Below are 72,089 nucleotides of genomic sequence, written 5' to 3' on the forward strand. Positions count from 1 at the left end.
TCTCTGTATTATTGTTATCTCTCAGTGTTTTTGTTCAATTATAAAGACAACAAAGTTTAATGTAGGATTTTCATGCTTCAAAAACACAGCTAATGCATCTTTTTTTAATCTACACTTTGTATCTAACATGAAATAACAATTTGAAGGTATTGTGTAGTTTCAGAAAATCAATTAGGTAGACTGGGAAGCTGAAGTAAAACAGTTTGCTTTATTAATTACACACACACACAGTGTGGTAAGGTTGTAATATTAGTTGCTTGCTATTCATTATTGTCGCTTCAGTCAGTGAATGAGACGATCCAAGTCTAAAAAAAGCTTATTTGCACATTTATGATCCTCTACAGTCTTCTGAGAACCATTATTCAGTTGTTCCTGGTTTTCTTTCCCACTAACGTTGTTAATAACGTGGATGTCATGAGTTTAAGTGGAGCCACTCCTCGAGGGACGGCCGGTCTGAGATGCTCCAAAGCTCAGAGAGACGTTTCCTTTTCTTCCTACGAGACAAAGACACAGTGATGTTAACATAAAAAACATCCAATACTCTCAGGAAGCTCCTTTATTGATGGTCGTGAAGACACTGTGGTGTCACACGGCCACAAACACCATGTGTCACAATTTAATCTTCTACTCTAATCTTAACCTTGGACCAACAGATGAACTCCTCTGTGTGTGATTCCCGTACGCTGCACTGGTTCCCTCCGACACAGGACAAACATTTCATATTGAGGGATTACATTGACAGGAATGTAAGGGTGTGTGCGTGTGTTGGTGTAATCTGTGTAATCCTTTCAATATGAAATATTTACACTGAGTAGTGCCAAACCCCCTCAGACGCACTGATGTAACTTCACACAAGACGACATTGACAGGAAATGCGAGAGCATCACAGGTTATCCTCCGTTTGACCTAAACATTAAAGCGATGCAAACAAGGACAACAAAATATACAAAACAAAAACAAAAATATACAAAAGAACCACAAGAATGCACAAAATGAACAAAATCGCTGGCAACAAAAACACAGAATGGCAACAATATTACACAAAAACACTCATAACACACAAAACAACAGCAACACAACACAAAATGAACCCAAAAACACACGAAATGAAAAAAAAAATGCACAAAATTACTCTTAACAGACATACAAACAGCAAAAACATACAGATTAAGTACAAAAATGTGCAAAATAACTCATAACAGACATAAAAACAACAAAATAAACAAAAAATATTCACAATGACCACAAAAATTCACAAAGATAATAGAAAATATACAAACAAAATGACTTAAAATGACAACAAGTTTACACAAAGGGACTCATAACACAAAATGGCTCCAAAGACAAACCGCAAATTAATCTAAAAAACATACAGAATACTCAAAATGACAACAAAAACACACAAGATGACAACAGAAGTACACAAAATGACTCAAAACGCACAAGTGACAAGAAAAATACATAGAATGTTAAAAATCACACAAAACTACAACAAAAAACACAAAATGAATCCATAAATTTACAAAATAACAGGAAAATAAACAAAATGACAACAAAAACCCAAGATGACAACAAGAAACACACAAAATGACTCATAACACACACAAACAATAACAAAACTACATAGAACATTTAAAAAAAAAAAAAAAAACTACAACAAAAATACACAAAATGAATCGACAAAACCTACAAAATGACAACAAAAATGTATGAGATGACTCATAACGAACAAAAAAAAGCAAAAACACACATAACGACAATAAAAATACACAAAATAAATCCAAAGATATACAAAATAACAGAAAATTTAACAAAACGACAACAAAACCCTCTGTTCTCTCCTGTGTTAATGCTCAGATTGGTCATTATTCTAAATGCTGACACAAATGTTAATAACGTATCACTCAGCATTTTAAGTATTTTTTTTTTATTCAAAGTAAATTATTTAAATAATCTAAATCTATTAAAAGAGCTCAACTTTTAACAATGTGAAGAAATTTCTGGTCTTAAAAAGCTGAAAAATCCATGAAAGTAAAAGTTGTCACATGAGAAGAAAAAAAATCCCTGCGTGTTCAGTATTCAACTGCAATTTTCCAGTTTAGACATGTTACGTCAAGTGTGAAATTGAGTTATTTTGTGTGTCACAGAATAAACAAACATTCATCTGTTCTTGGGCAGTCATGGTTTCTTAATCGGCGGATCATCAAAAACCAATAACGTCAACAACAGAATGAGTAGAATGGTTTTCATGCCAGCCTCTCGTCTAAATGTGAATTGGAATGACACTAATGACATCGTTGCAGTTAGTTTTAATCTGAAAGAGTCCCAAACTGACTGTTGTGTGTTTCCTGAGGTGCACACACACACACACACACACCTCCTGCAGTCCACGGTCATCTCCAGCTCTCTGGCTTTACTAGCAGCCGTTTGCAGAATGGCATGGGGGATGTTAGCCAGTCGCGCTACGTTCAGGCCGTAGCTCCGCTCTGCAGCTCCTTCAGTTAACTGATAGAGGAAGGTGATGAACTCAGGCTGAAGCTCTTCATCTGTTTAAAAACACAAACAAACACGTCATAGGGTCATTCCATGTCATTGCAACACATTTTCAGGACATTCCATGCACTTTGCTCTAAAAAAATTCAGAGTTTGATCAAATATGGACAATTCAGTGGGGTGGGGGGTCAATTTTCGCTTGTCCATATTTTTCTTACATTTCCGATTTCCAGTTCCTATCTCAGAAACTACATCACATAGGAAACTGAACTTTATTATAGTAATACAGCTCCACCTACTCTCTCAGAATATACAAAAGTATCTGCTATACATCTTATCTGGTGGACATGCCAGCACCTCAAAACTGGAAAAAAGTTAGTGAGTGTTTGGGTCTGGAACATGTTTGGGTCACTTAGCATATGCCTCAGCTCCCTGTAATGTGATCAGCTTAGAGCTATGTACATAGATTGTTCACATCACTAATGATTGGTCACATATATGAGATGGTTCTTCAAATCCAAAAAAATCCCTTTTTACTGTATTCATTGGCCAATAACTGCATGTGGGAATGTAAGAACAAATCTGATCTCTATTTTAATTTCTAGTATAAATATTACTATTTATTTTGGACCCAAACTTTGGGTTATTTCACCACTCGCCCATATTGAAACTCCTTTACATGAGGTCATTGTAGCTGGCCTCGTGTCTTATAATAAGTTTGTTGTTTATTAGTGTTATATTCTCATAGAGTAGTGTATTACTCTACCACATTTCAGTTTCCTATGTGATGTAGTTCCTGAGATATTGGAAGCTGAAAATGGAAGAATAATAGGGACGAGCGAAAATCAACACCCCCCCCCACCCTCACTGAATTGAGTGGGCCATTTGTTGAAATAACATGAAATGACCCGTGAGCATTAAATTGTCTACAATAGGCATGTGAATCTATCACTGACAACGACTCAATATGCACCTCGATATAGTAGCAGCGATACGATACATTAGGGACACATTGATTCCCCCGGCGATTCGATACGATTCGATATTGAATTGATGACGATTCCTTTCTACACAATGTGATGTGACTCAACATGATTTAAATAGTAAATGAGTAGCTGCAATTCAGTATGGTACGAGATGCAGAGGATTTATTGTATTCCTTATTAGCAGCAAATTTAACAAAAAAAGTGCACATTTTGTTTCTAATCTCTACGGGTATCACGCTATGCATCACTTAATGTAACTTCCCTTTAGCCTCTTAAAAAGCACAACCACAAAAATCTGGGATTTAGATCCAGATTTAACATAAGGAACAGGAATTGGTTTCCTCACATTTGAAACTGTTTATCACACTGTCACAACTCAGACAGAAAACAGTGACAAAAGATCACTCTCAATGAGTGACTTAAAGTGACACTGCTGCACAGTCACAGCTGCTGCAAACAGACCCTCACTGAGTCATATTTAATGTCCATAAGACAAACTCAAAAATAGAATGAAATGAAATAAAATACACTTTGGAGAACAGATCTGGGGTCAGTTATGTCTATATCACAGGTAGAGGGTGTACCGCCTAGTACAAAGTTATATCAGATACTTTTCTGTTATTATAACTTTGTAGCGGTACCAACGTGCTTCCCGTCTTCAGTCCGTGTTCAAAACAAAACACGCAGCAGTGATGGTGCATTCAATGTGCCTCGGAAACACAGGATAGAATGAAATACAAAATGAAAAAAAAACCCTGAAAACAGGAATAAGCGGGTCAGAATATGGATGGATGGATGGAAAAACTGATGCAACCATGGATTTTACCGATGCAGGCACGCAGTAACCGATGAATCTCGATTTCACCCGTTAATTGTACTAATGCACACTGAATGAATCGATACACTCACATCGCGCACATTTGTATCGAGTTATTGATTGGTATCGATTAATCTCCACATGCTTAATCTACAGAATAGCTGTGAGTCATTAATGGAATTTAAAATCAGTGACGGTGTGTTGATGTGCAAATACAGACCTGCACATGCACCGTCAGGTCCAGAGGGGGCGTCGGGTTCATTCAGCAGGAAGGCCATGTGGTAGTTGGACACATGTTGGGGGTAGACACGCTCCAGCTCACACAGAGGAGGGTAGTGGGTTACAAACAGGGTCAGGGCTTTGAGCTACAAAACAAAAAACACAACGAAGTCTGATAAACAAGCTCAGGTACATTAACGTTCAAGTTAAAGTCCTGAAGAACAGAAGCTCAGAGCGTTCAGGGAACAATCACCCAAGTCTTCCCTGTAAGTCTGACATGACCGTACAAGCAGGTCAACACGAGGTGCTGCTTTACCAAGTGGAGCGGTACACAAGGCGGAGAATGGACAGAAAAGATAGAATTCACTTCGTAACTGAGTACATAGCAGATTTTGACAAAATTTTAACCACAGATAAATACTACACCATGGATGCTTCCATTACATTTCAATCAATATACTGATTCTGGATCAGTTTGAAAAAAAAAATAAAAAAAAATCCCTCTCTCTAATCATTGGTGAAATTTCAAAAATTCATGCCTCGCTTTGTAAATCTTCCATCTTCATAGAATTTGACTCAGTTATGTCGTGTTGGTTTTTCAATTAACCCGCAGAGTTTCATCCAGGATTACACATTACTTCGCGATTTTTCGAAAACCAAGTAGGCGTGTCCATACTTTGGGACCTACTGTATTGTTATTAATGGTGATAGAAATGCCCGCCAATCCTCAGTATGAATGTAGTGTGTGAGTGAGTGTTGGTGGTGGTCGGAGGGGCAGATGGTACACTATGGCAGCCTTGCTTTTGTCAGTCTGCCCCAGGGCCCCTGAATGCTCTTGTAAAAAAAAAAAGAGGTAATATGACGCAATATGACGAAGTTTGCCTCCTGGAATGGAAATAGTTATTGTATATGAGAGACTAAACCCTCGTCGACATATTTTAGGACAAAATCACGCATTTACATTAAATTTTCCACCATAATTAAAACCGATACCAGTAGTCTAATGTGTAGCAAACTTAGCAGACAGACTGAATACACAAATACAGCAAAGAAATATGTATTTTAAACTTAATTCACCGTATGAACCTTGTTTAGCATGATTTTGGGAAGATTAAAAGCAAGTAATGACTGAAAAAACCCATACGAGAAACAACCGCTCCAGGCTCATTTAACTATTTTTTTAAACTTTATTTTTTTCAGTTGGCTGTAGGAGAGTCAAAACTACTCCCACAGTCTTGTTTTTCCATGTGGTGAACCTGCCAAATATTAACCAGATTTATAACCTCAAATGACTTTTGATAATATTGATTTGCATACACACAAGACACGTGCAACAGGGCATTGTGGATTTCACTCATTAATATTTTGTTTAACAACAGGGAAAACATGAAATTACATCCATTATGCACTTTTGATATGTGATGCACTTTAGCACTTTTAACATTGATCTTAACATCTTGGTTATATTTGGTGGTTTAATTCAGGTCTTCAATCAAACTGGGTCTTTTGTACTCTGAATATTTTAATCTCCTTCTGCTCCTTTGTTTTCCATCGTACTGTGTTTAATGGAGCTGCATTTGTTGGCCAGGAGACTAAAAATGAAAATGAGCTAATGCCATAATCCTGCAGATTTACATAGTTATGTTTATTAATGTGTTTTGTCCCTTTTATAAATAAATGTGAATCTGAAAAAGGACAAATGGGAGAAATCTAGTACACGGCATAGATGATGCAATTTCATGCAGTTGCACTATTTTTATTAGCAGCAAATAGAAAAACAGCTTCACACTCTTGGGTATTAGTATCAGTCATGGAGCCTGTTTTGACAGCCAATAGTAAGAAATCCATCCAGGAAGAAAAAAGTTAAAAAATAAAGTTCTGGATAAACAGCAATAAAGACTTCTGTCAACCTCCACCTGCCGTGTGTGGATATGCTGACAATAGAAGTGCCATCTTCCCACTTACTCATCAGCTTCACGCAGAGCCTGTGAAAAAGGAGGCCTGATCACATTGTGAGGAAAAAGCAGGCAAAAAAAGAAAAGATGTACCAAAGTGATGTGGTGCTTCTCAGTTTGTCTCAGATATTCCTGATTTTTGAGCATTACTCTAGTGTCTGTCACTAAGCCGTCATGATTTGAGATTGTGTTGGGTTTACGTGTGAAAAATGGGTTTGTTTTGGTGTTGTTTGTAAAATAAAAGAGCAACATCTGCTTGTGATGTGCAATACAGAAGAGTGAGGCAAAGTCTTTGAGAGTCAGGTCATTGTTTTATAATTGTCTTCTCTCTCTTCTAAATGCCTTAACACTCATTGAGACCAATCATTTCATAATAGAGCTGCTTTGATCAGATAAAGACTGTGCTGTAGGTATCATAGACCAATAAATCCAAGATCATCTGTTCGAAAAAAAAATGCAAAAAGGTGAAATTGCAAGTTTCTTTTGATCCCAACTGTAAACAGTCTCTTAGCAACATTGTTCTAAAATTTTTGTGCATTGCATTGTGGGATGTGCAGTCCCGTAGACTGAACTGTTTTTACTTCATTCTTAAGGTGCGTTCACACCTGACGCGACTTCAGCGACTATAGTTGCTTAAATTGCCCGTGATAAGTCACTAGAACATAGTTGCGCTTTTTGCTAGCTTAATCTACCCCAGTGACGTGACGACTGGGGGAGTAACGTGGGAAGAAACTCATTCCAGTTTGGATGTCGTGACACAGCGACACTCGAAGTCGCTTGAAAATTTCGAAATGTTCAACATACTGTACATTAGATCGACTTCCAGTGACTCCGATTGCGCGATTTGAGTCACTGAAAGTCGCTAGATGGGAGCTCGCTTGACATTGCGTAATTTATATTGATTTTAAATGTAATCTAGTCGCCAGAGTCGCTGAAGTCGCAGTTGGTGTGAAACTATGTCTTGTGTTTTCCCTAAAAAACTTCCCAAAACATTTCTGTGGTTTTCGTTGAATGTTGTGGCAAAACAATGGCAGATGTTTATTTTTGGGCTTTCATAGAAAAATCAGAATCTGTCTGAAATTGAATCACTTTCGGAATGAGGTGATATCAGGGGGAATACTGGGAACAAACTTGAACAAAAAATAAAATGAGAATCGTCTTTGTCTGGCAATGAAACCCCAAAAACGATTAAATGGTAAAAACGAAGGAAAAACACTTCCATACATCTGTCTGCAGGACTCCACGTCCCACAATGCTGTGCGCAAAACATTTCTGACAATGTCAATAAACCGAGTGTTCACAGTGGAGATCAAAACTAAAACGACAAATCAAACCTTTAACATGTTTTTTTGAGCAAATGATCTTTGATTCATTGCTCTTTGAGGCCTACACTATGTCTGATTAAAATGATCATCCTGGCTGGCCAATCATTAAATGCTGGAGATATTTTAGGGCAAGTGAAAACAGGCGATTGACTTTTAAAGAGTCCCTTCCATTCCTGAATTGTTGCTATTTTTAGTCTTTCAAAGTTGATCTATAAAGGATCCACTTTTTAAAAGCACACTCAGCAAAGAGAACCATTTCAATGTCAACTCAATAAACCCTTCAGATCCAAAACTCTGACATGAGCTGAGTAAACATTCAGAATTTGACTCTGGCACAAAAGAGCACTTAGATATACTGTTGAATGTTAGTTATATGCTTTGTCAAAGATTCTTTTGAAACTCAAACTTTGAGAAGACTTAACAAGTGCAAAGAAGAAAGATACTTGAACCAAACGGTGGATATCAGAACAGCTACTGCATTATGTAACAAGTGCCTTGGTTCACTGTTTACAGCCTGTGTACTGTACAAGTGTACAATAACACACAAACACATGCTTTAGGATTTTGACAACACATGTAAATATAAATATTGTGTAAGTTTTCCTTCCTTTCCTGTTGTTTACTTTTACTCGTATGGATTTCATACTTTCAGTTCTCCTTTCTAAAACATTAAAGCCTTCTTTTTATGATGCTTTGCCCTCATCCTGCCATTCTTCACTCTGTGTGAGGCCTTGGAGTCGCCAAAGGCAACATGATTGAATTCTGGCATTAAAGTGAAGCCATGAAAAAAATCCAAAAAGCAAAGGGCACATGAAGTCATTGTAGGACTGATAACATTTGATCTCTTTAAGCTGCTCTCTCAAGACAGCCTCAACAAACTAGTCAGTAAAACAAACGCATTTCAATTTTTAAAACACAGATAAAGACTCAGCGTAGCCTCATAGATCAATAAATAAGTAGGGATGAACTGAAATGAAAATGCTTGGCTGAAACCGAAAATGAGAAAACCAAGGCTGAAAACTGAATCACAGTGATGTCTGTTCCTGACCGTCTCACTGTCAGCTCTACTATCCTTTCCTGTGCGCTGCGTCTCAAAGCGGGTTCTGTGCATCCATTCCCACATCTAAGTAATGATCTTTATAATGCGAATCAAGTACAGTTGCGATGAAGTGTAGAGGATCTTGGTGAAATGGGCCCTCAAAGACTCCAAAGCCAAATCTATGCTTCTGATGCGTAGTTAGGAGGCGAGCGTCAGGCGTCGACGCAGAGGGCTGTGTGAAGCAATGGCATTAACATCACACAGAAGCATAAATCACACTTAATGGTAAACTTTTCATTGTGTTTACTCCATGCTCCGTCTCAACCGCTGCTTAGAAGACGCGAACACGTTGGCCTGTATGCAGACACCGATTGCTGGCTGAGGTGTTTGCTAGCGTCATCACAACATCCTGTTTCGGTCGGGTTGTTTTGGCCAAAACCGTAAACATACCTGTGGGAAAATTTCTGCAAAAATCTTCGGTGGCCTAATTTTTGGTGTACCACAAAAATAAGGATGTATGATTCACACTAGAGGTTGACCGATATGGGATTTTCAAAGGCCGATACGGATGCCACTTTAAACAAAAAAAAATTCAGCCGATGGCCAATATCTAGAGCCAATTTAGGAAGCCGATATACTTTTTTTTTTCCAGCACATTTATTATGAAAGACAATTGAAACATTCATGATATAAATGCGGGGTCCTTCTGTCAGTCAAGTGGTGGCTGCAGCTGCCCATACGGGTGCCTGATCAAATATCCTTATCCTATTATATCCTTGATAGGATAAGGATGTAAAAGGATAAGGATATTTGATCAGGCACTATTATATTATATCCTCATCCTATTAAATCGCCTTTTTATTTGTAAGCCTATTGGCTTCTACCTCTTCCATGCACATGCTATTATTATTATTACTTTTTTGTTTTATATTCATACATCCAAATAGATGTTTATTATGTTATTTTTTTCCTTCAATGGCTACTCTAAAGTGCTAAATAAAGAAAAATAAATAAATAAATAAATAAATAAATAGGCCGATGGCCGATCTTGAAAAAAGTCCACACTGGTGTAGGTATTGGCCAATATGCAAAACTGCATTATCGGTATTGTATCAGATGTAAAACAGTTGTATGGGGAAACCCCTAATTGAAGCAATGATGAGGATAAGGAATCATTGAAGGGTTCTGAACACAAAGGAGGACTAAGCCTCACATTAGAACGTCAATAGATCCGAAACTCACTCCCTCATTAGCTCACTAAGCTCTGCCTCTTAAAAAGGTCACAGATCTTAAGTGATCCTTTATGTTTGAATGTGAAGCACAGAATCAAATGATCCTTTAACATGCACATAGCACATACACACACACACACACGCTTCATTCAGTCTGGCTGCTCTGAAAGGTAACAAGAACATGTGTTGATTCATCCCTGATAATGGTGCGATTAGCTACTAATGGCTGCTCATTATCAGAACACCTCTGGCAGTTCTGAGAGCTTTGGTCAACAGAAGGAATCTAATGAAATCTGAGCCGGACCAGTTAGTCAAGTAATCGATTCTCTAATAGAAAGATTAATCATGAAGAATCTGCTGTTATTCAATAATCCCAACAAATAATCATTTGTACTGCAATGAGCTCTTTATTGAGGAAAACCAAGATGAAATCTTAGGGATAGCTACATAAAGCAGCATATTAGAAAAAGGTTTTAAGCAAAATGCAATAGAATGACAACGTTGTTGCATATAGGAAATAATTCAATCAAGAAGGCAGTGATGAAGAACCCATTAGGTTGAATAGAATGACTTCGACAGCAACTCAAACGACAAGGACGACGAAAACAATGAAAGCAACAAAGGAAACGAAAGGCGATGAAAGCCACTTAAGCAAAAGAAGGATAGGAAATGATGCAAAAGCCAAGAAGAAGAGCTTTTTCTTTCTGTATCCATTCCTCCATCAGTTTCAAATAAGGTTTAATGCTCTCAAACAATAGCTGAGATGGAGCATGGAGTGAAAACAGAGAAATGTTTACTCTAGGATGTGTTTTGTGTTTCTGTCACGTCAACGTACAGCCCCTTATGTTGACACATGGATCCCTATACACGGCTGAGTATCAGGAATTGGGCTAAAGTCTGTCACCACTCGTTTCACAAAGATTCTCTGCACTGTATTGCGACTGTTCTTGGTTTGCTACAGTAAAAGATATACATCCTTTTTTTCTTGCATACTCAATCTTTTCATACTATTTAATGTGAACTCCCTATATACTAATTTTGACATCAGATTTAGCATGAGTAGCACGTTATTATGCAACTTCGAACACAGCAATAGTTTCACTATTGTCACTATGGAGTAGCCAATCACTATGACCAGAATTTGTAGTCGACAAAATTAACACTGACAGAAAAAGGGTAAAAGCTGCTTTTGTGACGATTGGGATCCGTCATCAGTCTGATCCATCAATGGGAGAGAAAAGAGGAAAGACTTGAATCATATCTAAACTGTACAGAGGGGGAGTACTGCTGTCACAGCAACAGAACACAAGTATGCACAAAACCATCCTCATGCGTCTCAGAAATGAATGATAAAGAACTCAATTCTAGAAAGAGAAACTTTTAAAAGTGAAGCCTCCTCTCGGCTTCACTTTCTTTTCTCTCTTTGCATCAAGGCTGTCTTTATTGTTTAGTAGCGTTATGAAACCCATTTAGATTGTTTACTAGCTCTCAGGTGAGTGCTGGGGACAGGATGAGGTCCGTTACTATAACAACCGAGTCCAAGAAGGAGTATTTTAACTTTTGATGTGAATATTTGAGCATGGAGCAGCAGCCAAACAGTGAAGGAAGAGGAGGAGGGTGAGGAGGAGTTGGCATGAAAGAGAATCCAAAGTCTGCTTGCCCCGAGGAAGCCTTCAGCTGAAAAGCACAGCGTCTTTGGTGCCCTTTTGTTTGCTTTTCCAAGCAAATCAATGTGGTTATACAACAGGTAGTCGGAGAGCTCCCTTCTCCTGCCAGAGGCCTCTCCACGCTTCTCCATATGGTTTCCAGTAGAATTACGTAATCCAACATTGTGTCCAACGACTAAATGTGTAACTGGATGAACATAAAAATCTGAATAGAGCTGTTGTTTATTTATCTTAAGTTGTACAAGGTTACCTAAATACAATTTAGGGTAAAGTTATGGAAACAGGAGGCGAGCCAACAAAACACCAGCCAGAAGAATAACTAAAGCCCAAAACTACTTTTTCCTCCCAAAAACTTGGTATGCAGTAGAGTTGTTGATTGACCTTAGTCTAATTCTTGACATTTTAATCAAAGTATTTCAATTTGGCATATTTTTTGTAAAAATGTAAGAGTGAATGCCCTCTATGGGTTGAAACCTGGCTATTGCAATCTAATTTTGCCTTTGCCTGATAATGTGGTTTGCAACGTTTTGGTGGCTTCATACGTTTCAAACCACCACTGTTGGCCCCGCCCCTTTCACAAAAACTAGCACCTGTCGACTCTGCAATATGTGGCGAGTACAATAGCGAGAATTGCAAATAGAGAGATATAGTGAGTAGGAATGTAACGAAATAAAAACGGCAGCATAAAATTCAATGGTGCACAAAATTAAATAAAATTTAAGAAGTTTCAAGAATTCAGAGGATTGCGATGACATTTGACCCTTCGGCTTCCCATAGCAGCTTAGCTTAGACGCAGCAGTGTTCATAAGATGGATAACAACGTGGATGCTCCGTCGACTCATAAGTCGGTTGTATGTAGCGATGCACCAAAAAAACAACCCAGTTGAGACAGCAAGTCCGTTGAGCGACCAAATCTCAACACATCTGAGCACTAAAGCATCTTCTAAACAGAGATTGAGATGAAGCATGGAGTGAAAACATGTGTTTTGTGTTTCTGTCACTTCAACGCGCAGCCCCTTATGTCGACACATTGATCATAAACACATAACATAAACACGTCCCAGCTGGAAGCAACACGGTCGCTTCGTGTCCCAAGTGCAAACAGCTGTTGGATCATGCAGTTGCTGCAGCCAACGAAACAAACAGCACGTGTAGAGAACGTATGTGTTTACTGCATTGATCCAATGGTTCTGTATCTCACTCTAAAGTTAAAGGGGACATATCATGATAAATCCACTTTTTTAGCCCTGAAATACATTTTGTTGTATATTTAGAGTGTTTAGAAGTACAGAAAACTTCAAATTAGTCTCTTCAGGTGCTCCGTTGATATCTTTATATTCAGTTTTGCTCATATTTTTCAGTCTGTTTCAATTTTTCTATTCTCTATTACGTTTTTTGAACAATAACGTCACAGTATTTGCAGCGGAACTGCCAAATTAGGACATCGACTCCAGGCCCAACACTTCGAGCAATCCGCCATTTTTATTTCTCGCTCTTATTTTGTAGTCCAAGCTCCAGGATGCCGAAGTTATGAGTGGATAAGTCAAAATGTTCGGTTGTTGCATGTAGTAACCCACAGGCTTCATTACACCGTCTCCCAGCATCAGAACCTGTGGGTAAGGTCATTTTTGTGTGCGTGAAGCACTTCAAGGATGACTGCTTCATCAACCTCCACCAGTATAAAGAAGGATTTGCTGAAAGACTTCGTCTGATTGAGGGTTCAATTCCTTCTATCTTTGGAGACGACAAACAGAGCACTTCGGTAAGCGGTAAATAACGCTAAAAAGTGTGATGATAAGACGTCCCTGTCATTGTTTTGTTAGCATTAGCAGTCTTCATATGTTAGCGCTGTGTGCTCGTTTTAGGTCCTTGATGATATGGTCTACGTGATTTAATTTAAGCCTAAAGTTTTCATTAGTCATTTGATTTTGCCGTTTTTGTCTCCGAAAAGACTGTATAAAAATGGATTTCGCTACTTTAGCTCGCCGCTAGCGTTAGCTCACTTGTAAACATCCATATGAAGACGTTGTTCTGCAGGTTCATCTCGCTCCGCCGGGTCCGACTCTGGCTCAAACATGTAAGGCTGGATGGACAAGTCTTCCGTTGTTGACATTTTGTAAATAACGTGTGAATAAACATTTTCGAACAAGGTGAAGTTGAACCGAGTGTCACCTCTGCAACCTGGAGAGGGGGCGGGGTATGAAGTGTCTCATTTGCATTTAAAGAGACCACACCAAAACCAGTTGCTCTCAAAAGCACATCAGAAACGGGGTAGAAAAGTGGAGCTATAATAATGAGGAATTCAGACCACTTGTCACGCACAATCTACTTTTATCTTGATCCAGAAATTCAAGACAATTGTATATTGTGAGTTTGCAAAAAGGTCAAGGACCCCGGAACAAAAAGTAGAACCTGGAGCGCAACTAAATAATCTTTCAGTCTTTAGCATCCTGTTGTTTCGGAGCCGTCTTTCCCTCCCTTGGCTAAGACGAGACGTCTCTGTTTCCTGAGAGCCTAACTTTAATGAGTCCTGACAATGACGGAGCTGCAGACATGTTCTTAGACTATGGCAATAGTCCGTTTGGACTCATGACTCCATGCAGGCTGGCCGTCGGCCTTGATCTGTGTGGGTGTTTTATGGGGACGAAATGAAGCCCGACTAAAGAACAACATCTATCTCTTGGACAGCGAGGTATCAAGGGATCACTATTTGCTCTCTCACTACATGCTGCTCTCTAACTGCACATTGATATTATAGATCTGGCTTCCCTGCTTGTTTTTAATGTGCTGCTCGGCTCCCAAGGCTTGCCTGGTGCCTCAGGTTACGGGAAAACAAATCATCCACCTGCAAGTACATAAATAGACAAACACGCAGAAGAGAAGCTATAGTCCCCTGCTGATCGAGTGGGTTGATCTGTAGATCCTATAATTTTACGCTACATGTCCCTGTTACTATATGTAGAGACTGTTCTCTTTAATTTTCACGAATACTCTAGATCAGTGGTTCTCAACCTTGTCAGCCTGCAACCCCCAAAATAAAGGATCCAGAGACCGGGGACCCCCACTGTAGCTGAAGGTGGTTGAACACAGACATGAACATTGAAGAACAATCATATGGAGACAGGGCCATCTATAAGGGGGAATAAAGGGGAGATATTTTTGGGGTCCATCCATAAAGTCAGCAAAATGATGGTCCATTGTTCTATGAATCTGTGATGACCACATTTATTTATTTATCTGAATAATATCCACTGTTATCCACGAAGTTTATTATTATTTGCACCATAGTACATAGTAAGGATGTCCCGATCCGATATTGATATCGGTCCGATATCAGCCAGAAAAAGAATGACGGATTTTATCCATCTGCATCTAATATCACCAATATAGGTGCTCCGATAAAAAATATATATAGATATAGATATATATATATATAACCCATTTGGATAGAACTTATATCCATAGATGACCGTGGTTCACACTGCAACAAAATAGGTGGCGGCAATGCAGCAATAAGCCTTCAGACTCTCGCTCAGATCCCACATCATCATATCAACAACATGTGCGCGGCGCTACTGGGAGAAGGAAAAGGGATGTCGACCGTGTAGGAATATTTTACCATAAACTCGAACAAAGACGTTGCAGCTGAGTGCAACACTTGTCATGCACAAGTTTCCCGTGGTGGCACAGAACCCGCAAAGTTTAATACGACCAACCTCATCGCGCATTTGAAGCAGCAGCATTTGAAACAGCATGAGGATTTTCGCAAGACCACAGAGGCGAAGAAACAACAAACCTCTTGCTCCTTCACTCAACCAACGCTGGCCGAAGCATCTACAATGCGTGACAAACTCCCACGGTACGGCAAAAAGGCACTGGCTATAACAGAAAAGATAGCCCAGTTTATTGTGCTCCATGACCAGCCCCTGTCGGTGGTGAGTAATGTTGGTTTTAAAGTTTAACCGCTTAATTAAGTACCTCGAGCCTTGCTACATTATTCCTCACCGCCACTACCTTGTTGACAAAACAATACCCCAGATGCATAAATAAGTTAAAAAGTGTATTGCCGCACATGTGTAGAAAGCTAAAGTTGTTAGCTTTACCACCGACATCTGTAGCTCAGACCATCGACCACTGTCCTTATTGAGCCTGACTGCACTGGGTAGACACTGACTTTACATTGCAGAGAGCGGTGTTACATGCACGTGAGATCAGAGGTTCACACACTGCTGATACAATCACGAATGCCATGGAGGAGATGCTGCGTGACTGGAAGACTGACAAAAGTAAGGTCCATGTCGTTTTAAGAGACAATGCTGCTAATATGAGAAAGGCTGGGTGTGCCAAGCCTAGGATGTTTTGAGCACAGTCTTCAGCTTGTAGTCCATGAAGGGATCTGTCACAGCGAGCTGTAAGCAGTGTTTGGAATAACAGCGTTTAAAATAACGGCGCTTTTTTTCAGTAACGGGGTAATCTAACCAATTACCAATTTTATGCCATTACAACTCCGTTAACGTTACTGAACGTTAAATGCGGTGCGTTACATGTATTGATTGAATAAACTGTTAACCGAAAGCATCCCTGGCTTCTTACACAGCTGTAGTGAGGAGGTGAGTTAAAAACAAGGTGAGCGATTATGATTGGCTAAAGCGGCGTCTTGTTTCATGGTAGCCAATCAGAGCCAGTGTTTTTACACATGTGCCAGCAAACGTGCCACACACACACACCCCCACTACAGATTTGATGAAGCAGCAGAGATGGCGAGTATGGAGCAGTCTGATGAAAAGTTGTCATTTTTAAGGTGGCAATACAAACACTACTTTAAATTAACTGTGGTCAAAGGTAAGAACGTGCATGTGAAGTGTACATTATATCCAGGAGTGAAGACTTTGTCCACATCCGTTGTAAACAACTCAAATTTAGTAAAACTGCATTAAAAAGCAAAAATATGGCAAGAAAAATGATGAAAGAAGATTGAAATATAGAAAGTTTGGTGAAGTTGCAGAAAAAGGATAAAAATAAGGATAAATGGGCTCAAATTGTTCTAAAAAATATTCTTATTTTCCTGAAGGCATCTGGCGACCCCCTCTCAGTGTCTCATGACTAGGGATGTAACGATTAATCGTAAGGCAGTTAAAAATCGATTCATAGGTATAACGATTCACATCGATGCTGTGAAAATTGAATCGCAGTACTTTTTTTAACCAGCAGAGGGCGCTACCCAGAAGTGTTGGCGGCGAGCGAAATCTGCTAATACTTTCTTTCTGGCCGCCTTCTACTCTTAAACATATTCATAAATGATTCATTACCCCTTTAGCACCGAAAGAATATCTGTAATATTACGTGAATATCTGTAAAAGTCACGTTTTTCTATTAGCTCTGTCTGCTAGCATAGCATCTCTTCTTCACTGCAAAATATCTACCTAAATACAGTAAAATGACTGGTTTTTTTTTTTTTGTTTTTTTAGTCTAATTGTTAAGGCACAAAATACATTTTCAGTTGCACTTTTAAAAAGAAAAATAACTATTATGCAGTTTTGTATTGTTTACTATAGAACCAGAATTTAAATAATAAGAATTCTTCTTCATTTGTATTATTCCTTTATTTATTTAATTCAAGATTTATTTTTAGTTAAATTGCATTGTTTTGAATAGTTTATCAAGGAATTCTTTTGACAATGAAAAATAGTATAGTATTTTCCCCAAAAAAATAAAGGAATATTTTTCAGTCATTTATATACAGTCCCATTTTGTAAAATAAATCGCGAGAGAATCGTATCGTGAACCCAGTATCGTGAATCGAATCGTATCGGGAGTTGAGTGAATCGTTACATCCCTACTCACGACCCCAAGGTTGAAAACCCCTGCTGTAAATGCTAATCGGTTTCAACAAAAAGGCATCATCACAATAACGCTCGAATCCACACTCACGTCTCTGATGAAGTATTCCAGAGTAGCGTAGGCGATGGCGATTCCATCGTGCGTGCTGGTTCCTCGTCCCAATTCATCGAGGATGACCAAGGAGCGTTCAGTGGCATGAGAAAGTATTTCTGAAGCTTCCCTCAGCTCCTCCATGAATGTACTGCGACCTTTGTAGATGTTGTCTGAAGCTCCCATTCTGAAAACCAACCAAAGGAAGTCAGTGGAATAAAAAGGGCCAAAACATTTCCAATATAGTTCCAGTAAATTTCAATAGGAGCATTAGTTTGGTGATTTTGGAAGTATATATATATATATATATAAAAAAAAATAAAAAATTCATGGGCATTTTTTGGAATTCAGCAAAAAAATGTGGAGTATAAATAACTTTATCAGATGCAAATATTAATAAAAAGCAATTAAAAAACAAAAAAATGGAAGATTCGCTTTGGAATTTTTGAAATCTAAAAAAATTAGATGGGAATTGTTTGCAATTAACCGAAACAAGTTTTATAGAGATCTATAAATAAGTGTATCAGATCCAAATATTAATGAAATGCAATTAAAAAACTAAACATTTTGACAAATTTATTTGTACGTAAAACTTTCCCATCATTCCAGTATGTAAGGATCTGGGGTTTTTTATGACTTGCAGAAAGTAATCCAATCAAAACATCAAAAACATGATTCCAACTAAACCAAATCATCGATACATTTAATATTTAATATCTAAAAGACTAGTGTTTTTTTTAAGCATTACAGGAACACAGCAGGATCAGAAAGTATTTTTTATCATCTATGTTTGCACATACAGTGAATTTGCGAGTGTGTGTTTGGTGGCATAAATAAAACCATAATCAAAATATTGGGAAGCATAAATAATGACATTTAATACTGGTAATTATTTATGAAATAATCGACATGTGTATTTCTGCTCCAACACAACAACAAAAGCACTCACACAGTGTAAAAAGACGTGAATTATTAGATTGTTGTTTAGAAAAACCTGTATGTGATCCTGTGTGTTTGAGGAGATGTTGTTAATAGCACTTTCTGCTGATATTACCTCTCACAAATGCATGAGTAGTATTAGTCAGTGTAGTTAACCACTTTCAGCACTCTATTGCTAAAAAAAATTAAAAAAAAAAAAAAAAACTAGCCTTCTCAAATCAAATTCAGACACGAATCAGTGTTTAATGGAATTCCCATGTTGGATCTAAAAGGTTGGAATGAGCATAAAAGATATGTATTAATATTAACAGATTATTATTATTTTAATCACTGCTTTCCCTTTATAAGAAGCATCATCTATGGACAGACGAAGCTGAAAGGGATTGTTTTTCGAGGTTTTGTGTGACTTTACGTCAAAACCTTTGCCAAAGTTAACTTCAACAGAATATTTATACAAGGCTGGTACAAACAAACAACCATGAGCACATCTGTTTAACACAAAGATTGATCAGTTTTTTCACTCGCCGATGAGTTGACATACTTATTCTAAAAATACCACTAAAACGATTCAAGACATGATTATCACCATGCAGAAAGACTTTCTGCATTACCGAACACAAGCTTTATAATAATAACAAAAAGACAGTCATCAACATCCCCCGCTAAATTGGTTGTCATTATAACTCACAACCTTTTCCTAAATGTCCTAAATCTAAGAATTTAGATGTATACATAAGAAAGTATTATCACGTAGGGATGTAACGATTAAAAATTGATTCATAGGTATCACGGTTCATATCGATACTCTGAAAATTGAATCGCAGTACTTTTTTTAAACAGCAGAGGGCGCTATCTATTTATCCTTCTCTTGTCCAGAAGCGGAGGCGGCGGGCGGAATCTCCTACTACGCTCTTTCTGCCCGCCTTCTTTTTTTTTTTTTTTTTTTGCCCGCCTTCTACTCTTAAACATGTTCGTAAATTATTCCTTACCCCTTTAGCACCGAAAGAATATCTGTAATATTACGTGCATATCTGTAAAAGTCACGTTTTTCTATTAGCTCTCTAAGCTAGCACATAGCATCTCTTCTTCACTGCAAGAATATCTGCATGCCAACCGACCACTGGGTTACCAGCGCCCTCTGCTGGTCCAAATAAATATCTGATGTAAATACAGTGCAATGACTGTTTTTTTTGTAAAGTTCAATTGCTAAGGCACAAAAAACATTTTTGTTACACTTTTAAAAAGAAAAATAACTATTATGCAGTTTTGCATTGTTTACTATAAAACCAGAATTTAAATTAATAGACTTCTTCTTCAATTGTATTATTCCTTTATTTATTTCATTCAAGATTAATTTTTAGTTAAATTGCATTGTTTTGAATAGTTTATCAAGGGATTCTTTTGACAATGAAAAATAAAAGGAAAATAGTACAGTATTTTCTAGTTTTTTCCCAAAAAAAAAAATTTGTCTACAGTCCCATTTTGTAAAATAAATCGTGAGAGAATCATATCGTGAACCCAGTATCGTGAATCGAATCGTATCGGGAGTTGAGTGAATCGTTACATCCCTACCATCCAGGTATTGATTCCCTGAAGCCACACACCGAATTTGGTTGTCATATCTTAAACAGCTTCTGAGAAAAGCTGTCCCCTTTAACTCAGAAGGACGCACGGAGCTCAAACCTATATCCTCCTCCCACACTTTGTGGCGGGGGATAATAATGCATTGGCTTTTTATATAGAGCTTTTTCATTGACACTCAAAGCGCTTTGAAGCATCAGCACAACATGTAACAGCATTAGTTAGTGGTTTTATACTGAAAGCCACAATATCAGAGACCAGGACTTGCCCAAGACGAGAATGAATACACTGAAACCAAGAAAACCATGACTTTTGGGAGCTGAGACCAGGTCAAGACCAAGACCATAAAAAAACTATTTTAATAACCATGACAGGATTGGACAGTTAAAGAGCATTCTCTCTGTATTTTAATATCTAAAAATACATTCCACAAACAAAAACAAGGTATCTGCAACTGTTCAAAGCACAACATGCAAAAATGTAAAATCTTGCAAAAAATAAATCCTTGTATGGATTAAAAAGCCACTCATAAGACCAGATTTATTTTAAATATCTGACAGAAGTTTATTTGTCAGGGGAATGAGGTCTACAGTAAGTGTTCAGATGGATTTTGGACTAAAAATAAGATGGACTGATCTGATCAATGGTTTGAGGCTCAACTAGTCTGGAACACTCTGATGGACTATCCTTCTATCCTTTTCTGTTTGCCACTCTGTCCACTAACCCCAACCAGCTGAAGCGGATGGCTGCCACCTCTGAACCTGGTTCCCCTGGAGATTTCTTCCCATAAAAAGAGGGAGTTTTTTCTTCCCACTGTCGCTAAATGCTTGTTCAAGACTATTGGGAGTCTAGGTCGAAACTTAAGCCCAGAATTATTTCAAATATCTTAAAATCAGATGATTGTCAGGTGAATGGGGTCTAAAGTAAAAATGCAGAGGGATTTCTGAGTAGAATTAAAATGGACTGATGATATAATAAGGAATGTGAAAAAGATTTCCAAGGAGGCAGACAAATCAGTGAGCTAATGCTAATTGCAAACACTTTGATCTGATTGCTCAACTCATTGGTATTCAGTACAAACTGCAAGACCCATATCATTAGCATTTTACACAATCTAAAGATAAATATGTAAAAAAAAAAAAAAAATATATATATATATATATATATATACAGTATATCCCATTTCAAAATAAGGTCATAAGTTAAATGTTCAGAATCAGAACAGGTTTTATTATTATTGGTTGGTGCAAAAACACTAACAGTAGTAATAAAAATTTAAAATACTACTACTACTACTAATAATAATAATAATAATAAATATAGAGAAAAAAGATAGATGAAGCAAAAAAGTTCCATTTGTGGCATTCATCAGACTCAATCAAAAGTTAAGGTGCAGGTAATGTATATATATATGTATATATATATATAGAGAGAGAGAGAGAGAGAGATCACATCATTATATGGAAAGTGAAAAACTTTCTAATTTGCGCTAATATGATCTCATAAACACTGGCTGTCAACTTCTCATCAAATAACTTCACTAACAATCACTTTTATTCTTCACTGAGGCACATCTCACCTTTACTGTTACTCTCTGACTTTTCCTGTCCTCACTGACCTTCAGTAGACGCCTCACAACATAAATCCTTCAACACGAGTTGCCATAGTTACGCCACATGCTGCATAGGAGTGAGGCTTGGCAGATGTGCTGCTGCATTTCATTAGGCCGTTGATGATCCGTGTCACTCAGCATGCATGCCTGGAACTCTAGGGAAATTAGGAGGGATCTACACTGGGAAAATAAAGCTAAAGGAAGGACAGGATCAGACGAGAGGGAACAGAGATATTCATACACTCACACAACTATCACTGAGGAGGGGATGCACAGCAGCAGCTAGAGGTCCTGCTGGTCTCATCATCAGATAAACCTAAAAACACACGTAATTAGGGCCTCCGATTTTACGTTTAAAATTTTCACCAATTTTCAGGGTACACCAATGCATGTCACATTTCCTTTCCTTTTCATCATCTCTGCCTGTTTAGATGACTTTACCTGCTATTAAACTTCTGGAAATTGTGCCGAACATGCTAAACAGGGTTAATAGAGTTATTCATTTTACATTTACATATATCCTTCACATGATTCACGTCAATGTGATAGTGACGCTAAAATCACAAGAGATTACATCACTAGAGCAACCTTAGCCACAATGTCTAGACCGCGCGTGTCAGACTTAAGGCCCAGGGGCCAAATCCGGCCCTTTGGAACATCCAATTCAACCCACAGGAAAAAAGAAAAAAATCACTAAGAAAACATGAATCATTGTGTAAATTAGGAACTAATTCAGTTGTAGTTGAAACTCCAAATTAGCTCTCAGGGCTCTGTTTTCCTGTGCTTATATCATTTTTATTCGCAGATTGTTGAAAGAAATCCTTTTTTTTCCTTTTCTGAAATCCAGAAACTTTCCTCAAATTATTCCACAAGATTTCCCCAAATTAAATAGAAATTGATCATAAAACCAAGGCAATTTAAAGTAGAGATCCTGCAGATACTCATATCACTCATATTGTTGGTGCCTCACATACTTTACACATCATTTACTGTATCTGTGAAAGTGTAAACTAGGGCATAATATTATTGAAATCACTTGTTTTCCTGCCTAAAATCCCTTCAAACTGGTCCATATTTGGCCCCTGAACTAAACAGAGTTTGACACCACTGGTCTCGACCCTCAGACATCCATGGGAAATGTGTGATATGGTCCCAAAACGTGGTTTGTGAAACCACGTTTTGCTACATATTCCTAGCACTGGTGAGCATGAAGGTGAAATGCGTCTGTCGTGACGTATTATCAGGTAAACTCATCACCAGTTCAACTACAACACCATAAGCCTGTCTTTCTACCAGTGCCTTTTCAAGGTTTGAATGCAGTCATAAAAATCAGAACCACTTGAGCGTTAAAAACACAGATGAAGCTCTGCATTCATTTTCAATCACAGGACACTTAGAAGACCACGTAGCCCGAGATTTTGAACGAGATTATAGGCACAATTGTACATTTTTGTCTGTCTGTCATACTTTGTAGACATTCAATCACCCATTTTATGGGGAAAACAGCATGTAAATGTGTGATATTGTCTCAAAACATGCACTTTCGTGTCATGTCAGGGCCTGAATTTAAATTAAAAGTGAAAAATACGGGTCAGATTGCCTTCTCGGTTTCAAAACATGCATTCCGTTTATTTCATCACGGAAAATCGGAGGCACTACTTTATCATCTTTGTGTCAGACTTCTCCAGAACACCTGGTAAGCTACATGACGAACATCTGAGACACTTGTGCACCCGTATCTGACCAGTTAGGGCTGTTTTAATGGTTGAAAACAAAAGATATTTAATGTCTCAGTTTTGACGCATTTACATTGTTATGGCTTGCGTTCTTTAGATGTTGCGGCCTCTTAAGCCATTGACACACTCTAGAGGGAGTCATAACATATCTTGGGACTTTTACGAGAATTGAACCCAGAACCTCTTACATCAGAAGTTAGAATTATACTAATAGAACCTGGACAAGCCCCCAATATGTTACAGTTCCCTCCACCACATATAAAGGATGCCAGACAAGAGAAATGGATGTTTCTAAATATTGAACAAAGGAAGAACAACATTATTAACTTTAAGCTGACGAAAACGACACATTTCTATCAGATAAAGACAGAGTTAAGGTCTCGGAGATCAATAAGTCAAAGATCATATGCTCGAAAAAAGATACAAAAGGTTATAATTATCGTTCTTTGACTTTGTCAGAAAAGTTTTGTGCTTTTATTCTTCTTACTTCTTATTGTGCCATTCAAAATTTCCATCACTCTTTGCTTGAGATCAGGAAGAAAATTATACTTTAACAGGACAAATTGTCTCCTAACTCTAATTTACTGTAGCACCCTTAGAATAAGATCGATTCAATAGACTTCTAATATCCACAAAGGAATAGAATTCTCTCCATCAGAGAGCCTCAGGTGTTCTTAAAGTAACACTTTATAGGGGGAAAAAATATAGAAAAGATGGTGCAGAGTTCTTATCTTTTTAAATTCATTTAATCACATTAATGTCTTCATTGCAGACAGATTTATGCTAATGAAGAAGCTAATGGGATAGAGAGAAATATAAGCTTATAACCACCGTGTATAAAGCCAATAAGTGACAAATGCATATTGGCATTAATCATGTTTATAGTGACTTTGAGAACTGTTGCTCATGAAGTATTATTGAAGTTTGATTTAGATTAAATCTGAGTGAGAACTTAGTGTGTAACTTTCTATTTATGCTGCTGACAAAACCACCCAGGCGCCTCGTATGAATCGTCATAACTTTTTTTCTTTTCCGACAAGAGTTCAACATCCACTGTGGGTTTTACACAGAGACCAGTTGGCAGTAAAAACCGTTTGGACCCTGTGAAGAAACCTGCCACATTTTAAAAGGAAGAGAAAAATGCACTAAACTGCAGTTTTCTAAGGGGAGGGGCGTGAGTAGAAGACTTTTGGTATTACATGATACAATCGCTGCAAGAAGCTCATGGTCGATTAAAGGTCCTCTCAAAACACGGTTAACATTCTGCTTCCTCTTGCTGTTTCCATAACAACCGTGGAGAAATGGGAAAATGTGCTCTATAACCTTCAGGACTTGAAGCTAAAAAGAAAGCACACGCTGCTAATGCACGCGTGCATGCAGAAACAGCTGCTGCAGCTGGATTCAAACAAGTGTCTGATCAGTGGAATGAGTAACAAAGTCAAACCCCTGAGAGACACCACACAGCCCCACACCAATCTGCAGATTATCGTCTTTATTCTCATCAATAACCAATCATCCGGATCGGTTCCGACAGGATATCCCATTAGACGCCTACGCACATCTCATTAGCGCTAACTCACAAACGCTGCTAACTGCACACAAACACGCACATACACACACAACGCAGCGTGTGCATCTCACTTTCCAACTTATTCCCACAGCTGTGTCTATAACGTTTGCCACAGCCGAGGGAATCGATTGACAGAAAATGTAAAAATTTTCTCTAAAATCACACAAAACTACATCAAAAATACACATAAATGACTCCAAAAAGACAGAATCATAACAAAAATACACAAAACAACTCCAACAAAACATGCAAAATCATATAAAAATGTAAAAAAGTAAAACAAAAAAATACACAAATTCACTCTAAAAACAAACAAAAATTGACACAAAATATACACATAAATGACTTAAGAAAACATAAGAAATCAAAGAAAAATTTACAAAAGTAGAACACAAATACACACATTTACTCCAATAACACCACACAAAACAGAAAAATACACTAAAACAACAGGAAAGATACAAAAAATGTCTCCAAAAATATATAAATAATAAATATATAAATATATAATATACACAAAAATGCATTCAAAAACACCAAAAGACAAAAAAAATAATATATATATATATATAAATAGACAAAATCACAAAAAAATGCACAAAGGGACAACAAAAATACACCAATTTTTACTCACACTTACAAAATGACAACAAATATACACAAAAATAACTTAAGATACAAAAAACATGTACAAAAGTAAACACAAATACCAAAAACACAGAAAATGACTTCAAAAACACTAAACAACACCTTTTCTATATTAAATTTCCTGTAAGCAGTTCACAATAATACTTTGATATAAAAACAAAAATACAGTTACATTCAGTTTTATCAAAAAACAGAAAGTGGTGTTTGAGTTTATGTTCTGCTGAATGGCCGAACACTTTGTCTTCTTTGTTCTTCAGATAACTACAGTGAATTATCTTAAAAGGAAAACATGTTTTAAGCCTTTCATGCAGACTTCTATTCCTGTAGATACGAGTGTGAAACAGAACAAAAGATAAAGAGACTGTCCTGTTTGAAGTGGTTGGACACAGTTTTTGACCACTTTTATTTACCCCTGTTCTAAAGAAACACCCCTTACGTTCCAAAAAAGTGCTGTTTTATAAAAGGTGTATGTAATGGTTTTGTGTTTAATGATCTTTGCACATATATCAGGCAGGAGGACAGAATTTCCATGTGTTCATACCTGGTGTAAATTCCATCTAAGATGCCCAGACGGGCCTCAGAGGCTGGGACGAAGGAGCCCACCTGAGCCATGACACATATAAGAGCCACTTGGCGGATGTAGGAACTCTTTCCCCCCATGTTGGGCCCAGTGATAATCATCGTTGTCCTGCCGTTGCCCTGACAGACAAAGACACATAATAATGTGACTGTGACACAGACAGAAGGCACAAAGCTGAGGATATTTTCATGCTGTCCTGCACAGCTGAAGAGGTGGGTGGACTGAAAGCTTGGCTCGTCTTCCCATTGGCTCGTGCCTCTGTTGCAAAATTAACCCACACCCACTTGTGCTGTGAGCGTGGATCTGTGTATGTGGGATTGTGTGTGTGTGCGCAGTTAAACTTGTGTCGTGGTGTGTTTTCTAGTGTGTGAGCTGGCATGGAATAGTGTTTCACGATTATATCAATGAGGTAGTGAGCAGGTGAAAGTCTGAGTGTGTGTGTGTGTGTTATTTTTCTTCCAGCTCCTCCTAGGCTATTAATGCAGCACTAATGACATGTATGTCATCTCATAGGGGCAATGTCAAGGATGTGCAGTCGACCTTTTTGGGAGCCAAAATGTCAAGGTCATGGTCAAGGTCGCGCCAAGTAGGGGACGGGACCCGGATAAGCAAACTGCTTCTCTCGTCTCCTTTTTCGGCATGTACAAAAAATGTAAAAAAAAAAAAAAAAAAAAAAGGGAATGTAACCATGTCGGAAATAAACTGAATAAATAAAAAAAAAAAAATAAATAAGTATCAAAAACCAAAATGTTCCATATCTCTACGTATATTTATCATACAAGTTCGATGCTTACATTTATTAAAGCTCATCTCAAGTGGAGACCTTCACTCAAGGTCATATTAAAGGTCAAGGTCAGTCTTTTTCCTGCATTATTACTTTCAATTTAATTCGTAAAAAGAACAAACTTGTCAACAAATCCAGAGACAGGTTGTCATTTTTGTCCATTTTTTTTAATTTTAAATGGCCAAATACGTATTTGCCTTGTGAATACAGGTCTTTCCTAGTTATATTTGTAATTGTAATTTTAAAAATATTTGGCTGTGGCAGTTGCAATTGTAATTGAGTTCAGATAATTGACTTTGTAATTGTAATTAGCAAGGGAATTTTATAAAAAACTTTCATTTTCAATTTAATTAAACACTAACCTGGCTTACACATATGTAGTTAATTGTTAAAATATGATTCATAACAACTTTTCCTGTCAGTTTTCTTGAGAATCATTTTACCATTTTTAAAATCATTAAAATCAAGGGCTATACAGATTCCCACACCAAAAAATATTAATACCAATATTTTCATGGATAAAGACCCCAAACAAGGGAAAAAAGAGATGAAAAACAAATTAGATGATAGATCATATTTGGTAAAAAAAACATGAGTTGAAATTGAACATGGATAATTGTAACTGTAAATAAAAAATGTAATCGTGTGTGTGTACCTGTAGTTCTGTGTGGTTCGGCACATACTGGTTTTGCTCTCCCATTAACAAGTCGATGGCAGGATGTTTCCCATCGTGAATCACAATCTGATGTTGCTTTTTACAAACCTCTGGCCTGAGGACAAAAGACCACACTTACAGTAGCTATTTAAGCTAAATAAACATTAAAGAACCCAAAACATTTTACCTAATATAACTGCTCAAGCTTCTTTTATAACCTTTCATTTTGGTAACATAGGGTGACCATATTTAAACACTTGAGCCGACCTCGTCATACTCAAAGTACCCGACGTTTTCTTGAATCTACCTTGTGATGGAAAAATACAATATAGTAGATATTCATCCAAGACTTATACCTGTCCAGGGTCAGGAAACGGGCAGGTAGCATCACTGCAGACCCCTCACACCCTGCACACAATCTGTTTAAACTCCTCCCCTCCGGCAGACGCTACAGATCACTGTACGCAAAAACTACCCGCCATAAAAACAGTTTCTTCCCCCAGGCTGTCACTCTGATCAACTCTAAACAGTCAAAGAGTGTCAGACCTGTTTCTGTTACTGTGAAATAACCTGGAACTAAACATAACAACCCTGGATCAACCTGTCACTGTGAATGTTCATAGACATAATATTTTCATTTAAATGTTCACCTGCACTACTCATCAATGCACTACTGCACTATTATCTTATTATTATTATTGTATTTTTTATTTTATTTCATTATTATTATTACTATTATTATTATTATCTTGTTATTTTATTTAGTTTGTACATATTAGTCTAACTACTCTTATATTTATGTTTATACTTCTTTTTTTATTTATTTTTCTTTATTCTAGTTGATTGTTATTATTTAATGTTACACTACCTGAGAGAGCACAGGTCACCAAGACAAATTCCTCGTGTGTATTCATACACTCTTGGTCAATAAAGTTGATTTTGATTCTGATTCTGAAATAAGTTGTTACTGCCCTTAAAGTTTAAAAAATAATTTCTCTTGTTTCAACAAATGTTTAAAAAAATGACTGGTCAATCACAATAAACTGGACTGGGGGAGGAATACTGACCCTCTACAGGAAGGGCCAAAGTGCCTCTATTTTCTGAGACGCTGAGGTCCTTCAACATCTGCAGAAAAATGCTGAGGATGTTTTTTTGAATCAGTGGTGGCGAGTGCGATTCTCTACGCTGTTGTTTGCTGAGGGAGCAGACTGAGGGTCGCAGACACCGACAGACTTAAACTCATCTACAAGTGACGTTGTGGGGATCAAACTGAGCTCTCTGACAGTGGTGACAGAGAGGAGGAGCCTGTCCAAGGAGAAGGCCATCTTGGTCAATGAGTTCCACCCACTCCATGATCTGCTGGTCAGTCACAGAAGCCCCTTCAGCACCAGGCTGATCCCAACACGGTGCTCCACAGAACGTCACAGGAAATCATTCCTGCCTGTGGCGATCAAACTGTATAATTCATCTCTGTAACCTCACAGCTTGATTGTTGCAAATATCTAAACCATATTTGTATATTTGTATTATTTTTAGTATTATCTGTCCTACTTTATTTTCTACTACTGTAATGTGTGTGTATCCGATCCCTGTTTTTAACAGTCTTCTACTTAATTATACACTTATTTAACGTTTATTTTTTCTTCCGTCTGTTAAACGTTTTATTCTTTTATTTGTGATTTTTTTTCTGTGGCTGTAACATAAGCAATTTCCCCCTGGGAATAATAAAGGAATTCTGTTTGTGATTATGCATTATTACAATCTGTCCTTGAAAAATCTCATGTCTACCTTCTTAAAATCTCTCAATTATTGAAACAATGAGAATTTTAAAAATTCAAGGCTTACAGAACAGTAAATAATCATTAACTATACACTTCAATTAATAACTGCGAAAGTTTGCATCACAAATTTAAATTTACCCTCAACTTCCTACTTTCTAAGTTTCTCACAGTGGCTCCTTCATTTTCGTTTTTTTTCCATTATGTTCTTATTGAAAGATAGGAGACAATACACTTCAAGTTTGCAAGTTTTCAACTATGATTAAAAAAAACACTTAAGGACATTTCCTTTTTTGTCTCCATCCAATTTTCTTGTATGAAGAAATAAAATAAAATAAAATTCAACTATTGAACACCCAGAGAGTAAAGAAGTGTAGCATTACATCACTAACCAGATTGGGATTAATTCATGTAAATATACATGAAAAATAAAATAATTACAAGGGAAAAACAAAGGCATCCATGTCAATCTGTAGCACTCTTGTCAATTAAAACCAGAGTATAGTCTGTGTAGTCTCAGGCATATATTGTTTAGCATATCCTTCCCATATCCTGTGTTTAACAAATAGATCCAACTTTAGGTTCACTGAAAACGTTATCTTTTCTATTTTGTAAATGTTCATCATTATATTGGTCCAGTCCTGGTTTGTTGGTCCTCTCTGTACTCTCTACTTCTTTGTAATAATTTTTTTAGCTGCAGCTAAAATAATATTCCATGTATTGTTTGCATTGCTTGTGTCCTAAAACCCAGAAACATCATTTTAAAGTCAAGTTAGTGTGAAAAACATTCTTTAAGGCATCGTTAACGTCATACCAATATTTTTGAAGAACATGACATTCCCAGAATACATGGTAATGATGCGCTATCTGGCAACCACAATTTCTCCAACAGTGACTGTTTCCTTGAGAAAAATGTGAACTTTGACAGGGGGTTATAAAGAAATGTGATACACAAGTATGGGATTTTGTACTTCTCCACTGAGATGTGCATATATTCCCACTCCTCTTCTGTTATTTATTCAAATTTAGTAACACTCTTATATAGTTTTGATCTTGTTCCTCTTAAAAGTTGTGATTTGTATACATTGATAAAAAGTTTAACTAGTGGATTTTAATGAGCTGCATTTTGTTTAATATCCTGATTATAATCATTTATTTCACCACAAACTAACAGTCCTACTGCTCAATAAATTATCATATTTTATTGTATTTTATTTAAACAGGATTTTTTTATGCTGTAGAGGCCATTTTATTACACTTCTGACAATAGGAGACAATAATTAGCTACATTTTACTGTATTTTCTTACTATTGAAGTAATGACAAAAGTTGTAGTTAAACTAAATTCCACTTTGTATTAAACTCATTCTTTTAAATTTGTAGATTAAGCCTTATGGAACCAAAGTTCAAGACACATGATCACCCTCGTTAACAATACATGCATGACGGCAGTCAAACAACCTTATGGTGTTTGTTAAAAAGTAGGTTACAGTAGGCAGGTCAAAGCTACACTACACACACACACCCCAGTATGAGAAAATTACACATCTCCTATGTACCGACTGTATAAAAACAAACAAGTTAAGTGATATATGGCTCACATATGAAGGATTATGTTGATGATGGGAGGACGTTACCTGCAGTAGTCCCCTTGTTTAGCCACCTCAGCCAAGGAAAAGAGGCAGTCCACAGTTGCTAGGTGACTAATAGCCCTTTTTATGGTGTGGTAATGCTCCCCAAACTGTCTATGGGAAGAGAAACGCAGATAATACATTGGATTGAGTGTGAATAAATATGTGCATATGTTGCTTTGAGAAATCTGACGTCATGTCTGTGTGTGTGTGTCATACTCCAGGAAGCTGGTCCACTCCCTCTGACAGTCCAGCAGCAGTTGTTCTCTGAGCTGCAGCAGCTTCTTGTAGCGTTTCACCAGCAGAGGAGACTGATACCTGCCCACTGCTTTGGTGCTGCACAAACACAACAGAAACCATCATTATGCAATGACAATACATACAAATTGATTATTAATTAATACGGTTATTAATGTTAAAAAAAAAAAATCCAGTTACATGCAGGCTGTTAAAATGGGCTAGTGAGAGTCAATTTTCAAATTAATAGCCAAAAAAAGAAAGAACTGTCCTCTTTCCACATGTAAATGTGTCTCCTGTTAAATACAATTATAACTAAACAATAGGTCACTTCACAGTGATTTCCAGCCTTAAATAATTGAATTATCAGCTGACATCATTAGAGCAACACCTGTAGATTAGCTATGGTTTGCAGCGAATGCAGAAACGGAAGAACAAACTGAAAAGTCACATGCGGCCCTGTGTCAAAATTGGTGCGGCTCCCAAAGTTAATGCACAGAATGACTCAAAAAAATATACAGAATTACAACACAATATATAAAAGAACAATAACAAAAAAACACAAAACTACTATAAAAACACTTGCAAATAACAGAACAGTAAATAAAATGACAACAAAAACCCAATATAATAGATATACAATACATATTTTATAGAAATATACAAAATGATAACAAAAATACAGATAATGACTCCAAAACATGAAACAACACAAAATGTCAACATTTCATTATTTGAAATGTTGACATGAATGTTATTAATGTGGCCCTCAGATCAGACAATCATATTTTTGTGGCCCCCACTGTGATAAAAGTTGCCCATCTCTAAACTAATGCGAGCTAATCCCCAAAGAAATAAACACAAAATAATATTATTAATAGAGATGTTCAAAATGAGCTTTTTGCCGATATCCAATATGCTGATAAACATTACTGATCAAAAGTTTTACACCACACTTTTTCCAGTTTTTTTCAGTTTATTGTATCATTGCACTCTGAAATGAAAGCATAAAACAAATAAGCAATTTGAGTTGAAAAAGAAATAATGGAATCCATGAACAATACTGTTCACCTGATGCTCATGAGGGTCTGGGACCACAGTGTGTTCCAACACTGCTTTTATGCAGACAGAGGGGGTTGTAAATAACCAAGAAAAGTTGGAACACCTGTAGGAATTAGTAGCACCAGCTTTCAAGGCTGATTAAACCTTCATTGCTGCAGAAAAGCTTTTAATTGTTAGCCCATTTTGTGTTCCCTGAAAAAGGCCTATATGTATAATCCTGAAATATACATTACATTTCAGTTTTGGGTAACTAAACCTCTTTTTAACCTCTGGCTGTTCAGTACTTACCTTTGTATCATTTCAAACTATTCATTGGACTTGCACGACTTGAATTGCAACAAATAACCGGAAAAATGAGGGTGTTCTAAAACCCTTCACCGGTAGTGTATTTATAAACAACGTTTCTCTTTTCTTTTTATCATCTGTAATTTCATTGTAAAATATTGTTATCATTATATTACATTTTATGACAAATATTGGCTGAAAATATCACCCATCTCTAATGATAACACTTAAAATAAATCTCAAAATGCTACTTCAAAGTTAATAATTTTTTACCATTTCTTGCTCGAATGTCTGTACGAAATAGTGGATGTGATTCTGAAAGATTTTGTTACTAAAAGCACTAATTATTTTGTGTGTGCTTCTACTAACATCAAACTGACCTGTTTATTTTGACCCAGTCTGCAGGGACGGTCGAGGAGAGCGAGTTCTTCACCTCAATCAGAAACTGAAAGCGAAGGAAAGGAAGAAGTGAGACTTTGACGCATGGCGATTGAAGCTGGAGGAGGATTTAAAGATAAACTCAGTGTGCACCTCCAGTCCTGATACAGTAGTGTAGGTGAGTGTCGGGGCCTTTAGCATCAGCCTGACGTCTTTACGGTGCTCATGGATTTCATCGAGTACCGCCTGGATCTGCTCTGTTCTCTCCAGCAGCACCGGGAAGCCAGAGAGGTCTGTAAACAGTTCTGTCTTATTGCCTGACCTGCACCAACACATGGAAGAAAGAGTGAAATATATATAATAGAAACACACACAAAAATATTACAGGCCTTTATGAGGAGGTCAGGGAGCCAAAACCTGCAGCACTGAGAACTGGGAAGGAACATTCAGCCATGTGTTGATCTGATACTCTGAGCCAACCACTGATGCTCCTTTATGTGAGACGACAGCAGGAATCTCACATCACCTGCTGTCAACTGCGTCTGTGCATTTCTCACCACAGTTTGGCGTTATGTTGCTGTACAACCATTTTAAAAAATGGAATGAACACCTTTTTTTACCTCCTTGCTCTCAGAGGAGACGGACGCTTTTTCCTTCACTCCCTCCTTTTTTTTCCTGCTTACTGCTCTTTGTCTGTTTCTTTAATCTTTTGTCATAATCTAATAGGAGCCTCTCTCTGCATCCTGATCCTAAATCTGATCAAGGAATTGATCAGCTGGTCTCTCAATGCTATTGGTCAAATTTTCTCAATAAGGTGGTCGGGCAAGGGAGAGCCTGTATGTCCTGAGGATGTGGAAGACGCCAATCTGATTGGAAATATGAAAACAGGTCTTCTGCTGAATGGAACTGGGATTTTCCTGATTTATCGCAAAGTTCGGATTACGTCGGCAGCATTATTGGAAAGCCACTAATCATCGACAGAAAGGGCTGAACTCTCAGAACTCTCAGATGGAATCCACCGTGGTGAACTTTTAAGGAGTAGTGGAGAGTTTGTGCAACATAAAAACGTAATCTACGTTGAAGTGCCTTTGAAACAATACATCACACGACTATGTTCCGATGAATTTAGAAATTACCGCAAAAAGGTGTGGGCCCACGTCCCCCACCTTCAAAAAGGTCTCCGACCCCAGCCATAGCACCACCGACCAGTAAACATCCTGGGACTGATGAAGAATATGGTTTTACCTGAAATTAAATATTTTGGACTACGTGTAGTTCCAAAGGTGTTTTACTACCTGTTCATTTTTTTTATTTTAAGCAAGGAAATACAATTTAATCCCATGCCTCTGGTGCATATAGTGAATCTGTGTCCCCTCAGCCGCCTGTGCCCTCTTTCCTCCACCTGTTGAACAGACAGTCTTCCTGTGGAGAGTAATCCACATTTTCTCCTCTGCTTCTATGTCTGACCATTTGCAATCTGCCTTTCTGGCATTCGTAATGCGCACTGTCACCAAATTACGCTCTCCTGCATGTGTCCACCTCAACAATTAATACCTCCACGTTGCATTGAGTGAAATGTGTTTAATTTACTCATTTTCCCCTCAATCCATCATGAAATTTGTGTTAGTGAATATTCATCAGGGGCATTCACTTGACCTGTTATAGGCACCGTATGGGCGGAGTAATATCTACACTGTTTATTTGTTATTTTGATTTGGTTTTAAAAATGAATAACCAGTGAATGAACAGTACATGGATTAGAAGAATATTTGTTCAATAAAATCTTAATCTTCATTAAAAAAAAAATAATTTAAATACACAATAACAGGCATATATCTTTCCAGTAATACTATGGAAGATAGTTGGTTCAGTCTTAAGCTACACATTGATTGGTCGGTGCCATCCATAGTGTGAAAAAAAAAAATATGTTTTGGAACTCATAAAGACACATCAAAGCGATTAGCAGTCGCCTCTGAGGTAGACTGACAGTTGGCAGTCGAAACATGTCAGGAGATCAAAGTAAATTTGCCAAAAGCATTGTCTGAATAAATGAAACCTCTAAATAGAAGACAAAATGAATGTGCTGAAATTATGTACAAAAAAGGTTTATGCCCCCTGCTTGAGAAAAAACTAACTTTTCTTCAATTGAGGAAAGCAAAACATTTCAAGCGGTGAAGAATAAACATTTGCTATATCAAAGTATGCTGATGTAATTGTGTGTTCCTCAACTTTAGTATAATTTTAATTTATTTGTGACAACTAAAACATCCACTTGACACTTACTGAGCGGCCTTTTCATTGAGCACTTTGAGGAACTTATGGATTGGCTGCAGCAGGTCAGGGATGTCCAATAGGAGGCTTCGGAGCAGAGTGGAGGTGATCTGTGATTGGATAGCGGGAAGCATCATCTGCAGCTCAAGGCCCAACCGAGAAAGTCTGCTGCTGATGAGATAAAACTCCTGAGTGGAAGACTGGAACACACACACACACACACACACACACACACACACACACACAAAGATAAGATAATGTGTTTCCAAAAAGCAACAAAACACACTTCCAATGACCAACGCCAAAAACTGACCAATTTTAAACAGCGAACGCCACAAAATTGTCCGATTGAGGATCACATTATAAACATTCATGTCAGCATTTAGAATAATGACCAATCTGAGCATTAATACGGGAAAAAAAACAAAGATGTTTGGTTTGTTTTCCAACCAAACATTTTGGAGACATTTTGTGTGTTTTCGGTGTATTCTTTTTTAATTGTATTTTTATTGACATTGAGTAAAATGTTCTCTCCCTTTAATGTGCTTTTCAATTCATTTTGTGGTTTTTTTGTTGTCATTTCATAGTTTTCCTTTCATTTTTGGTGTTTTTGGAATTGTTTTCTTACTTTTTCTGTTATAGTCTGTGTTTTAAAAGTCGTTTTTTATATTCTTGTTGTCCTTTAACGTATTTTTTTCTCTCTTTTTTTTAGTCAGTTTGCATATTTTTGCTGTCGTTTGCCATTCTCTTGTTATCTTTTTGTGGTTTGTTTTTGGTCATTCTATAAATTTATCTGCTATTTTTGTGTACATTTAGTCGTCATTTCTCTGTTTAGTTTAATTTTTGGATTTTTTATTGTAGTGCTTACACACTATATTTAAGTGTTTACAGTGGAGATCAAACAGACTTTCAAGTGGCAATTTCAACCTTTAACATTTGTTTGCGAGTGAATTATCTTGGATTTATTGATCTCTGAGGCCTTCACTACGTCTTTATCTGATAAAAATGTATCATCCGCAGTAACTTCAAATTGTTTTGAACCACAGAAACAAAAAACCTACTATTGTATTGATTTCACTGCTGCATTTTCCTTGTGTGTTGGAGTTCCTCGAGGTTACAGGTATCATGCTTAAACTGAACATCCCATTATAGCAAATAAAGGCAATTTGCTGCAAATGAAAGATGGTGATGTAGGTAATATAGATTCTGTATTGCTTTCTGTCAACTTTCTGTTTACTACCCAGTCGTGACCCTGGGGTTAATGTGTGTCACCGCTGCCTGTGCTTTATGGTATTAATCACATACTGCAGGTTTAATGCTCCCCCATGGCAGCAGCCCTAATGTCGCACTTTTAAGAACGCAAACAGAGAGCGAGCTGGGATCGAACCAGCGTCCTCCCATTATTTCAACGGTGTCACTGAGACACAAGTCATTACACGGGACCATTTATCTGCTGATGGGCACGATGACAATTAACGGTCTCTGTGTGTGTGTGTGTGGGAGAGGGACTGTGTTGTTTTCATGTAGCAATAGCTGAAGGAATCGTTCAGTTGAACATGAAAGAAATGCCAATCAGATCAAAGTGTCTGGCTCGACTAATAGACACGAGCACGAGTGACATTTCAAAGATGAGTGTGAGAGGAAATGACACAGTGAAGCAATCAGGTGAGTGCTACTGAGGTGACCGCTGCCCATTAATCAGAGAAAGGAAGACAAAGGGTTTCTATGGGTTAAGTTTACTGTCAAAAGTTTAGAAAATCAAAAATTACGTCACAAGGTCAAAGGTGTTACATGTAGATTAAAGATCTGCAATGCAAGGTTCGCCACTGGTGGCGGTAATGCATCACAATGTTGGATGCAAACTGCTTTTCAATGCAAGATTGTAGTAGAAGAATTGGGACATGGAGACAAAATGTCACATACTTTGTTAGTTTGTAACATAGGCCGTGTTCGAAATTCTAAGTTTGACGTCAAAATGACTATGTAGTGTGTTGACATTAGATCAGGGGTGTAATACTCATTATAATTCAGAGGCCAAATACACACCAGTTTGACCTTAAGTGAGCCACAGATTCTCAGCGGTAATAAGAGCAAATTCAACATTAATGTGCCCTGGTTTGCACTTCCACAAATAAATGATATATAAATGATAAAGTATGTGAGTATCAGTCCCTGCAGGGTCTTCACTAAAAGTTCCCTGATTTTGGGGAAATTTCATGGAATACTTTGAGGAAAATTGGCCATATTATGGGAAAAATTGAGAGTTCTTTCAACAAATTCAGATTAAAAATGACTGCTGTCATGTGATATAGTGTAAGAACTGGAAAACTGAACTCTGCAAATATTGTGGAATTTAACTGATTTGTTGTATTTCGAGGGGCTGGGATATCTACAACTTAATGAGTTGGTTATTTATAAAACGTTTCATGTTTTGTTTCTATTATTTTTACTTTCTCGAGTGGACCAAATCGAATGCTCTAAAGGGCCGGATTTGGCCCCCGGGCCTTGAGTTTGACACTGCATTAGATAGTATGAAAAGATTAAATATGTCCATCCATCCATTTTCTGACCCGCTTGTTCCAGTTTTTCCGGGTCATGGGGGTCTGCTGATGCCTATCTCTGACTCACACTGGGCGTTAGGCGGGGGTATACATTAGACAGGGTGGCGGTCCATTACAGGACAACACAAAGACAAACAACCACTCACTCGCGTTCACTCCTACGGGCAAATTAAAGTCTCCAACCACCTTACAGTCATGTTTTTGGATTGTGGGAGAAAGCCAGAGTACCCGGAGGAACATGCAAACTTCACACGGAAAGGGTCCACCCTAGGGCTTGAACCCAGAACCTTCTTGCTGTGAGGTGGACGTGCTAAAGATGAAATATGTTGGTACTTTTTTTAAGTATGCACAATGGGCACACTAGTCATTCTCAACCGCCCCATGATGCATTGCGATTGGAATGTAAAATGGTCCTGGGACCAGCTTCAAGCTGAAAATCAAACATCCTCTTTTCAAAACAAAAGCATCTCTTCTTGTCTTCCATTAGTTTTTCAACGCTTTTGTAAATAGGCCTCTTGTTTTGAAGTTAACCAGAAGTTTTGTCAGTAGCACAATGGAGGGTCTCAGAAAATCTCCAAAATGTGGGAATTAAATGTGTTTTTTGCATTAATGAGCACATGTTGATATTCTACTTGGTCACTTTCTCACTTAAAATGATTTCAGAACTTTCAAAGGTGGAGAATCAACAGAGATATTTATCCTCAGTGTGTTTCAGGTTTTTGTCGTTGTAGGTTCCAAATGCATCTTGGGAAACTTGGAAGTATACTTCAATGGGAACGCTCATCATCCTAATCATACTTATAGTAGACAGTACATACTCATTGAGTTTGTAGTGTATAGTGTGTTAGTGTCACATTTCCAACACAGCCATGCTTTTGCACGTGGTGCACCCCAAATATGTGTCACCACATTTGGTAGTAGGAGACACTCCTCATTTTATCTAGACTGTTTTGTGCAAACATACTCTGTGAATTAAGAGCATTATTGTTTTACATTTATGAGACGTATTTCTGCGTAAAATCTCTACCTTTATTTCACAATTTGATAAATTATTTTTGTTATTGTGGTCAGCACGCCTGGGACCAGTAACACACAATGCTAGATTACTTGAACAGAAGTGAATTGACTCGTTTTGTTCTTCTTCTATATTTTGTTTAAAACACTGGTCAGTATCTAGTATTTTAATGCATTGCCGACAATACTGGTGGAACCTTGAAACTCAGTGTTTCCCTGTGACCTCGTGACATAATTTTTTCGGTATTTTATGGTGTCGGATTTGTGTCAACGGGAATTAAATTCAAAATTGATTCAGGTGCACAAATTGTACATGTGCACACACACACACACACACACACACACACACGGAACTAATGACAGTAGCCTTATCCCATGGGTTCCTTTCAGTAATAATTTGTAGAATTCCGTCAGATTTTCTTAGTGGACACAAATGGGTGCACATGAACGGAAAAAGGAAGCCGTGTTTAAGTCTTAATTACCTTTTTGTGGTATATGCTGCAGACGCCTCTTTCCAAGTCAGGAAGACGGGACAGCAGAGATCGAACTGAGGTTAAAGTGAGAGAGTCTGACAGGACGATTTCCTGCACAGCCTCCTGCCTCTCTGCGATAGCGCTGTGAACAGAATGATGGAGGCGATAAGAGCTGTAGGCCAAGAAATAACCTAAATACCTGACCTCACTTATTACATCAATTTAGAACATTTGAGTTGGTGCAGATTAAGACCGTTTCACAAAAGGATGATGTAAACATTGAAAACATTTAATCAAAATCAAGTACAGCGATTACAAATAAGAATGTGAACAAATCTAGATTTTCATGAACAAGATGAACTCTCAATAAAACTTGTTATTGATTATTGATGAAATGAAGATAATCTAGAATTATTAGATTTTCCCAAAACCAGAATTACATCCAAAGTATATTGAGTAAAAACAATGAGGATACAGCTGTAAAACAATTACTGTATATCTAACATTAGTAGCATAAAGTATTGATTTATAAACATATCTTAAGAAAATAATCTAAAACCCTTAGAAATAAATGGTTAAAAATAGCCAACACCAACAATCTTTGACTATTCGTTGAAAGAAAAGTCATGCATTTGTTACTGGATTAATTCTTATGTTCCTGAACTATTATGAAATCTTTAAAAGTATGCCATAATGCCATACATGCAACCATTTTGTAGTGAAATTAAAAAACTATTTTGAAAACATCTTGTTTTTTATCCATATAGAACTACTTTAATAGAAACCAACCAATTCAGGAGCTAAAATAAAAAGCTCAAACTGCTCACATGTTGATTTTCCTGACCTGTTGCATGTTATTTACTAAGATTGCAGCACAGACGTGGTTTAGAACTGCCTACATGAGAATTCTCTGCGTGCTTTTTATTTTGGCTTTTGACCATTTTAGAGAGTTCCGAGATGTATTAAAACACTTCATTGATGTATTTATTCACAGACGCTGGATTAAATGCAAAAAAAAAAAAAAGTCTAAATAAAATACAGAAAAAGTAAATGTAATTATTTATTTGTATCTGTTATTTTATATCATAATTTCAATTTAACTTTTGTTTTTCTTTCTACATATATATATATATATATATATATACACACATAGAAATGTGTATTATATATTTTATTTTTACATGGTTATGTGTGTATAATGTGGCAAAAACTTTGACCTTCTGTTTCAATTAGTAGAACTCAAACATTAAAGTCACAATAAATATTGATAAATTGCATGAACAAACAATAAGTAGTTGGCCAATCAAACATAATTTAATCTCAAAACCTAAATTTTTTAGTTTGGAATCAAAACTTAAAAATATAGTGGAGCAAGTTGCCTTGCTATTTTCAGTTTTGGTAATTTTTTTATTTTTTACAGTGCAGCTTCTCTGCTTTATCACATTAAAATCTGTATTAAACGCTGTGGCAGGTTCTCCACATTAATCGCGGTGTGGAACACTTTGTGTGCACGCTGCTTTAATCCTATCCAAGTAATGATCTTTATAACACGGACCAAGTACAGTCGTGATAAAGTGGGTGCATCACTATTATTTATGCAGCAAACCAAAACACTATCTGTCACCATTGCTGGAACAAAGAAGATAAGTATTACTGAACTCCCAAGTTTATATGAAACATTCTTAATACAAAATTAAACATTGATGTGAAGAAAATACTCCTATGGTGGCGCTATTAAAAAACTATTGAGTGAATAGGACTGTACGTGGGTCAAAAGCCTATTAAAGGGGTAGAAAATGCAGACAGACACTGTAGATCAGTCAGCAGGTAATAGAAGTGGAGACAAGTGGAGAGCTTTTAATACTGGGATTGATTTCACGCAGCCAGTTTGAGTCCAATATAATGTGCAGCAAAAGGAGCTGGTGTGCTACAGTTTAAGGCTATAGACCTCACAGGTCCACATCAAAGTTCATACGTGATCAATACATACATGGATGATTCTATTCATAAAAATGCTCAGAGAATTATTTTTAGTTTGTAAATAATCAACAGATTAAACTCCGTAAACATGGTGGGTGGGGCAAAGACAAAGCATCAAGAATATAAAACCAAACGGTGTGTTACTCACAGTGGATCAGTGAGAGGCTGACACACCCACTTCCTCATCAGCCTCTTCCCAAACGGAGTCTGAGTGTGGTCCAGCACCCACAGTAGACTTCCTCTCACGCCACCGTCCGTCTGCCATGATCAGGAACAAAAAGAAGCATCAGTGTGTTTTTTTATTTAAAAAAAAAAAAAAAAAAAGGATTCTGGGGTCAAATATGGATTTTTTTTTTATATCATTACCGAAAAAAAAAATAGAATTTTAAACAATATATCGTGAATTCTATTTTCCAAAGTTATAAACAAACTAAACTGACGACGTCCAGTGGCCACATCGACGTAGTTAAAGGTGAATGGTTTATACATGTCAGGCGTCTCTCTGTAATCAACAGTTACCTGATTGTTGAGGATTTCCAAATTTCTGAGTGTTGCAGCGCTGAGAATCATCCCCTCGAACTCACAAGACAGGCGACGAAATGAGCTGAAGGAGCACAACAAAAACACAAACACATGAATTCACAGTGGCCCGCATTCATCAGCCGTTCATACACTCGCATCTGAACGTACGACGTGCGTTCCACCATATAAATTCAAGCTTTGGTATTTATCAATTCTGACTTGAATAATTTAGCAATTTTCGAAGTAAAATCCAGGTAAAGGCCGCTCCGTGACATAAGCCGCACCCTAGTGGCTGATGAGGGTGCCCTACAAAAGACTCGGCCACAACGAGCAATTAGGTACGCTGCTATACACCTGTTAACGGAGGTTTCCGTGTATTTCCTTGTATTCTGATCAGTTTCAACGGATGAGCTTCCATTTGTACATTAAGTCTCCTCCTCACTGCCCCGCGTCTGCATATCAGTCCATGTACAGCTTTTTATGGTCACTTTTTCCTGGATCCAGACTGATACAGTGCTCCCTCCCTCCCTCAGCTTCAGTAGCGAGTCCAAACTGGCGGAATCAGAATTCGGACACTATCACTTCTGAACAACTTCTGGTGATTTGGCAACTTCATGCTGTTTATTGCTTCTTTTTTACTTTATCCGGAGTGTTTCAGTGCGCTCTCTCTCTCTCTCTGTGTTGTGTGTGTGTGTGTGTGTGCGGCAAATACACCGCAAAATACAGTAGTTCCTTAAACTTTTACAAATGTGCTGCAGTAATCGGTGATGTGATGAATTACAGGTAAAATTGGTTGAAGGCATAATAAACACAGACAAGGGACAACATTTAGTCATTGTTAAAGCTTTTAAGAAAGCATTTTGACCGTTAATTACTATAATTAGCTATTGCCTAAACCAGGGGTCTGCAACCTCTGGAGCCTCATGTGGCTCTTTGACTCTTTTGCAATGGCTCCCTGTAGCTTTCAAATTTACTGAAATAAATAATTATTTTTTAGGGTATTAATGATTAATGATTTTGACACCAAATAAAATCATGATATATAACAATTTGTCAACCTAAAAATAAATCACATTGTGCAATAAATCTGCCACCTTTCTACTTCACCTCCTGAAACATCTACTGACCATCAACTTTCCTTGCACTTGTGGTTCACCTTAAGTTTTAAATCCCTGGTAAGATAACTAAATCAACTAAAAGACTATTCTGGAAGTAAATATACATTTTAATTGTGTGGGGACAGATTAATTAAACTGCTAACATGTCAGCTAAATATGCATGCTTGAGATGTGGCAAGAAATGAGCAAATTAGCAGATTCAAGTTATTTTTCTGTAGTCCTTCAAATACATTATTTAAAAAAAAATATTCTTTACATAACATTATCCGATATAATTTTAACTGTATAGAATTTTACACTATGTTGTCTTCATTAAAAAGGTATTTTTTTCGGCTCCGGGAGGACTTTAATCCAGGTGAGATGAGGCAAAATGGCTCTTTTGAGAGTAAAGGTTGCAGACCCCTGGCCTAAACCGTGCGTCTCCAGGATCTCTGTTGTGAAGTTGTGCTCAGTGCACACAGGGGGGTAGACGTCACCTCCTCGGTTGCTGATCCTCTTCCACAGAGTGTTCAAATGTGCTTCTTTAATTCCAGTTTTCACACATTCAAAAAGCACATCTTAGTTTTGCTACATCTCAGATGTGAGGATGCCGATTTTCACCTTGGAAAAGTCTATTTTCTTGTTTGATCTCAGTGGGCGGGGCCTCAGGATCATTTGTATGCTGGGATTGGTCGAATGCGAATGTTTCATAAATCACACATTGGTCTTGTCGTGCGACCAAATGTGCACTCAGCTTTGCAGCCTTTACCATGCAGCATGTGTGTACTTCTGTGCGTGTGAGATTGTGTACCTTTCACACTGAAGGACTCTCTCCAAGTTGAACTCCTGGAGGTATTGAATGAGCGGCCCCAGACAGCAGATCACTGGGCTCTCCAAGGACGCCACAGTGGACAGAAAGTGAGATCCTGGGGGAGGACGAGCATAGGAAACAGAAGTTTACGTCACTGTGAAGAACAGGGAGACACATCCTGCAGCACAAACATAAACAAACACACACCTTCCTGCTGGAGCTGGGAGCAGAACTCTGTGATGGTGTTCATAGCTGAGGTGAAATCAAACTGATCTCTGTCCCTCTGCTCCACCCTTGCTCGGTCGTCCACCTGAGCACTGTCGGGGAACAATGGGTAATAAATGGCTTTATGTTATTGTTGACCGGGCTCCAACAGCTTTAAACATAATTGGGGGGAAAAAAACACACCACATCAATTACATAGGGATAGGATAATTTTTTTCTAGACATGCAACTGGTGGCCCCCAAAGTAAACACACAAAATGACAGTAAAATACACAAAAACAAAAACAGACTAAAATAATCAAAATCACTCCAAAAAGACAAGATGACGACAAAAATAGCCAGAAATCTGCAAAACAACTACAAAAATATAAAAACCATTCTGAAAAATCTTTGTTGGACAGGCAATTTTCGTTAAATTTACATATTCCCATGTTGTTTATACATTTTTTTTTCTTAATTAATGTTACCATGTATTTTAAAATGTGAGACTAATTACAATCATAAAATCATACTTTTTATGTGTTAAATTTTAAGACCTTTGAAACATTGATTTAATACATTTTAAAGACAATGAAGGCCTTATTTTTAGATTGATGAATTTAAGGCCCTTTATAAGGATCCACAGGAACCCTGGTTGACAACAAGCCGTGTGCTAAACCCAGCACTGACAGTCTGACAAACTCAAACACGTTCCTACTGCTACATCCACTGAGTGCTGTCGATTTCAAGGCTGCTTTCTTTTTTCTGCTCGACTGTTGCCGCGGCAACCAAGGAAAACACTTTCCAGTGGACGCAGTGCTCGAGCATTTCCTTTTTTTTTTTACATTTCACAAAGCTGAGATACTCTCACACACACACACACACAAGCAAGCACATGTGACCGTCAGCATGTTTCAGCTCACCCACTAACACTAACACACACGGCTGGAGCCGAGCTATAAAAGAAATCAATGCTGCAGCGCGGTTAGAAAGCAACTCTGGTGATTACTCATTGAAACAGTCGATTTTAGCTTGTTATGAGATTTACAACGACAGTGAATATTGCAGGTGCTGATCAAGAGATAAGGACACTTTGGAACATTTTCTGCACAACCAGAAGGACGAAAGAGGAAAAGAACTTAAGCCACCAGAAGAATGCGAGTAAAGACAGATTTGACTGGGAACGCCCATATTTCAGGGTCGCTCCACCCAGAAATATGCGTCACCAAGTTTATAATTGTACCAGTTGTTAGAGCTATCTATTACCAATATTTATTCCTGGTTATTGTTTTACGGAGTTTAATAGGGCTTTATTTACCGGCGGTTTTGAAGGTATATCATTCATTTTCAATCAAAAAAAGCTGTAAACCATTTCCACTAACAAACAAAATGTTATGTTAAAGGTTGAGATTTGATTTGATCCCCACAGGGCAAACACAAATCTGTCCAAGCAGAATTCTCTCCATGCACTGAGAGGCAGATTCACTAACAGTTTAGTGGTATTAAAACATGTGCAAACGTCACTCCACACGCTAATAAGGCTGAGTACAAAGCAAGAGGGAATCAGGAGTGCGCCGTCGCTGTGCTTACAAATGCACCCTCGATTCATTTAGCACATTTTCCCCTAATGAATATGTATAGTAGGCGAATCTCCCAGGGGGAGCAAAAACATGGGAGGAGGAAACGCAAATAAATGTATACAGGGGGAGCAATGCAAATCATGAAATCTGTAACTGTTTGCGGTTATAGTTTTAGTACCAGAAAATAGTACGACTGAAAAGCAGGTGCAAACACACAGGCAGAGATCATCGCTGCAGTAAATGTGGACAGAAAACACAGCAGAGATGGAAAAAAGGTTCAGTGTGTATGTGTGTGTGTGTGAGAGAGAGAGAGAAAAAAGCTGGACATGCTTCCATCTCTCCTCCTCGGGTCACTGTCTCACACACGCATGCAATCAGCCCCGCGCATTCACCTATTCGTCACACAGTCACATCCATGCACATTTCTCCTCTGCAGAGTGGAGTTTCCTCTACTAACACCTCCAATTCTGCTGCTTCACATTTTTATTTTCGCTTCCGCGCACTCATGTTCACCCTCCATGTTCAACACAACACATACAAAACTTCCATTTAAATAAGGGCAGTCTGCACGAGTTCTGCACATGCACTCATCATTGCTGCAATCTTAGTGAATTCCGCGGAGTAGGTGAGGACACTGCATCACTAAAGTCAAATTTAAGGAAGCAACTGAATTACCATCTTTTATTTCAGATCTTGGTGAAACCTCCCCTGAGAACACTGTGCACTGTGTGGATCTGATGTGAAAACTTGTTGACTTCAGCCACTGATTAGCTTTGCTACTCAGATTTAATACATAGGTGCTGCATGAGTGAAGCAGCAAACACTGTACCTAGCCTAGACTAGCATAGCTACCACCAAGCTCACAGGGACTCATTATCAGCCTCACCATGGAGACGAATAGCGTTGAGTCCCAACCCACCAAGTCAACGCTCAGCAGAAGCTCTTTCTCTCTGCTCCACTCAGCCTGATTCACTTTATCATTATTTTAATTCACAACTGTTTAAAAGATGAAACCAACTTTCTCTTTGGGATGAGAAAAGGCTTCGAATGGATCAAACTCCAATTATTAGGTGTCCTTTAGCTCACATTTTCTTGCCATATTTTTGCTTCTTTTAATACATTTTTGTGATATTACTCCCATTCCTGCCACTTTTTCATCAAATTTCTATGCCTTTCCTGCACATTTCCACCACTTTCCCACAGAATGTTCCATATGTTGACCCATCATTGTCACTTTTAACGTCTTTTCACTATATTTCATGCTTATTTTTGCCAATTTAACCACGTTCACAATTGTCATGCCCATTATTGGCCAATTAAAACTAATTGTTCCTACTTATTATATTACATTATGCTCTAGCCCCATTTAGGCCAATAATGACACTTTTAACCCTTTTTACTACTTTTTGGTCACTGTAAGTTGCAACTTTTAACAAATTTCTGAAGTAAAATCCCATTTTTGGCCACTTAACCCATTTCACGTCTTTAAGATTAATATATAGTATGGTGCAAATGATATTAAATTTCAAATTATTCAGATCAATAAATAAATGTGGTTCTCACAGATTCATAAAACACTGGACCATCATTTTGCTGACTTTATGGATGAGCCCCAAAAAAGCTCTCCCCTTTATTCCCCCTTATAGATGGCCCTGTCTCCATATGACTGTTCTTCAATGTTCATGTCTGTGTTCGACCACCTTCAGGTACAGTGGTGGTCCCTGGAACCGTTAATTTGGGGGTCATGGGCTGAAAAAGATTGAGACCCACTGCTTTAGCTGAGCAGGCGAAGCCATTTATGAGTCACATAGAGTCTCATTCATGCACTAATTGAACCGTTCTTCATAAAGATATCTGCACCATCATCACCTGCACTGACATCAGGCAGAAGAAGCCGAAGCAAACAAAAGTGTTTCCGGAAATTAAAATTCAGCAAATGGGAAACGAGAAGGGGAAAAAAATTATATAAATTGGAGTTAAATGAAAAAATAAGAAATGTATTCCATCAATGAGTCTAAAACAAAAGAGGAAGAGCACAGTAGCAGACACTTCTCCCATAAATCAGAGCATCTAATCTAATCCAGCCCGGTGCCTCCCCCTTTCGTTTCATTTGCAGCGTAATGCAATCACAGGCAGCCTCCAGAGATGCCCGTTCCCTACGCTCTGTGATGCAGATCTGAGGCCGAGTCAAAGGCTAATATGACTGTACCACACACATACTAACAGAGGGACTGCACCAGGCTGTGGTCCTGCCTACGTCATTGCACACAACTGTAGTTGAAATCATAACTCATATTCAAAAAGAAGACAAAAAGAATAAAGTTGGAATTATTACGCAGAACTCAAGAAAACATCAAAGTGATCAGCAGACGCCTCTAACAAAGATTGTCAGTCAAAACATGTCAGGAGATCAAAGTGGATTTCCTGAGATTAGAATAAATGAAACTTTAAAAGTATTACTCAAAAATAATCTTGCTGGAATTATTACGCAGAAGTTAAGGAAACATCAAAGTAAACATCAAAACAATCACCAGACGCCTCTGACAGAGACTGGCATGTGTCAGTAAAAACATGTCAGCAGATCAAAGTGGATTTCCTGAGGTTTGAATAAATGAAAACTTAAAAGTATTATTCAAAAATAATCTTGCTGGAATTATTACGCAGAAGTCAAGGAAACATCAAAGGAATCATCAAAGTGATCAGCATCAGTTGAAAAGTGTCAGGAGAGGTTTGAATAAACGAAACCATAACATATTATTCAAAAAGAAGACAAGAAATATAGCTAAAATTATTATGCAGAAGTCAAAGAAACATCAAAGCAATTAGCAGATGCCTCTGACAAAAACTGGCCGTTGTCAATCGAAACATGTCAGCAGATCAAAGTGGATTTCCTGAGGTTTGAATAAATGAAACTTTAACGTATTATTCAAAAACAATCTTGCAGCAATTATTACGCAAAAGTTAAGGAAACGTCAAAGTGATCAGCAGACGCCTCTGACAAAGACTGGCAAATGTCAGTCGAAAAGTGTCAGGAGAGGTTTGAATAAATTAAACCATAACTTATTATTCAAAAAGAAGACAGAAAATAATCTTGCTGGAATTAAATCATAACCAGGTTGTGGATATAAGCTCCCTGAATTTGCAATTCTTTGGGTAGAAAAGATTAAAAAAGGAAAGGATGAATGGGTGACCAAAGGATGTAAAGAAATCTGAAGGTCTGCCTCTGTTGTACGAAACAAGTCTTAATTTGTGAAGACGTGCACACAGACACATGCAACGTCTCCTAAGTGTCCCAATTGTTCCCCAGCAGCTACAATCGTGTGCTTGTCAATAACGTTTAATATCTGAATATCCAGATTCCCGGCAAGGAGAAACATCACATGATGAAAGAGGAACCGTTGCTCACAGAACTGACACATTCCCCTTCACTTCACATCAACATCAAATATGCTAAGGTTTATTAAAAGCTGCTTTAAAGCTACTGGAGACAAAAAAAAGATCAGATAAAGACATAGTGTAGGACTCAGATTGATATATCAAAGCTGTGAGAGGCTGAAATTACAGCTTGAAAGTTTGTTTTGATCTCCACTGCAAACACCTGGTTTATCAAGATTGTCTGATAAGTTTTTCGCATTGCGTTGTGGAAAGTGGAGCCCAAAGACCAGAGGAAGGCAATTTTTACTTCTGCGGTGTCAGCATTCAGAATAATGACCAATCTGAACTAAGTGTTTGAAAAGTAATAATAGTTCGCTTATTATGTGCATTTCTGTTGTCCTTTTGTGTATTTTTCCTGTAAAATGCATCTCTTTTGGAGTCATATTGTGTATTTGTGTTGTCATTTTGCAGGGGGTTTTCTGTTGTCGTTTTGTTTGTTTGCAGTACTGTGGGTTTGCTGAGTCATTTTTTTTTTTGTGTTTTTGTTATTTTTTTGTGTACTGTTGTCATTTTCTGTAATATTGTATGTTTGAGTCATTTTGTGTAATGCATTTCTGTTCTCCTTTTGTATATTTTTCATGTAAAATGTATGCTTTTTGGAGTCATTGTGTATTTGTGTTGTCATTTTTGTCATACTAATGTGTGTTTTTAGAGTATTTTCTGTATTTTTCTTGTCTTTTACTGTATTTTCCTGCAATGTTGTAATTCTTTGTATTTTTTAAAGTATTCTTGTTTTGCTGCATAAAATTAGACAGATGCGGCCCCCGGGCCGTCAGTTGTCAATGTCTGTACTAACACACTTTAGTCACAAACACACAAACATATCACATTGGCTTTATCCTCTTGTGTTAGTGTGTAATCCTTATTTATCTGTAAAGTATTGCTGCCACCTAGTGGTCCATGTGTGAACTACCTGGCGTTGGTGATGCTTTGCAGAAGTCTGTGTGTTTCCTCTGAGAGGTCCGAGGGCACCAGCATCTCCACTGGGTTGATCTTCAACACTCGGGCCTCCAACTCTGAACGAGAGGCGCCGTCAGTGAAACTGTCCATTAAAATGTCTCCTGTGCTGGGTTGCACCGCCTACAGGAAAACATCAGGATTCTGCTTAGCAGAAAGACAACTTTATGGAATGAGTCAATGGGAAAAATTGGCTCAGAATGGTTTACAGGGGAAACAATACAAAACATATTGTAGCTTAATGGCAGAAATTTCTGTTCCAGGTGGACAGACAAAAAATAAGCCCTGACATTTTCTGTCCAGACCAGCCCACTACATTATCAGTAGACACCACGTAGAAGCTGTTATTCATTTTTGCCCCTTTTCAAAATGTTCTGACACTTTTTTCAGACTTTATCTTCCTTTTGCCACTAGTTATCCAATTTTTCCTATTTTTTGTCCATTTTTTCAAGTTTTTTTTTGACAAATTTATCTTATTTTTCTCTTTTCTTTAATTTTTTTGGCCATTTTTCATCCAAATAAGTAAAATTTTGCTCAATAAATATCTTGTTTCCTTGTTTCTCTACATTTTGCTTCTTTTTGTTATTTTTTTCTCCCTTTTTTATCATTGTTGGCCACATTTTGCCCATTTAAGCTACCCTTTACCATTACATATGACTTGGTTCCTCTTTATTTGCCCATTTTTTGGCCACTCTTGACAGTTTTTGGCCCATTTTAGTCACTTTTCACTCTTTTCTTGCCATGTTTTTGCCACTTTTGGACTATTTTTGCCCACTTCTCACCATGTCTGGCTCCACTAGCAAAAACGGACCGGCCCACTTCGGGTCGACGGCCCACCAGGACGATGCCCGGTATGCCAGATAGCCAGTCCACCCCTGTTTTCAGATAAAATTCTGAATGTAGGTCACCATTGAGAAAAAAAATGATTTTGTTTGGACAAGATCGGTGCAGACATTTAACCTGAAGTCATGTACCCCCTGCTCCTGCACACTTAAAAAACACAATAATGTAATATCATATACAATGTAGCCCTATTTGTCTTATTATTAACAAATGGTTTTCATACATTTTAACAAGAATATTCAACAATTGAATTAAACAAATGAAAAATATACGTGATTAATTATCAGAGTGCTTATGTCCAATACTCTTTTTTTTTTTGTTTTTTGTTGCTGATATCGTTCCAATATCAGATTTCAACACCGGATCAGGACATCCTCAGTTTAGTATCTCACAAATCTCTTCCTCATTTAAAACAAACCCTTAAAGCAGTTCAAAGAGAAGCTTTTTCTCATCATGTATGAGTGACTCACCAGCAGCCCCACAGTGAGCTGCTTCTTCAGCTTGTCCCAGTTCTCACTGATACAGAGCAGGTAGCTCTCTGGAGGGTCCATCCCCACATCCCCACAGCTCCCGTCCTCCACCCCCACATTGAGAGGGCACACCGGGTTCACGTCTGTCAACAGCAATGATCAAAGCTGCAGAGACAAGGTGTTTTTTCAGCACTAAACCAGCACATTTCAGTTAAAGAATACCTTCTCCAACCAGCGTGGACTTAGTGTACAGTGCACTGAGCTGACGGCTAAACAGAGCGTTCTTATTGGATCCTGATGCCTTGATTGCAGATGTCTCCGTCTGCTTAACCACGCCCACCTGAGGATGAAAACAATTGATCAGGAGTGAAAAACAAACCTCGTACTGTCAAAATCAGTGTGAAACTCATTTTAGTTCAGTGAAAAATAAATAACCCGCGTGCCTCGGGTTTGACAATCGTGCTCTAAATCAATTCTTTTTTAAAAGGAAACAGCATCCGAAGTATCAGTAGCAGCTTGGAAATGCACAAAATCTAGATAGTGCAATAAAAACTGGTTATGGAAACACCTGAGTTTCTAAAAAAAAAAAATTTTTTCAGACATTTCAATATTTAAATATATCGCAAAATCACGATGGAAACACTTTTTCATTGGATGAGATTTCACCAGAGTAACGAGGCTCCTCCCCCAAAACAGCCTTCAATAAAAGCCTTCCAAGCGCAATTATACTTTTCTCAAAATTTTATAGAAATAGTGCTTTTATTTTGTTAAAAAAAAAAATAGTGGTGGAAACACAGCTATTGATACCTTGTGTCCGTGAGACACCAAACGACGGACGTGAACAAAGAGGCGATGAGTGGGGATGCTGCACGTCATGAAGTTATGATCCAGGTGGCAGAAGATGTTCAGAACCTTTGCAGCAATCTGAGGAGAAGATCACAAAAGTAAATTATTCTATTAATGTTTGTCAATAACATGCAAACAGACGGTAGTAGAAAAAAAAAAAAAACCAATCAACAATTATCCACAAAGAGAGTGAAGACACTGAGGACAGAATATGTTGGATTGAAGATGTGTTTACAGTATTGATTTTCATTTTAGTTTTAACCACTCACCAAAGACTGATTTATCAGTAGTTAAAGTCACATTATAGTCCGTTTATTCTGTTTTGTTTTAGTTAAAATTCAGTTGTAGTTTTAGTCTAATTTTAGTCTTTTTTAGATGCAAAATAATGTTTTTCATGGTAATACATGGTAAAAACTGTAAGCATATCTTTAACAATATTTTAAGGTTTCATTTATTCAGACAAATAAATGAAAATTTGATCTCCTGACATGCTTCGACTGTCAACGGCCAGACTTCTTCAGAGGCATCTAGTGATTGCTTTGATGTATCCCTACGAGTTCATTCTTAAGAAGGGCTTTTTTCCTAGTGGTTAGGTTAACGATTATACGCTATAGCAAATAAGTAGGTTTTGAGTTTACTTTGAAAGGTGGAGAGAGTAGCAGCCTCCCGTACTAAGACTGGGAGCTGGTTCCTAAGGCGAGGAGCCTGGTAGCTGAAAGCTCTTCCTCCTGTTCTACTTATAGACACTTTCGGACAGGGGTGGCCAATCCTGGTCCTCAAGAGCCACTATCCAGCATGTTTTAGATGTTTCCCTCTTCCAACACACCTAATTCAAATGATAAACTCACCATCAAGCTCTGCAGAAGCCTGATAACGATCCTGGTCATTTCAATCAGGTGTGTTGGAAGAGGGAAACATCTAAAATATGCTGGATAGGGGCTCTTGAGGACCAGGATTGGCCACCCCTGCTTTAGGAACTTCCAGAAGACCAGTAGACTGAGAGCGGAGTGATCTGCCCGAATGATAGGGCACTAACAGGTCTCTAAGATATACAGGAGCTTGATCAACTTTGTATGCTAACAGGAGGATTTTAAACTGTATTCTAAATTTGGATAAAAAGGACAACAATTCAGATTGTCACATTTTTAACTTATCACATGATAATGAACAGAGATTTGGTTTAACGTTCTTGTCACAAATTCATTGAATAAACAGTTCTTTTCATTGACAAAATAAACACTGTGTGTGTGTGAGTGTGTGTTCTCACCTCAGCGTCGTCCCCAAAGAACCTGTACTTGTATCCACACTCAATGGCGAGCAGCGCGTCCTTGTGCTGCTGTTTCAGCTGTAGAACCTGCTGCTCCAGGGGCGTGTAGACGCTCTTTAGACGTCTGGAGGAGGAAGAGGAGTGGGACGCCTGATTGGGCTCTTCATCCTGTCGTCCTCTTCCTCCCTCTCCTGATTTATTAAACTGGGATAAACTGAATTTCTAAAAAAAATAATAATAATAAATTAAATGTCATTGAAATGTGCTACGATAGCAAGTTCATTCTCTACCTGTTTCTGTTTCTTCTCAACCTCCATTTCTACGTCTCCGTCCTCGTCATCCTCACCCTGATCCTCCAACTTTTTCATACTCGTGTGTTTATCTGAGACATCAGATGATGGCAAAAAGCTGCTTCCATTATGAGATATTTCCCTATTATTAACAATATTATGAGGACTGTTGGTTTCTTCCTGAGGGGGAGCGTTTCTGGCATTGATTTCAGACACACACATGAAGCCTCTGAGCTTCTCCAAAGTGGAACGGCAGAGCACGGCTGAACCACAGATAGATGTTTGCTTGGTGTCTAAAATAAAAGAAAAGGGGGAGAACTTAGTATAATGGGAGGTTTCACATAAGAGCACCTGGAAATGAAAACTTTTTATACTTATAAACTGTATTTCTGGCAACATGCAGAACAATCCCAATACATCATTCAAAAATATTTTTGCACAATATTTACTTTGGTTATTTGTGTGTGTGTGTGTGTGTGTGTGTGTGTGTGTGTGTGTGTGTGTGTGTGTGTGTGTGTGTGTGTGTGTGTGTGTGTGTGTGTGTGGTGGAGAGGAGGGCATAGAGCACGTTTACTCAAGGACCGGGGGCCAAATCTGGCTGTGTAGCTCATCTAATTCAGCCTGCAGAACAAAGTTAAAATGACAGAAATGTTTTTTTTATCATTGTGTAAATTACAGAATAATTCAGGCGTAGATCGAATTATATTGAAACTGAAAGCTTTTATTGTTATTTGACATTTGACTGGTGCCTTCACCATTCAGTAACTGAAAACCATTAAACACTTAAGGCTAGGGATGTAACGATTAATCATAATCGATTCATAGGTATCACAGTTGATATCGATTTTCTGAAAATTTAATCGCAGTACTTTTTTAAACAGAAGAGGGCGCTATATATTTATCCTTCTCTTGTCCAAATGCTGAGGCGGCGGGCGGAATCTGCTACTACTTTTTTTCTGGCCGCCTTCTACTCTTAAATATGTTCATAAATGATTCATTACCCCTTTAGCACCGAAAGAATATCTGTAATATTACGTGAATATCTGTAAAAGTCACGTTTTTCTATTAGCTCTGTCTGCTAGCATAGCATCTCTTCTTCACTGCAAGAATATCTACATGCCAACTGACCACTGGGTTACCAGCGCCCTCTGCTGGTCCAAACAAATATCTGACGTAAATACAGTGCAATGACTGTTTTTTTTAAAGTCCAATTGTTAAGACACAAAATACATTTTCAGTTGCACTTTTAAAAAGAAAAATAACTATTATGCAGTTTTGCATTGTTTATTATAGAACCAGAATGTAAATTAATAGGCTTCTTCTTCATTTGTATTATTCCTTTATTTATTTCATTCAAGATTTATTTTTAGTTAAATTGCATTGTTTTGAATAGTTTATCAAGGGATTCTTTTGACAATGAAAAATGAAAGGAAAATAGTACAGTATTTTTTCCCAAAAAAAATAAAGAAATATTTTTCAGTCATCATTTGTCTACAGTCCCATTTTGTAAACTAAATCGTCTGAGAATCGTATCGTGAACCCAGCATCGTGAATTGAATCGTATCGGAAGTTGAGTGAATCGTTACATCCCTACTTAAGGCTGCATAAATTCACACTGCAAGCCTTAATGCTCAATTTGGATTTTTTGTTTGTCCGTTCACATTACCATTTAAAATGTGATCTGTATCAGACTCCAGTGTGAACGTATTGTGGCTCCAATCTGACCCGCACGTGCATTGACGCGTTTGCCTCAAAGTTTTTTGTGCAGCAGAACCAGAGAATGAATGAGCAGGTGGAGGAGGACGAGGAGAAAGAAAAAGAGAGAACTGAAATTATTAATGTCAACATCAGCTCAGCGCACGGGGAAACAATTGTGCACGTCAAACACACACAGGTGTGCAGTGCAAACACGAGACAGTCAATGGATCTATTTACATAATCCATCTATCAAATACAAGGATAATCCATGTTCTTGCGCACCGACACCTGAAGCAGCCAGCACTCACTTACACAGCTGTTGCTGGACATAGAATCATGTTTAGGCATTAAATAATTAAATTTAATATTTAATCTTTATCTCCTATATAAGTGCATTGCATTTTTTTTTTTTTTTAAACGGTATTGAAACTGATACCGTTGTTATTTTTATGACCCGGCGGTATACAGTATTACAGTATTACCGCCCAAGCCTATTATACATACTACAATGACATTTAAAAAGCAGCTACAACAGAGCGCAACATACAAATATAAAAAACTACACAATAAATACATTAGTGCAAGATTAGTACGTTTTATCTTAGCCCCTCCAAATACATGAAAATACAAATTTACAAATTCCCACTCATATCACATGATGTCTTTTTTTTTTATATATCTCAAATTGATAAAAAAAAAAATAATAATAATAATTCAAATTTCCTCAAAATGTTCTACTAAATTAAATAACAATTGTTCATAATATCAAGGAAACGTAAGTGAATTTAGGTTTTGGGTAACTTAATGCTTGGATATTGCCGGTCTCTAATATACTTTATATGTAATTTATAGCTTTAAGTGCAAACTAGGGAACATTAATGTTGAAATTGCTCTTTTTCCTGCTACAATCTGTGACCCACTTGAGATGAAACTAGTCTGTAGTTGGCCCCTAAAAATGAGCAGAGGAAGAGGAAAAAACAACAACAAACAACTAAGTAATCATAATGGTCGTAAGACAATTATAATAATAATAATAATAATAAATAATTATTCACACAAAAAACACATATATGTACATACACGCACACACACACAAAATCAAAAAAATTAAAATACGAAATAATGGAATAAACAGTAAAAAAAAAAAAAAAAAAAAAAACAGGCATATATATTTTAAAAAGTACATTAAAAAAAGAGTTCAATCACATCTCAAAAAGCTAACTGAGCACATAGCCTTTATTTCCAGCGGTGAGGTATTTTTGGGGGGTTGTAGAAGAACAAAGTTCACAGTCACTTACCATTAGAGGATGAGAGCTCACAGTGCTGCTGCTGTTCTGTGTCTTTAAATAACAGCTTAGCTCGTTTATTAGGAAGTCCACAATCATTGTGATCAGAGGGAAGTTTTTGCTGCAGAATAATTACAGAGCAGGCTTTACATGTTTGGATGTTTAAAAAAAAAAAATCATCTTTATATTCCTTGCACATTTATACATGTACAGTTATTGATTACCTTGGCCCTCGGTGGGTGAAGTCCTGCAGGTTTGTGTGAGCTGCTGTTTATAAAGTACCTGCTGATGGAGGACTGACTGCTGCTGGACTTCTTCACACATTTCGGCATTTTTACACTCACTTTCACAATGAACACGTGTTTTATAATAAAACATCTAAAAGCCTAAAGTGCATGTGAAAAAAAAAAAGATGAGAACACGGTTGTGGTTGTAGAAATGAAGCTAAGCTGCTTTTCAAAACATGGTGGCAAAGCGCATGTGCTGACGTCACACCAGCCGGCGCGTGAAATACGTCTTGGCGCTTCTGTTTACAACAGTTTCCTGTTAGGGATTTCAAAGTTAAAGCTGGTCTTTAACGTAAATTTATGACTGCTTATTAGATTCACTTTTACAGATTTTTTAATTTCTTTTTATTTATTCAATTTTGTTCTATTTATTTGGTGAATAATTGATATTATGAGTTTGCCAATTGAAGTTATTATATATATAATAACTTATTATTATATATTATATATATAATAACTGTATTATTATATATATATAATACAGTATATAATACAGTTGTATTTAAAAGCATTTAAGTAGTTGACGTGGTATCGCAGTACATAGGACGTCCAGCAGATGGCGGACTAACGTTATATATAGAAAGGATATGGTTTGTTTTTTTTTGTTCAGAAGACTGCAGAAGAAGTCGGTGTGATGTGAGTTAAGTAAAAGACAGTGAACCAAGTATTTGTGTGTGGCCTCTTCATTATTTATCCAAGATGCAAAAGTTGATGCTTGTTTTTATTTAAACAATATACATAATAACGTAACGGTGACGGCATGAAAGTGGAATTAAAGGAATTGGGGCTCTTAATTTGAAAAGCTGAAAGCAAAGCCGCATAGAGAGTGGTGACAACGGAAGTTCAAAATGCTTGATTGTCACGTGATTCATGTAGACTCAAATAGTTCCGGAAGTTATCAGCGGGCAATTTGAATCCTTTCCTTTCCTCTTTTCCATAGCTTTAACGAGGTGACGTAATAATCAGACGGCCGCGAAGGTTTGTGACGTCTGCCGTGGATAAAAAAAAAACTACAAATTTCCGAAAATGGACTTAAAGCTAATTTATAACACTTTCCGATGTAATCTAAAACAATCACAAGGTTTAAATGTAAATCAAAGGAAAAGAGGCTACCAGGCTACGAGGAACAAAGGTGAAACTAAAAGAACGTCACATTGAGAATGGTTGCTTGGACACTCAGAAATATGATTTATGGTGAATAAAATATAATGTGGCTAAAAATGTCTCTGATCCCTTTTTCTTGAACCACAGAGTGTCTGTTTTATGTCAGTTATAATCTGATAATACGTCTTACATAATATATGGGTTCTAGATTATTTATTTTAAGTTGTTCAAGGCATATTATTGCATCGGTAACTTACATGATTTATCGTGAGTTTTCATGAGCACCCGGGTGTGCGTTTCCCTTTAAATGTTGTTGCCGTAAGGAATTGTAGGTCAGCATTATCCTTTGGTTTAGAATGCATCAGTGTTTCCTAAGCTAAAGGACATTGTAAAGGAAGCATTGAGCGTCTTTTCCTCAGGATAAAGACAACTCGGATGCTCTTTTATCATGGCCACCACTTAAACACTTTCGGGGGTGAAGGAAAAGTGGATAGGAAAGGATATAGGAGGGACTATTCGGAAATAGCCCAAGTGACCCCGCGACCCTGAAAAACAGGAACAAGCAGGACTGAAATGGATGGATATATGGATGATTCCAAGTGACATAACTGGGATTTTTGGTAATTTTGTCGTCAATACTGCATTGATTACAATATTTATACAGTACACCATCATACGTATATATATACAATATATGTTTATGTAGTTCCATAAAATGTTTTTTTTCCTCATGTAAATTTGTTTTTAAAGATTAGTGTAAAACAGCTACCATACTCATGGTGAATACAGAAAAGAGTGGTGTTGTCCCTACGCAGGAAATAGTTTTCCTGGGCCTATTCGTGCGCTCTGTGCCTTTCATCGCGGAGCAGGTGAGGTCGTATCTTACGCTGTTCCGACAGAACAGGTCTGTTTGGTTCAGGATGTGTCTTCAGTTACTCTGGTTGATGGCTTCGACCATCCTCGTGATCCGGCTTGGTCACCTGCACATGAAAGAATTCCAGCCGTGGGTGGCCTCACGTGGGCTCAATCCTGTGCTTCGTGGCACACAGAGAGTTTTGGTGATGCCAGAGTGCAGCGCAGCCGCCTACAGGTCTGCGTTAACACTCAACTCGGGGTCTTGCCACATCCTGGGCTTTGTTCAGAGGAGTGTCTGTTCAGGACATATGTGCTAGCTGGGCCTCGCCCCTCACGTTTGTCCGCTTTTACATGCTGGAAGTATCCGCCCCGTGCATGGCACGGGCGGTTTTGTTGTCCTGATGTAATCAGACTTCTGCCCTGAAGGCTGGTGCCGCTCGATTAGCATGTCTACGCTACGAGTTTCTATATCCCAAAGTGAGAGATCTCACAAAAAATTATGAAATAGAACTTTAGGTTACTCTCGTAACCTCGGTTCTATGAGTAATATGAGTGAGATGTCTCACCAGACTGCCCTTCTTTCTCGAACGAGGAGAAGAGGTTTGCTTATTTGAATGGAGCGCACCTGTCTGTGGGAGGGTCTCCCAGCGGACTGTCGCGCTTCATTCAAATAAGGATTGGCATCGTGAAATAGAGTGCTTCTGAAGAATGTAGATACAGGTCACATTCCAATGTGAGACATCTCACTCATATTACTCATAGAACCGTTCAACCTAACAAATATTTTTGTTGTTTGTTAGTTTTTGTTGCAAAGACGCTTTAATTAATCTCAACCAACATATATGTATGTAAACAACAGGTTTAACTAGTTGGGTGAAAGTCCAAAACTACCCAGCCGGCTTAAGTGTCATTGTGTATTAAAAAAGTATCGTGTCATTTGAATAAATAATAAAGACTAGTTTTTTAGTGTTTCTGTCTTGTATATAATTTTAACATGTATTGTGTATCTATAATATATATTACTCTATGATAAAACATTGTTTATCTTGCTCTTTAAGTAGTAAAGATTAAGATTAAGATTAAATCGGGGCTTTCGCCTTTAACTGGCCATGTAATGTTAGTACATTAATGGAATTCCTCCTCTGCATTTAACCCATCCCTGAGGAGCAGTGGGCAGCCATTTTGCGGCGCCTGGGGAGCAGTTCGGGGTTAAGGGACTTGCTCAACATCCCACAGTGACGGCCCAGGTGAGGCTTGAACCGGCAACCCTCCGATTACAAGCCCAGCGTCCTTAACCACTAGATCCACTGGTTGTCTAATCTGTCACATATTTTTCTGAGAATTTTTCCATGTGACCACATTGTGCAGCTCTATTCCGAGAACTCAGAAGGGGAAAAGCTTTGCGGCATATGCTAATTATCAAGATTGAAAGCAGACTGTATCTGCATTTCAATTCCCTTTTTCTTCAGTTTGTCTGAACTATTTGATGGTAGAAGACGTTCATGATGAAGCTTTATGGAGCCCTAATCCTCATTATGAGTCTGTCTGCAGGTAAGATCTTTAAATGATTCCATAGCATTCTAATGGCAATTAATGTTTTCATTCTTAAAAGCTGTCAAATATGGTTAGATTACATTTTAATCTACTTCGTTAGAATAAGCAACAGGCAAGTTTCTATTCTTCAGATCTGCAAAGAACAAAAGAGTAACAGCTTTATTCTATGATTTTGTTGTTTCAAATGTCAACTTTTAAGCTCTACAAGCTCTACATATCTTTCAAGTTGATGATATTTACCAGTAGTTTTGAAAGTTAAGGTTCTGATTTTCTCCAAAAGTAACTCAGCAGTTGAAGGATTAAGGATATGAAACCAATCAAACCACAGCCATCAGCGTCTTCTAGTGAAGCCATCCCTCACACAATATGCAAAAAAAGTCATTTTAAAGACATTAAACCAGTTTGACCATGGTTGTGTTATATCTATCTGTCTATCTGTGAGTTCAGCAGGTGCACTGAGATGCTACTCGTGCATAGCTACTCATTCTGAGTCCTGCACTGACACCCCATCCTGTCCTGACACCTTCAACCGCTGCTTCTCGATGAAAATTGGAGGTAAGTTAAGTTGTTCCTTACTTTTAAACCAGTGGTTCTCAATATGTTCATCCCACGACGTCCAAAATAAAAATTCCAGAGACCGGGCACCCCCACTGTACCTGAAGGTGGTTGAACACAGACATGAACACTGAAGAACAGTCATATGGTGACAGGGCCATCTATAAGGGGGAATAAAGGGGGGAGATTTTTGGGGTCCATCCATAAACCCAGTAAAATGATGGTCCATTGTTCTATGAATTTGTGATAACCACAATTATTTATTTATCTGATTAAAATCCACTGTTATCCAGGAAATTTAATCATAAGTAAAATGGGTTAAAGGTGACCAAACATGGTGGAAAATGTGGTGAAATTGGATTTTAAAAACCACAAAAATTGGTTAAAAGTTGCAAATTAGAGTGGCCAAAAATGTGGTAAAAAGAATCAATATAGGCTTTAAAGTGACAGAAAAAAATCAGGAACAATTCATTTAAAATAATGAGCATGGCAAATCATGAATGTGGTTAAACTGGCAAAAAATAAGCATGAAATATGGTGAAAAGAGGTTAAGTGACAATAATGGGTCAACATATGTGGCAATAGGTTGGAAAAGTGGTGAAAGGGTTTATAAGTGCTGAAAATGTCTTGAAAGCGGAAAAAAATGCACCGAAAAGGCATTGAAATTTGATGAAGTGATGGAAATGGGAGTAATGCAGCAAAAATGCATTAAAAGGAGCAAAAATATGACAAGAAAAAAAATAGGTTAAAATATTGCAAGTTTGGTGTAGTTGTAGAAAAAGGGTAAAAATTAGCTAAAATGGGCTCAAATTGTTAAAAAAATATTCTTAGTTTTTTAAAGGCATCTGGTGACCCCCTCCCAGTGTCTCGTGACCCCAACTGGAGTCCTGACCCCAAGGTTGAGAACCCGTTTTAGACAACTGGGCAGCTAGCCCAGAATCTCTTTATTATTATTGAAGTATAGTTTAACACATTCATCGTCCTTTGACTTTTATCACAATATTAAAATTTGAGTTTAGTTTCTCAACATTATATTTCAGCGTTATTCTTGAAATTTCCACTTATTTCTCAACATTTCCAATTTAAAATTATTTTCTCAATTGATCATAAAAATAGTAGCTAGTGTTGCTAAGCTACCAGACAGCTTTCTCATAAAATATTGATTCATTGCACATTTAAAAGTATGAGATTCTAGGAATAAGGTAGATGTGTAATTTAATTCATAGTTTTTTCCCTCCATGCCTTACAGGAAACATGGTGACAAAGGGCTGCCATAACAGCGCTGCATGTGTGGGCCCCATAAAATGCTGCGAGGGTGATCTGTGCAACGATGCTGCTACCACTGGTCCCAGTGTCAAGATGATGCTGCTGGTTTCTTCAGCCATTATGGCTTTGTTTCTCTGAGGCTCCCTTTATAGGACTTCAGAATATTCAATTTGTATCCCCTTTTGGAAAGAAACATAACAGATAAATAAATAAAAAGTGAATATGTCTAACATATTAACATTTCCAGCTGTGCATTGGTTTATAACGGCTTTGTTTTCAAAACAAAAAAAAAAAGTAATTAATAAAAAATGTTTGATGCTTTGTGATGTCATCAGTGTCTGTTTATCAAAGTGAAAATAATCAGATAAACTTTCCAGGAGTACAACATTTTTATTCATTCAGGGTTGAACCAAATCTTTCTAATACTGTACCCCAAACCCATAATTACAGCAATTTAAATCTATCTTCCTTATGGATAATATGTCAAGGTTTAATTTATTCAGACAACTGTTTTTCAGGAAATTTACTTTGATCTCCTGACATGTTTCAACTGTCAAATGTCAGTCTTCTTCAGAGGCGTCTGCTGATCGCTTTGATGTTTCCTTAACTTCCGCGTAATAATTCCAGCAAGTTCTTTTTATCGTCTTTTTGAAACAACTTGCTGGAATTATTATGGAGAAGTTAAGGAAAAATCAATGCGATCAGCAGACACCTCTGAAGAAGACTGACAGTTGACAGTCTGAATAAAAAAGTAGCTTACACACAGTTACACACTATGAATTATTACCTTCATTTACAGTACAGATGTTTGTCACGTACACATAAAAAAAAAGTTAAAAAAAAAAATGGAGAATGAATGAGCAGACAATTAAAACCTATTATTTCCTCAAACAAAGGACTTATTTACATTTGATTTAGTGGTAAGCTTGCTTTTATTAATAAACAACGTCAATGTCAACATTGGACAGCAGTGGAGTGGGGGCAGAAAAAAATTAAAAAATTAAAATAATAATAATATATAAAAAAGATTACCACAACAACCGCTCAATCCACTGCTTTATATCCAGACAAATGCACTGTTGCACTTTAAATATATATATATATATATATATATATATATATATATACTTTTATTATTTATTTTTTGATTAAAAGGCAATTCAGGGCTATTTGCAATGCACAGTGGCACTTTACATAAATTATTATGATAATGACGAGTGTGTGGAAGTGAACTGCTTTTCTTCACCTACAGCATCCTGTCTATTCTCGTGAGAGTGTAGTTCTGATCCCAGTGTTCCATTTAAATGAAAAGTTACTGTATTTTATGATCCCTATGTTCTTTGTCCTGTATGTAATCCTTTTGTATATTGTTTTGTGTCTCGCCATGTCTCATTGTTAAGTGTGACATTTTATTACATCAGCCTGTCGAGGGACAACAGATGGAAATTAGCCGTTGGCTATAATCTGGCATATTTACATTTATTTGAATGTTCATTCATATGTACTGTCCCTACTTGAAAAAAAAAGATAAATAAATAAATAAGTTCACACTGAGCGCGGGGTTTGCTCATTCTCTATTCCAGTCGCTTGTTTTCTCTGCATCACTACAAACATCAGATTTATGAGACTATGGAGTGCCCGTTGTGTCCGCCATGATGTAAACAAACAAAGCTCTGAGCTGCTATGGGAAGCAGGAGGGTCAAATCACCATTTTTTTAATGTAATTTCCTAGTCACTGTGTTTTTGGCACTTTAAATATTTGAATATTATGTAAATTATATTAGAAAAAAAAAATTTTTTTAATGAATTTGGGAAAACTCTAATGAAAACTTTTGATCAATGGGGGGGGCAAAAAAGTAAAAAAAAAAAACGGAGAATGAATGAGCAGACAATTAAAACCTATTATTTCCTCAAACAAAGGACTTATTTACATTTGATTTAGTGGTAAGCTTGCTTTTATTAATAAACAACGTCAATGTCAACATTGGACTGCAGTGGAGTGGGGGCAGAAATTTTTTTAAAAATTAAAATAATAATAATAAATAAAAAATCTCCAGTTCCGCTTCTCAAATAAGGAATGAAAACAAATGTACCAATCTAACAATATTACTAATATTTATTATTACTCATTTCTGTAACATACGTTTCTAAAGAGTTTTCTCAAGCAACCTCTTAAAGAATGAGAGAGTAAAGTTGCTCAAATTAAGCAGTGTTATTATTTATTATGTTCTATAATCTACATGATATATCATACATCACTGGATACATGTGCTTTAATATGGGAGACACACCTTAACATGGAGGGAGAGACTTGCTGTCAGTTGTAAATCAAGTTAAACAACAGGTAGGAAAGAATAAAATCATCCAAAAGCATTCCCCCCCCCCCCACTCCACATATGGCTCTATTCCAAGAACTCAGGAGGGGAAAAGCTTTGCAGGAAATGCAAATGATCAAGTTGTGAAAACAGACTCTGAATCTGCCTCACTCCCTTTTTCCTCAGTTTGTCTGAGCTATTTGATGGTAGAAGTTCATGATGAAGCTTTATGGAGTCCTAATCCTCATTATGAGTCTGTCTGCAGGTAAGATCTTTAAATGCATTCTAGGGCAATTAATATTTTCATTCTTAAAAGCTGTCAAATATGGTTAGATTACATTTTAATCTACTTTGTTAGAATAAGCAACAGGCAAGTTTCTATTCTTCAGATCTGCAAAGAACGAAAGTGTAACAAACAGCTTTATTCTATGATTTTGTTGTGTCAAATGTCAGACTTTAAGATCTACAATGGATATAATCAATAAAAATAACTGTTTTGCACTTTCTCTATTATTTCAACATTAAATGTTTGATAAGATCAAAATATAAACAAAAATCTTCAAAGTTTTTTCACTTTCTCATATTTTAATCTTCTTTCTTAGAATAAACAACAGGTACAGTAAGTTTCTATTCTTCAGATTTGCAAAGAACGGAAGTGTAACTATCAGCTTTTCTCCGTGATTTTACAGTTTCAAAATTCAAATTTTGTTTGACACCCCTGTCTTGTTTTTTCTGGTACGGTATCTGTTCCTTACTTGAGTATTTATTTTTTGGCTACTTTTTACTTTCACTGCTTACTTTTTTAAACATCTGTACTTTCTACTCCTTACGTTTAAAAAATGAGCTCGTTACTTTTAAGACCTTTGAAGATGACGCCACGACATAAAAAGTGACAGATTTAACTTGTTTCCATGTACCAGTTTTCTACAAGTTCTTAAAACAAAAAAATATGGAATTTTCTGGTTTAAAAATCCTGTCTTATTATTGAATAGCTATTGAATAATAATTTTTTTTTTTTTTTTTTTAAATTTTCAAGTAAAGAAGCAACTTCAATGCTTTTACTTTTACCAGAGTCATTTTTTTATTCAAGTCTCCATACTTTTACTTCACTACTGAATACTTTTGCCACCCCTGTTCCTGTCATACATAAAGGTTAATTATCAACATTTTTTCAAGCTGATGATATTTACCAGTAGTTTTGAAAGTTAAGGTTCTGATTGTCTCCAAACATAACTCAGCATTTTAAAAATTAAGGATATGAAACCCATCAAACCACAGCCATCAGCGTCTTCTAGTGAAGCACAATCTATGCAAAAAGTCATTTTAAAGACATTCAACCAGTTTGACCCATGGTTGTCTTATATCTATCTGTCTATCTGTGAGTCCAGCAGGTGCACTGAGATGCTACTCGTGCATAGCTACTCATTCTGAGTCCTGCATTGACACCAAATCCTGTCCTGTCATCTTCAACCGCTGCTTTTCGATGAATATCGGAGGTAAGTTAAGTTGTTCCCTACTTTTAGACCAGTGGTTTTCAATTTTTTTTTCACCCCGGACCCCCCACAAAAGGTTCCAGACACCAGGTACCCCCACTGTACATGAAGGTGGTTGAACACAGACATGAACAGTGAAAAACATTCATTTGGACAGAGGGCCATCTATAAGAAGGAATAAAAGGGAGAGCTTTTGGGGCCCATCCAAAAAGTCAAAATTGATGGTCCATTGTTTTATGAATCTATGATAACACATTTATTTATTTATATGGATAATATCCACTGATATCCAGGAAGTTTAATCAGAAATAAAATGGGTTAAAATTTACCAAAAATGGTGCCATCCCATGGCTTGCCGTTGCCTTGAAAACACCAGGTCCCGCTACGAGGGAAATAAGTTTCTTCTCTCCAGAAGCGTTCCGAGACAAACTCTACTCTTTTTTACCGAGCTGCTCGAGGAAGTGGCTCATCCTTGGCAGACCTGCCCGTTCACCGGGAGGGCTCCAGTTGCAGGCTCCTCCGTCCTCGACTGAGAGGCCATGGAGACCCATGGACTGCTCAGGAGGCCGCAGGTGGAACCGCTCGTTGCGGCGCACCTGCTCCCACGCCAGCCTGCTGTGTCTCCACGGAGACCCATGTTGCCGTCAAAACCGGACCGTCTCCAGTAAGACCTGTCCCACAGGACCTATGCGGCCGCTGCCCTCTTGGTCAGGGCCATGAATGTCCTCTCCCTCCTCTTCGCCTACCAGGCTGAACTTTGTGAGAATTTTGCTTTGTCCCAGGACCCAGCAATGGTGGAGAAGATGCCCAAAGTGATGGACGTGGGCCTCCGTACCCAAGCCTGCTCACTACAGACTATGTGCCTATGCCTCCCTAGGAAGCCTCTGCCCACGTCTACGTCTGTACGTCGGCGAACGGCCCCGCAGCTTCCTATCCAGGGTCCGCTGTTCAAAGCACCCAGACCCTCCGCCCCGCCTCCGAAACCTCAGTGAGGCCCGCCTGCCTGGCCTGGGAAGTCCCCGGCCCCTGCTGTCGCTGCCCTGGTGCAGCAATCTCAGCGCACGCAGGAACGGAGAAAAAAAAGATGGTCCTGACCGCTTTCCTCTCTTGCCCCAAGGCTAAAGCTGACTGTTCCTCATTCGTCGGCTCCAGCTGTTCTGCTTTCACGCACGTTTCATACCCTGCTCTCCCCTCTGCCCAGGCTTGGCCCTCTGATGACCGGGAGAGACGGACAGGTTCCACAGGACGTTTTGCAGTTGCCCCTTCCTGCATGTCCACAACCACGCATCCACACATGTCAAAAACAGAGCGATGTGCTCATCGCTCACGCCTCTAGGCCAAAAGCCAGAGGAAACCCTAAATGTGAAAGAGTTGCCTGCCACAATAAGCAGGATGATAACAACTCCTCTCAAGGCTTTGGCCCCCTTCCAGTCGGAGACGGCGCTCCTCCCGTGGTTACTCTGTCCCCCAGAACAAGCAGAGCATTTTTGCTCCTGGGGGTATGGCGCTTCCCGCCGACAGGGGGCTCCTCCACTGTGGGAGTAGTCCCTCTGGGGTCAAACGACCGGCCACCGGCAGGGGGCTCCACCGCGCCGCGGATAGATTCCCCCTTCGCGTGTGGCCCGCCATCGCCAAGTGGCTCTGCAGTACGGGGGTGAGCCACTATGCGGACACCCTCTGGCAGAAGGCACTATATCGCTGCTCTCGGACTCTCTGGCTGCATGCAGCCTGCCTCTGGGAAAGGGCGCCACCGCACCGCAGACGGCGCCTCTCACAGTTAGGGCTCCGGAGTGCCTGACCTCTCTTTCCCTGAGGATAGACAGATGAAAGGCACTCGCAAACCCGCCCTGGGTATTACGGATGCTATCGAAGAGATATAGACTGCAGTTTGCATCTGTCCCTCCCAGTTTCGCAGGCATAATACACTCCCGGGCCCGAGGAGGTTCGGCCTGTGTGTTACAGGAGGAGATCACCTCTCTGTTGCACAAAAGAGTGATCTCAGTGGTCGCTCCCCGGGGGGATTTTATTCCAGGTACTTTCTGGTCCCCAAACGAGGGGGGACCGGGATTCGTCCTATCCTGGATTCACGAGCCCTGAACAGCGGCCTCAGGAAACACACTTTCAGGATGCTCACGCATTTTTCCCTTCTGCGTGTGGTGCGTCAGAGCGACTGGTTTGCATTTGTTGACCTCAAGGACACGTATTTCCACATCCCAATATATCCTCCTCACAGAAAGTGCCTACGGTTTGCTTTCCAGGGGATATGTTACAAATACTGCGCACTCCCGTTCGGCCTTTCTCTGAGCCCGAGGGTCTTTGTGCACTGCGCGGATGCCGCGATTGCCCCACTAAGTAGGTGGGACATTCGCTTGGCCACATATCTGGACGATCCTGCTGCATCACCTGTCCGATCTCGGATTCATGGTGAACGCGGAGAAAAGCGTGTTATCCCCCTCCCAGGAAATAGTCTTCCTGGGCCTGTCCCTGTGCTTTGTGCCTTTCATCGCACACCTGTCATCGGAGCGGGTGAGGTCATTCAGAGCGTATCTTGCTCTGTTCTGACAGAGAAGCTCTGTTCGATTCAGGTTATGTCTTTGGTTACTCGGGTTTATGGCTTCGGCCATCCTCGTGATCGTCTAGGCAGCCTACACATGAGGGAATTCCAGCTGTGGGTGGCCTCACTTGTGCTCAATCGCATGCGTCATGGCGCACAGAGAGTTCTGGTCCAGATCGGTGGTTCTGGAGGGTCTTAAGAGACCCCCGTTTTAACTGATGGGTGAGACTGACCTGAAGTTCGCCTCCCTTAAAGCTGTTTTGTTGCTGGCTCTGGCTTTAGCCAAAAGCGTCAGTGACATTAATGTGCTCTCGGTTCTCCCGCCGTGCGCTTAGCTTTCCCCAGGTGATGCGAGAACCATTCTGAGACCCAACCCAGCCTTTGTGCTGAAGGTTGTGGGTTCATGTTCTTCCACTGACCTGCTGGCCTTTTCTGCCTCACAGGGTGAGCAGCGGCCTCATTTGTTGAGTCCGGTTCGTGCGATCCGCACTTACACGGACAGGATAAGGGGCCTCAGGAGGAGCGATCAGCTGTTCGTCTCCTGGGACAACCCCCGTAAGGTGAAGCCTGTCTCTAAGCAACGCCTGTCACACTGGGTGGTGGAGGCTTATGCTTTTGCTTACTTGTGTCAAGGTCTGCGTGCACACTCAACTCGGGGACTTGCCACATCCTGGGCCTTGTTCAGGGGAGTGTCTGTCCAGGACATTTGTGTGGCGGCGAGCTGGGCCTCGCCCCTAACGTTTGTCCGCATTTACATGCTGGACGTATCCGCCCATCGTACTGTCCTGATGTAAACAGATTCCTACCCCCTGGGCTAGTGACGCTCGGTAAGCATGTCTGTACCATGGGAGTTTCCATATCACATGGTGAGACATCTCACAAAATATTATGAAATAGAACTATAGATTACTTTTGTAACCCCAATTCTATGAGTGATATGATTGAGATGTCTCACCAGACTGCCCTTCTTTCTCGAATGAGGAGGTTTGCTTACTAAGAATGACGCGCACCTGTTCATCCCCTTTTTATAGGAGGCGGGAGGTTCTGCCATCGAACTGATGTACTTCACCAGCCAATCAGGATTGGCAAAGTGAAATAATAATAATAATAATAATAATAATAATGCATTGGATTTTATATAGCACTTTATCATAGACACTGAAAGTACTTTACAGAACTAAGGCATTATTCGTTCACTCCACACTTAGTGCTGGCAAGCTACTATTGTAGCCACAGCTGCCCTGGGGCAGACTGACAGAGGCGAGGCTGCCATAGCACGCCATCGGCCCCTCCGACTGCCACCAACACTCACTCACACACGACATTCATACTAGGCAATGTGGGTAAAGTGTCTTGCCCAAGGACACAATGACAGATACCACTGGAGCTACTTCCACCCCACTGTATTCTGAGAAATGTAGCAGAGGCGACATCCCATAATGAGACATCTCACTCATACTACTCATAGAACCTGGGTTACAAAAGAAACCTATAGATTCAGTGCACATTTAAAAGTATGTCAACATGATTTTTTTTAAAATTTGATTGGATTCTGTTGAGATTCTAGGAATAAGGTAGATGTGTAATTTAATTTTGTCGTTTTTTCCCTCCATGCCTTACAGGATACAACCTGGTGACAAAGGGCTGCCAGAACAGCGTTGCATGTGTGGGCGCCATAAAATGCTGCGAGGGTAATCTGTGCAACGATGCTGCTACCACTGGTCCCAGTGTCAAGATGATGCTGCTGGTTTCTTCAGCCATTATGGCTTTGTTTCTCTGAGGCTCCCTTTATAGGACTTCAGAATATTCAATTTGTATCCCCTTTTGGAAAGAAACATAATAGATAAATAAATAAAAAGTGAATATGTCTAACATATTAACATTTCCAGCTGTGCATTGGTTTATAATGGCTTTGTTTTCAAAACAAACAAAAAAAGTAAATAATAAAAAATGTTTGATGCTTTGTGATGTCATCAATGTCTGTTTATCAAAGTGAAAATAATCAGATAAACTTTCCATGAGTACAACATTTTTATTCATTCAGTCTTTGAACCAAATCTTTCTAATACTGTACCCCAAAACCATAATTACAGGAATTAAAATCTATCTTCCTTATGGATAATATGTCAAGGTTTAATTTATTCAGACAACTGTTTTTCAGGAAATTTACTTTGATCTCCTGACATGTTTCAACTGTCAAATGTCAGTCTTCTTCAGAGGCGTCTGCTGATCGCTTTGATGTTTCCTTAACTTCCGCGTAATAATTCCAGCAAGTTCTTTTTATCGTCTTTTTGAAATAACTTGCTGGAATTATTATGGAGAAGTTAAAAAAAAATCAAAGCGAACAGCAGACACCTCTGAAGAAGACTGGCAGGAGATCAAAGTAAATTTCCTAAAAAACAGTTGTCTGAATAAATTAAAACTTAGCATATTACCCAAAAACGATGATCATTCCTATTGTGAAGCATTAAGTAAGTTACGCACAGTTACACACTATGAATTATTACCTTTCAATCATTTCATTTACAGTACAGACGTTTGTCGTTGACAATTGTGCATTAAAATCATTAGTACATTCTTTTTTTTTTTCTCCAAATGTAAGTGAAAGTTATCCTAATCATTTGACAGCAAAATCAACCCAGAAGAAAAATGACAATATATTACAGCTTTATAAACATTATAGTGCTTATTTATAGAGTACAACTAGGGCTGGGCGATAGATCAAGATTCAAGATATACAGTATCGTGTTTTCTATTGTGGCGATATAGAAAATTACTATATTTCCTATATCAGTGGTTCCCAAACTAGGGCTACTAGAACACCCCTCAGGAGGTACACACAAACATTTGTCAGCTTATTTTTTAACATTATATATATATATATATTTTTTTTTGACATGCACACATTTTTTTTCTCATCCATCAATAATCATTTGTGGCACAACTCTTTAAAATACACCAAAAGGTGAAGTTCAAATTCTAAAACAAGCAAAACATCATAAATAAATGAATAAAAAGGCCTAAATTCAAGGTTAATGTTGGACGAGACAGAGGAAAGAGTTCAGAGGAGCCTGCAGACACAAATAAATAATGTATAACATGAGCTAAGGAGTATTTGTGAAAAGAAATAAAGGCTCAGGGGTTTGGGAAACACTGGCCTCTATCGATATATATATTATAGCTTATTTTGTTTCAAAATACTTGTTTTAGTTGTCGCTGATTTCACTACTTTTCAGAACAGCATTAAAAAGCACAGTTAGACGGATTTCTGTGTGTTCTAACCCAGACCTTCTACACTACAGAACTCACTCACACGTGCTGTCCTTTATTGGAGAAAAAGTCAAAAGTGGCACATTTTGCGC

At 38.1% G+C, this 72,089-nt stretch overlaps 2 protein-coding genes across 3 annotated transcripts; one reads left to right on the forward strand and one right to left on the reverse strand.

Moving 5' to 3' along the window:
• Positions 1 to 243: 243 nt before the first annotated feature.
• On the reverse strand, positions 244 to 57,219 carry msh3 (mutS homolog 3 (E. coli)). 2 transcript variants are annotated; one of them, XM_028457540.1, is made up of 24 exons: positions 56,969 to 57,219; positions 56,757 to 56,865; positions 53,761 to 54,053; positions 53,471 to 53,692; positions 52,165 to 52,281; positions 51,580 to 51,697; positions 51,358 to 51,500; positions 50,001 to 50,167; positions 44,076 to 44,185; positions 43,869 to 43,983; positions 41,958 to 42,042; positions 41,587 to 41,696; positions 39,468 to 39,600; positions 35,423 to 35,610; positions 33,293 to 33,461; positions 33,142 to 33,206; positions 31,397 to 31,513; positions 31,184 to 31,291; positions 27,770 to 27,884; positions 26,292 to 26,449; positions 17,665 to 17,851; positions 4,517 to 4,661; positions 2,378 to 2,546; positions 244 to 494 (listed from the first exon to the last, which is right to left on the reverse strand). In XM_028457540.1, the coding sequence occupies exons 1-24, from the start codon at positions 57,074 to 57,076 to the stop codon at positions 413 to 415; spliced, it is 3,333 nt and encodes a 1,110-aa protein (XP_028313341.1). In that variant the 5' UTR covers positions 57,077 to 57,219; the 3' UTR covers positions 244 to 412. The 2 variants fall into 2 exon arrangements, with proteins under 2 accessions (XP_028313341.1, XP_028313343.1); XM_028457542.1 differs by lacking the exons at positions 244 to 494; positions 2,378 to 2,546; positions 4,517 to 4,661; positions 17,665 to 17,851 and adding an exon at positions 21,770 to 22,112.
• A 3,239-nt stretch (positions 57,220 to 60,458) lies between these two features.
• LOC114470034 (CD59 glycoprotein-like) lies at positions 60,459 to 62,688 on the forward strand. The gene is made up of 3 exons (XM_028458023.1): positions 60,459 to 60,541; positions 60,992 to 61,099; positions 62,349 to 62,688. Exons 1-3 carry the CDS (start codon positions 60,493 to 60,495, stop codon positions 62,501 to 62,503), a joined length of 312 nt encoding a protein of 103 aa, XP_028313824.1. The 5' UTR covers positions 60,459 to 60,492; the 3' UTR covers positions 62,504 to 62,688.
• The last annotated feature ends 9,401 nt before the right edge of the window (positions 62,689 to 72,089 follow it).

Source organism: Gouania willdenowi, chromosome 9, assembly GCF_900634775.1.
Source record: "Gouania willdenowi chromosome 9, fGouWil2.1, whole genome shotgun sequence".
In the NCBI taxonomy this organism is placed as follows: Eukaryota; Metazoa; Chordata; class Actinopteri; order Blenniiformes; family Gobiesocidae; genus Gouania; species Gouania willdenowi.

What these genes read in the sequence shown, in the direction of transcription:
- msh3 (XM_028457540.1), bottom strand. Translation starts at nt 57,076, where the DNA reads ATGCCGAAATGTGTGAAGAAGTCCAGCAGCAGTCAGTCCTCCATCAGC. An exon ending in TTCACCCACCGAGGGCCAAG is followed by an intron (nt 56,866 to 56,968) that starts GTAATCAATAAC and finishes ATTATTCTGCAG; the next exon opens with CAAAAACTTCCCTCTGATCA. An exon ending in TGGTGTCTCACGGACACAAG is followed by an intron (nt 51,698 to 52,164) that starts GTATCAATAGCT and finishes TTTCATCCTCAG; the next exon opens with GTGGGCGTGGTTAAGCAGAC.
- LOC114470034 (XM_028458023.1), top strand. Translation starts at nt 60,493, where the DNA reads ATGATGAAGCTTTATGGAGCCCTAATCCTCATTATGAGTCTGTCTGCA. An exon ending in CATTATGAGTCTGTCTGCAG is followed by an intron (nt 60,542 to 60,991) that starts GTAAGATCTTTA and finishes CTGTGAGTTCAG; the next exon opens with CAGGTGCACTGAGATGCTAC. An exon ending in CTTCTCGATGAAAATTGGAG is followed by an intron (nt 61,100 to 62,348) that starts GTAAGTTAAGTT and finishes CATGCCTTACAG; the next exon opens with GAAACATGGTGACAAAGGGC.